At 42.2% G+C, this 71,941-nt stretch overlaps 3 protein-coding genes and 1 long non-coding RNA gene across 6 annotated transcripts in view; 3 read left to right on the top strand and 1 right to left on the bottom strand.

Annotated features, from left to right (window-relative positions):
- LOC119132933 overlaps window positions 1–3,280 on the top strand; it is a 16,754-nt gene extending 13,474 nt beyond the window's left edge. The window contains exon 3 of the long non-coding RNA XR_005100013.1: window positions 3,195–3,280. This is a non-coding gene — a long non-coding RNA (uncharacterized LOC119132933). The remainder of the gene's footprint in view (window positions 1–3,194) is intronic.
- A 5,821-nt stretch (window positions 3,281–9,101) lies between these two features.
- On the bottom strand, window positions 9,102–21,155 carry LOC119132695 (A disintegrin and metalloproteinase with thrombospondin motifs 15-like). Its single transcript, XM_037268163.1, has 8 exons — window positions 19,812–21,155; window positions 18,277–18,409; window positions 16,787–16,954; window positions 13,221–13,504; window positions 12,085–12,262; window positions 11,809–11,984; window positions 11,488–11,663; window positions 9,102–10,570 (listed from the first exon to the last, which is right to left on the bottom strand). Exons 1-8 carry the CDS (start codon window positions 20,748–20,750, stop codon window positions 9,793–9,795), a joined length of 2,832 nt encoding a protein of 943 aa, XP_037124058.1. The 5' UTR covers window positions 20,751–21,155; the 3' UTR covers window positions 9,102–9,792.
- A 1,300-nt stretch (window positions 21,156–22,455) lies between these two features.
- LOC119132610 (A disintegrin and metalloproteinase with thrombospondin motifs 8-like) lies at window positions 22,456–32,626 on the top strand. Its single transcript, XM_037268020.1, has 10 exons — window positions 22,456–22,728; window positions 22,940–23,674; window positions 25,173–25,412; window positions 26,396–26,528; window positions 26,630–26,797; window positions 27,532–27,824; window positions 29,390–29,573; window positions 29,950–30,122; window positions 30,413–30,588; window positions 30,667–32,626. The coding sequence occupies exons 1-10, from the start codon at window positions 22,486–22,488 to the stop codon at window positions 31,406–31,408; spliced, it is 3,087 nt and encodes a 1,028-aa protein (XP_037123915.1). The 5' UTR covers window positions 22,456–22,485; the 3' UTR covers window positions 31,409–32,626.
- Window positions 32,627–35,390: 2,764 nt separating this feature from the next.
- zbtb44 (zinc finger and BTB domain containing 44) lies at window positions 35,391–48,083 on the top strand. 3 transcript variants are annotated; one of them, XM_037267709.1, is made up of 7 exons: window positions 35,391–35,668; window positions 36,472–36,562; window positions 40,750–41,848; window positions 42,156–42,240; window positions 43,813–43,964; window positions 45,053–45,353; window positions 46,763–48,083. In XM_037267709.1, the coding sequence occupies exons 3-7, from the start codon at window positions 40,786–40,788 to the stop codon at window positions 47,169–47,171; spliced, it is 2,010 nt and encodes a 669-aa protein (XP_037123604.1). In that variant the 5' UTR covers window positions 35,391–35,668; window positions 36,472–36,562; window positions 40,750–40,785; the 3' UTR covers window positions 47,172–48,083. The 3 variants fall into 3 exon arrangements, with proteins under 3 accessions (XP_037123604.1, XP_037123606.1, XP_037123605.1); XM_037267711.1 differs by having other exon boundaries at window positions 45,053–45,136; window positions 46,763–46,937; XM_037267710.1 differs by lacking the exon at window positions 36,472–36,562.
- Window positions 48,084–71,941: the final 23,858 nt, after the last annotated feature.

Here is a 71,941-nt window from a genome sequence, read left to right as displayed (position 1 = left end):
TGGGGCCTTAACCTCCATCTGATTATTACAAACTGCCTTCATCAATAACCTCCTAGTATGCGATCTCGGCATGTCTGACCATAAGCCCATTGCGATGAAAATAGGAACTTTGTTCCCCCTCAGTAAACCAAAAAGAGGCATCAATTTCCAGAACCTCAAAAACATACACAGACCATTCGCCTCCAGCATCTCTCTGCCAATTCACTTTTCATGCACGTCCCCATTGTATACCACTGAACTGCGGAAAATGAAGAGACCAGGACATGTTTTTAAAAGCTGCTTATAAAGACATGACCCTTACTGTTCTCAAAGGTGCCTACAAAGATCATCAAAACACCTTAAATAAGCTCCTCAGTGATACACAATCTCTGTTATATCCCTGTTGTATCCCTGGAGACTTCAAGCAACTTTTCTCCACCATAAATCACCTCCAACCCCCACTTAACTTGGACACTTTCCAGGAGGAGGGGATGAAAGGTGAGAATATCCACTCCCACTTGTCCAGACACCTTCCCATCCTACTCTCTATACCAGGGGTCACCAACTCCGGTCCTCAAGGGCGCCAATCCAGCCTGTTTTAGATGTATCCCCCCTGCAACACACCTGATTCAAATAATCAGGATCGCTATCAGCCTTAATAGAGCTTGCTGATGAGCTGATCATTTGAATCAGGTGTGTGTTGCAGGGCTGCACCTAAAACAGGCTGGATTGGCGCCCTTGAGGACCGGAGTTGGTGACCCCTGCTCTATACCCTCCAGCACTTCTGCCACGCTGAACTATACATTTCCTTCAGCCCTCGGAAAATTATACTCCTATGAAATAATTCCAATGATCACGAACATCATAAACCTTTCTCTTTGTCATGACATATGTATATGCAAGTCCCAATTGTAGACTGGAGGCAGTTGGAAATGATAATATTGGGTTAATTGAGCCAAAGGTAGTGTGTCACGTTCCTGCGTCACCTGACTTCCAGCCAAGCCCTGATCGAGGAATTGCCAGCACCTGCTACAGCTCGTTAGGTCCCCTACTTAACCTCTCTGTATTCTGCCAGTGGTTGTCAGTTCGTCTACTTACCCTGCCCGTGACACCACTGCCTTTTTTGTCCCCGGAACGATCTCTGTTGCCAACTGCTTCCGTAAATTTCTCCTCAGATGACTCTCCTGTGAAGCTCCTGAAGTATGCAGACGACACCACTCTCATCGGACTGATCCAGGACGGTGATGAGACTGCGTACAGACAGGAGGTGGAGCGGCTGGTCCAGTGGTGCAACCAAAACCATCTGGAGCTGAACCCGCTCAAGACCGTGGAGATGACAGTGGATTTCAGGCGAGACCCTTCACCACTTTTACCCCTCACTATCCGCAGTAATACTATTCTCTCCACAGACACCTTCAAGTTCCTGGGAACCACAATCTCTCGGGACCTGAAATGGACCGGCCACATAGACTCTGTCCGGAAGAAGGCCCAGCAGAGGCTGTACTTCCTGAGACAGCTCAAGAAGTTCAACCTGCCACGAGAGCTTCTGAAGACCTTCTACACTGCCATCATCCAGTCTGTCCTCTGCACCTCCATCACTGTCTGGTTTGGATCAGCCTCCAAACAAGACAAGCACAGACTGCAACGGACAATCAGGACTGCAGAAAAGATCATTGGAATCAACCTCCCATCTATCCAAGACTTGTACCTGTCCAGGACCAGGAAACGTGCAAGGAACATCTCTACAGACCCTTCTCACCCAGGTTGCAGTCTGTTTGAACTACTCCCCTCCGGACGGCGTTATAGAGCTCGGTACGCCAAAACCAGCAGACACCGAGACAGCTTCTTCCCCCAGGCTGTTGCTCTGATGAACTCACACCACTCATAGAGTCTCAGAGGCATTACTGTGCAATAACATCCTGCTCTTCACACCTTTTGAATTTGTCTACACTATTTTTGCCATTATTCACATGTCCTGAGTGTTGTTAGTCACCTATATGTTGAACAGAGGGTGTGTTTTACCGAAGTCAAATTCCTTGTTTGGCACGCTCAAACATGGCGAATAAAAACTCTTGAATCTTGAATCTTGAAACTGACTGACCACGTTTTGATCGCCGCCTGCCCCTGACTACTTGCTCGTCCTTCGACCACGCTTCTGATCGCCGCCTGCCTCGACCACCTGCCTGCCTGCCTCCGACTACGACTACGCGCTGTGCTCTGCTGCTCAGCCACGCCAGCCAGACCGCAGGTCCAGCGTTCCACTTCCCCTTTCCCCCTTTTTCAATAAAGGATTGTGCTGCACTTGGTAGCCCTGTCTCTGTTCCGTGACATAGTGGACATTAAAGTGGGCAAGTCTTGCTTTTTATCAGGCAGGGTACAGAGTAAAGTGAAAAGTGTTGTTGCTGCTGAACTCCACAATCGCCTCACTTTGGAGTCTCTACGGTCAGGGTCATAAAAAAGCTGTTGATGACAGCAGATGCTGGCTCACCATTCACTAGTCTTTTTGACCTCTCATGCCAAAGTATTTGATACCGTTTAGCAAATCTGCCCCCCTCTGCAGCCCCGCCCTTATCCTATATTACCACCTACCTGGAGGAGACCAAGGCATGGACGACTCAATAGCTCAAATACGATAGCAAATCTCAAAGCTCCCAACACTAGAGCCGGTCGTCCTCCATCACCGGCATCATGTTTTCTGGCCATAACAGTCACCTCTCATTTTCCAGTCACTAACCTTGGTATCAAATGGACCTTCACTTGGCTTTTGAGCTTCATATCAAATACCTCTGCAAAACCTCCTTTCACTTCAGAAACATGGCAAAACTCTGGATCCCCAACAAATACATTCCGTAGCTGCAGTATATACAAAGCAGCACTGCCAGGTTCCTGATGGGAATGCGGAAGTACCATCACATCACACCCATTCATAAATCCCTCCACTGGCTTCCTGTTCAACAAAGGAAAGAATTTAAAGGCTCTGCTGTCCTATCAGTGCCTCAATGGCACTGCTCCCTGTACCTCAGGAAACTCTTAGCTGCTATTTTCTCACACCCCACCTCCACTCTGCACTGGCCAACCATCTCCAGCCTCTGAGGACTAAGTTTTGAACAATGAACAACCACGCCTTCTGCTCCACCGCTGTGCCTTCTGCTCCACCGCTGTGCCTTCTGCGCCACCGCTCTCAGTCTGCGGAATGTTCTCCTGGACCATCTAAGGCAGTGGTTCTTAACCGGGGGTGCTCACACCCCCTAGGGGTGCGAGAATGCTTCCTAGGGGATGCGAGGATACCTTGGGGGAAATTTACAAATTTTCAGGGATAATGGTCGGGTAACCGAAAAAAGTGAAAAATTCTGGAAATCAAGAAGTCATTGTGTTAATTGGCATTAGGGATAATGCTAATTAAGCCTTATAGCTGTAAAGTAAACCAATTGTTATTATAATAATTATTTAGGGTTAGGCGTGCGAGAACTGGTTGGTGAATTGAATGGGGTGCGAACAAGGAAAAAGGTTAAGAACTAAGGGCACCACAGAATGTGGGTGTTTTTTTGTTTTGTTTTGTTTTGGTTTTGAAGGCTCGACAACACACCTTTATAGAAAAATAGTTTAATTAGTTTCTAGTTTTATCTTTTCTGATGTATTGTAGCACATTGAGATCATGAGGATGATGTAAATGTTTTTATAATTTACATATTTATACACTTTGTTATTATTTTTATTTCTCAAGCTAAATCCACAATTCTCAGTTTACCTTACTGCAATATTAAAATTAAAACCAAATCACACATTTATTTTCTGCAATAATGGGTGTCTAGACTCATCTCTGAAAAAAGTGCTAGTATTTTGTGCCAGCTTTGAATGGTGTGTTTTCACAGTGCAGCTGGTATGAGGTTGCTTGACAAAACATAATTTTTAAATGGATGAATGAATCTGTTTTCATCAGCAGTCATGCCTCAATTGAGCGTGCGTTAGTGATGAGATGTCAAATATACTCTCATTCATGTTTTTTGGAAGACTGGGTGTTATAGCATATATAGTATATATATAGTATATATATATATATATATATATGTATATATATACTATGCAGCTTACAGCTTATGCAGACCAATATACATATATATATATATATATATATATATTGGTCTGCATAAGCTGTACTGCACATGTTATGTGTGTGATTGTGAATGTGTGCACTTGAATGATTGAAAGACAAAATGCATAGATATGCTGCGAATAAGTGCCTTGTGTCACGGATCGGAGTGGAAATGGAGCAGCGCGACCAAGTGCAGCTTGGACCAGGGTTTATTGATGAAAACAAACTAACAGACTCGGTAGACTGACGTAACTGACTAACAAAACCAACAACAGAAACTGAACAGACGTGAAACAAAAAGACAGAGTGACATTGACACAGGAAGGGAGGGGCGAGTACACAGACGCGGACAGAAACAATGACAACCTACATATAAAACAACCAGGGACGAGTCGTGACAGAACCCCCCCCCCCACAAGGGACGGCTCCCGACGTCCCAAAAGACCAACCCCCCACAGGGCACGCGGGGGGGGGGGCGGGGGGGGGGACGCGCACCAGTCCAGACGACCCCACTGGTCTGTGATAAAGTGTGAACCGCGCTCGGCGGCGACTGGGGAAACAACCGCTCTCGACGGCAACTCGGGGAAACAGAACCGCAATCGGCGGCAACTCGGGGACAGAACCGCAATTGTCGGACACTCGGGGACAGAACCGCAATCGGCGGCAACCCGGGGAAACAGAACTGCATTCGGCGGCGTTCAGGGGCCCAGGGCCACAATCGCGGCACACACTGGGGACCTGAACCGCAATCGGCAGCAACGTGGGGGACAGAACTGCACTCAGCGGCGTTCAGGGGCCCAGGGCCACAATCGCGGCACACACTGGGGACCTGAACCGCAATCGGCAACAACTTGGGGGACAGAACTGCACTCGGCGGCGTTCAGGGGCCCAGGGCCACAATCGCGGCACACACTGGGGACCTGAACCGCAATCGGCAGCAACTTGGGGGACAGAACCGCACTCGGGCAGCAACTTGGGGAACAGAACCGCACTCGGGCGGCAACTTGGGGCACAGAGCCGCACTCGGGCGGCATACAAAAGTCATCGCTGCAATCGGCGGCATTTGAAAGTCCGGACCGCGATCAGCGGCATTTGAAAGTCCGGACCGCGATCAGCGGCATTCGGAGCTGTGGCAGCAGCAAGAGCCACCACGCGCCGCAGCAGTGGGAGTGGAGCCAGGGACGATTGCGGGTCCGGCGCAGCTGGCTTGGAATCTGGCGACGCCCGCGGGTCCCGCAACGATGGGGTGGAGCCCGGTGGCGGCCGCGAGTCTGATGGCGCCGGGAGGCACTCCGATGGCGGCCGCAGGTCCGGCGACGCGGGAGCGAAGTCCGATGACGGTCGCGGCGCCGATGGCGCCGGGAGGAACTCCGATGGCGGCCGTGAGTCCAGCGTCGCTGGAGCAAGGTCTGATGGCGGCAGCGAAGCCCATGGCGCTGGAACATGCTCGGACGACGGACGTGGATCGGGCGTCGGAGCGGGAGCTGATGGAGGAAGGTCCAAGCGCTGGTCGCTGTGAGGGTCGGATCATTCTGTCACAGGAAGGGAGGGGCGAGTCCACAGACGCGGACAGAAACAATGACAACCTACATATAAAACAACCAGGGACGAGTCGTGACACCTTGAAAGAATGTGCATCACATGCCCCTCCATCACATATACAGAATATTTATTTATTTATAGTTTATACATCTAGATAAATGTATACATAGTATACAATATAAAACCAGAAATAATATCTTCAATACATAGGGGCGAAATAAATTGTACACTGCCATGTTTTAGATGCTGTGATGTCTTCCTGAAACTAAACAAGAGACAGGGTGATAGGCTCTTTTGACTGTCTATGGTTGAACATTTTTGTGCGATTCATATAAGTCATGGAGATACTGTAAGGAATTTAACAGATCATATGACAATAGTACCAAAATCCCCAGTGAAATGTAAAAGAAAAGATAACTGAAATGTAATATGCAATATGGAATGCAATGTAATAGTATATCTTACGAATGTGGATTTTGGTTTAAGCTCACTTCAAATTCATGCATCAACATGACTTTGCATTTTCTGCATTGTATATACAGCAGGCTTTTAAAACTAAGTAACGTCAACATGATTTTGCAATTTGAAGATTTTTTTAAGCACTCGAGGTGCTGAAGCAGCCATCCAGAAGATGCAGAAAAGATAGCAGCCAGTAAGCAATTAACCCACAGCAACGCACTAAATGTGATGGTTTTTGCCTATTATTTTCATGATCAATTGGAAATGTGTAAATTGAAATTTAAAATCAAATAATGTGTTTACGTAAACCAGATTTCCTTATAAACTGTGATGTGTTAAGAAATTATTCATCAATCAACTATCAACAAGGACCTACACCAAGTAGCTTTTCTACACAAACGTGTAGCTGCCAATGGGGTGTAATCATTGCAAGTATGTTCTAACGTATTTAAATACATTTTAACATACTCACAAATACATACTTGCAAATACGTTCAAACCTACTCGCAAATATGTTCAAAGCTACATGCTACAAACGTAGCATTTTCCCCTTGATACCACCTGGTATTGTCTTGTGCAAGCGTGAGTTAAAACGTTATTTTGTTGTAAGCATTTGCCCAACATTATACTAATACTGCATGTTAAAATAATAACCAAGTAAAAACCTTTATTCAAAATGTTATGGTTTTACTGTGGATCCAGTGCATGATTTTTGTTCGGCATGGTTCCCTATCATGCAACGGGCTATTTACTTCCACCGGTGCATTATAGGGTAATAATGCGTACCGTAATTTTCGGACTATAAGTCGCGTTTTTTTTCATAGTTTGGGTGGGGGGCAATTTATAATAAGGAGCGACTTATATGTGGGGTTTTTTCAAAGATTTTCAAAAAAACAAAGTGAAACCGCGATAAACGAACCACGATGTAGCAAGGGATTACTGTAATTTGAATTTCAAGTGACGTCAGCAGCGCGACGCGGCGTGGCGGTTGTTTACAAAAAGGACAAAGATTGATCACGGGATGACGAAGATGACGAAGGGCCCCACGTACTACCGGCATCATTAGCGGCTTTGTTTCTAAGTGACACGGAGGACGAAGAGTTTGAAGGATTTAAGGATTTGAAGTGACACAGAAGGTTTGAAAAACTATTATGGCTTTTACGCACGCCCGGTCCTACTCTACGGAGCTCTCTTTCACCTCCGTGGATTGAAGTCGGGGGCCGGCGCTCGGCCGGGTGGCTGTCCAGGGATGGTGGATGGGGCTCGGACATGGCTTTTACGCACGCCCGGTCCTACTCTACGGAGCTCTCTTTCACCTCTGTGGATAGAAGTCGGGGGCCGGCGCTCGGCCGGGGGGCTGTCCGAGGACGGTGGATGGGGCTCGGTCATGGCTTTTACACACGCCCGGTCCTATTCTATGGATCTCTCTTCCACCTCCGTGGCTGGACGTCCACGCCGCCACACGCCGCCACACGCCTGGAAGTTTGTTTTGTTAAATAAAGAGCCGTTTACCAAACCCATGTCTTTCCTTGTACTTTGTTAACGCTACAATATAGTTATATACTAGATCTGTGGAATAACGACGAGGCTGACGTCAGGGCGCACGCGCGGCGTTGTTGACAAAGGACGAGGAATTTGATCGATGGATTTAACGATTTAGAGTGCACAGATAGTTTGATAATATTATTGCTTATATAATAGTTCTTTGATATCTAATTTATATATCGTTATATGGGCCTGTGGAATATTTTGAAGTGCAAGCATACCTATCGTTTAGCCTGTTAGTTGCTCGTTCATGTCTGTTCTTGGTGTTGGATTTTGTCGAATACATTTCCCCCCAAAATGCGACTTATGCTCCGGAGCGATTTATATATGTTTTTTTTTTCACGTTATTGTGCATTTTATAGCTAATGCGACCTATATTCCGGAGCGACTTTTAGTTCGAAAATTACGGTATTTAAATACTTTTACTATTTACTCGCACAAGTACCCTGTGGCATTATGAGAAAAATGCTACATTTGGGGATTTTAACTCCAAGTACATTTGAACGTATTTGCAAGCACGTCTCAGCGTATTTGCTAGTACGTTTGAATGTATTTGTGATCAGTGTGACTGCAGTGTCAACCGACAGATCATACAAACAGTATCCTGCCAATGTGATGTTGGTGTTACTCAAATACACACTATATGCGGGCCTCTATGCAAAACAACAACAAAATGCCTGATGTAAATTTACACTTTAGGAAAATTTGACAGCATTAAAGACAATCTAAAAATTATACATTCCTGGTATGTGGATCTTTAAAAAAGGAAAATAATGCAGCTGCACTTATCTAACTCAGGGGTAGCGAAGTCCGATCTTAGAGAGCTGCTGTCCTGCCAGTTTTAGAAGTGTCCCTCCTAAACACACCTGATTCAAGTGATCAGGTCATCAGCAAGCTCTGTAGAAGCTTGATAATGACCCTGATCATTTGAATCGGCGGGTATGTGAAGGAAGGAAATTTCCACTTTGATCTACCGTTTTTTTCCATGTATAATGCACCCCCATGTATAATACGCACCCTAAAAATGGCATGTTGATGCTGGAAAAAAGCCTGTACCCATGTATAATACGCACCCAAATTTTGACTCCTACTTAAGTCCGTAAACGTAAAATTATTTCAGAAAAAAGATCATCTTTGGGAACAACCGGATGTTATTCTGCCGGTCAGTATCACTGCGCATGCGCTAGCAAACTCAATAGCGAAGAAATGTTTCGGATTTGTGTAGGGTACATTGTGGCAGCAAACGAGCAGGTGATCGAGCAAGCGTCTGATACGAGAGCATTGTGTTCGTATGGCGCGTGTTTGAAGTGAACAGCAGAGAAGAAAGCGCATCTGTAATGGCGGCCTCTGTATGATATCCGGATAAAAAAAAATAAAATAAAAAAAAATAAAAAATTTGTACTATGTATAATGCGCACCCCAGATTTTAGGACAATAAATTAGTTAAATTTTGCGCATTATACATGGAAAAAAACGGTAACTTAATGATGGGAAGAGTCAGTCCTGGCCAACTAAATTGCATGATTGTAAAATGTAAATGGTGGTATTTGATATGCGTATTTTGAAAATACATGTAATAGTCATTTAAAAAAATCTGATAGACGCTAAATCCGAATTGGACAATTAGACCGATAGTGCAACTCTAGCCTAAGGTAATTGTTCACTGGCCAACAGCACTGAAACAAAAACACAGGAACATAACATTTCAGTTAAATATTTCCAATACAGTACTGCGTTTCACATTTCCACCAGTTTCTTTGCTGAAATGGAAAAAAAGTAATTTCACAGGTAACACACATTACATTATTCATAACAACACAGGGTTCAAGCAGACTCTTGAAATCGTATGAGTTAGCCTGAACTTTTCTGCTCTTGAAACATCCTCTGATGAATGCCAGGTATTACTTGTGAATGCAGAAGCGCATTTCACATGTCCCGGAAGAGGTAGACTTAAATAAAGTCCAACCTGCCTCAGTTGGTTCGACAGGTGAGGAGAGCAAAACATGTTCCTCTCCTGTAAACAGAAGGTCTGAGGAAGACCCTCGCCGTCATCAGTGACTTTGTTATGTTGGTCCAACACCCTGTCAGCTGCAGTCATGTGGCATTTGATTGTATTTTCAACCAACAAAAACAATCGAGTAACAACCATGATAATGATGTGGTATTTGTCAGCGTTAACACAGTCTCAGATAACAGAGGTCCAGCTCCTGAGGCTTCCTTCTTCCGGAGCAGTGGTCTCTCGGCAGTTGAAGTCCATTCTCAGTCATACAGCGCACTGGTCGCCGTTTAAAGCCCCTGCCGCAGGATTTGGAACAGTGAGACCAGGCCCCGACATCCCAAATGGGACATGGATCTCCACACGCTCTCAGAGCAACAGGTCTGACAGCACTGTTACAGCCAAAGGCTGGATTCCCCTCTATATTCTGACACATCACCAGCCTCTTCTGCAGGCCGCTACCACAAGTTACTGTGCATGCATCCCAGCTTCCGGTCACCCAGTGCTTTATTGGTTGCTTCCCCATTAGCTTTTTCTGGGCTTCTACTTTGTTGCCATTCAGTAAGACGCTATTGTGTGACGCATGGTTCTTCTCCTCTTTCCGTAAGACCTTCTCCTCTTTACTCTCTTTGGCAAGGTAGTAGGAGTAGCGCACTCTGGGAGGGGTCATCTTCCCTACTGAGAGCACCTCCACTGTCAGTGCCTCTTGCAGCGGCCTCGTGGACTGAAGAATCTCCACAGATGTTGAAGTGCCACTGTAGCGCAACAGGCTGCCCTTCACTATCAGGTCGCGCTCCGCAGCTGACACCACATAGTTGCCATTCAGCAGGTACTTCCCATGCCTGTTCTTAACTGCAAGGTAGTTTTCATCACTGACAATTCCTCGGTAACCCCGCTGGCGGATGTCGATGTTTGATGCGCCAACAGGCAGCGTCACCACAAAGTTATAGCCATGACTGGAAAAGAGCATAGACGTAAACATTCCAGGTGAGTTGAAATAAAATGACATAAAAAGGAAATAAATATTGATATTTTCACTGTTTATAAATTCTTGGGTGTCTGGAGTTCCTTCCCACCCATCAAGTCTAAAAGGAAATAACAACCCACAGCAAGTTTCTCTACCCCACACTTGGCAGCTAAGCCTGCTGATTCACTGGATCATTTGCATGACCCCAAATTAAGTAATTGAGTTTTAGAAATAGGGTTTAAGTTGTCATTACTTATCCATTTGTGTATTTTGACCAAATAATGGTTGGGGTCATTTATTAAGTCACTTGGAAGAATTGTAAATTGTGAAAAATAGTCATTATTTTGAATTAAATTTCAGTAACAAAGTTCAATCATAGTATCACTGTATTTAAGTCCGGCGTTTGTTAGACGCTGCTTGTTTGTTGCATTCCTGTGTTGTTGGGATTAAATCCTTTACAGAATAAACAGAATGACAGAATAAAGCAAGTTTTTCTCTTTGTTTTTTGTTTGTTAACAACATAACTGTTAATCAATATCCAGAAAACTGTGGCATGGAGTAAAAAAGAAACCACAACATTCTTGTGTGGTTTCAGATAGACTCCGATTTTTTTTCCAATCCACTGAAGATGACAATCAAGACTTCTTGTAAATGAGTTATTTCCAAAGCTGTTAAAGCAGTACCTTTGTTTGTACTATCCTTGTATTAAGTTATTAGTATACCATTAAAGGTATTAAGGACTTTTATTTCTGGGATGTACAGCACCTTCAATCAATAATGTATGCACTGTAAAAATAATGTTTAGGCTGCTCGTTATCCTTAAAAGTAGCTTTATCGTTCTTTGGGTGTGTCCTGTTTGGACAGAGTTTCTCAAACATGCTGACAAATCTCATACAAACTACATACATGGGTTTTGTGAACATTCCGGAGACCTTCTTACAGCTCTGGTTGTCACCGCCACACACGCTACATTTGTCAAACTTTTTCTTGGAGTCAAGCTTCCCATCGCAGCCTGCTTTGATGCATCTTCCCTGAACACATACAGCAGTGGAGTCCGGCGAACAGGGTGTGCCATCAACAACCTGCAGGGTGCGGATATTGAATCACGACATGCTACACGACAGATGAATTTCTGAACAGTGTCCAACTTTTATATAACATGTAATTTAATAGTTTTTATTACTGACCGTCATTGTGTTTCACTACATGGGGAAAGGTTTTACGTACCTTGGGGGCAAGGACATAGAAATAACCAGTCCCATTGGCACGACAGATGAGCTTGCATTTGTCCTTGGGGGAAATGCCAGAATACTTAGGAACCCAGACCACAGACGAGCCCAGTCTGTTGGTGTTCAGGTTTATGCCATTGAACGCTTCACACTGCTCTTCACGGAAACTCTTATCTAAAGGTGCAAAACAAATGGCAACCAGTTGATAATTTCTGATGTAGAATCCAAGGTCCTGTGATAAAAATGTAATGTACGTATAGATAGGGCCATATACCTGTATCAAGACAAGGGTTGAGGTTACAGGAACGATACTTAATTCGAAGGCCATAGCAATATTTGCCTCCGTTCTCAGGTACTGGGTTGTTACACTCTCTCCTGGCCAGTTGGACACCTCCCCCACATGTTCTGGAACAATCTCCAAATGAGCCCCACTTCCCCCATCTACCATCCACCTGAGACAAATAGCAGAAATAACTCTACCACCACTCAAAATAGAATATGCCTGAGACATTTTAAATGTGATGGCCAACTTTTGCCAAGCTTCAGCGTGGCATTTGTGATACCCTTTTTAGCAAGACTCAAAACACTTTTGTGGTATGCCATAGCACAAGCCAATTGATTGCAATGATGACATGTGACCATGTGTAAAGGTTTTGTTGTACCGTAATTTCTGGACTATAAACCGCACCTGAATAAACCGCACCAGCTAAAATTAGGTGAAAATCCTGTTTTATCCATATATTAACCGCACTAGACTATAAACCGCAGGTGTGTTAATGTTTAATTTCCATACATAAGAAAATCATACAATATCATAAAAATAATTTAAAAATCTATAGATAAGCCTCATTGGACTATAAGACGCAGGGTTCAAAGCTTGTTAAAAAAAATAGCGGGTTATAATCCGGATAATAGAGTACATACGTAATTGGATTGGTCAATCCGATGTGATAAATTTGTTGCTGAAACATTTTCATCAATACTGCCCAAAATGTTTGTTAAATAGGTTGAGAAATAATTCTGTCAAGAAATTGCAGGAGTCCAACTAAAAAAAAATTGATGGTGTTCTTTACAAAGCGATCAAACCATTACTGAGATGCAAAAATCAAATGACAGTGCATGTACCCACCAAGACTACTTTATAATTTATACCAAATAGGTGATAGATGAAAGACTCTATTAATCAGACAGAAACACAACAGTTGTGTTTGGTAGACAGAACTTGAATCAATTTGGTTAGTGTCATGGCATCTAAAATTTTGGGTGGTTTATACAATACCACCAATATTAAACATGCAATTTATGAGGGAAAAGTGTTTGAAGAATAAAAATAGCAAGGTTCTACTGAAGCTGTGCTATTTCGTGATTATTCAGAATAAAATGTCCCATTATTCAAACAGCATACCACACCTTGATGTGGATGGTTGTGTTCTTCTCAGTGCAGGCCCCTTGGTAACACACCCTACCAGTGCCACAGCTGGTGCCATCTGCCCAGGGAAAGTGTCTGGTTTGACAGACCAGCTGTCCACGAGCTTTCCCCGTGCACCACAGTTTGGTGCAGGGTTGCATGTAGGGGCACGGCTTGGAGCCATCCCCAAAAGCCAGTTCACACTGACTATGAAGACTGTAACTGGAGCCGGGCAGGTTATCTGGGAGAGACAGCTGCCTCTGGGGCTGATCCAGCAGGCAGTCTCCTGCAATAACAACCAAAAAAAACATTTGGAAAAACAATCAATTCCAAGTTCTTCATTCCATTATACGGATACAAAAAGCCATCCATTTCTATAACTGTTTGCCCTTTTCAGGGTTCAGAACAAGAGCGTTTCCCAGCTGACTTTGGCTGAAAGGTATAATATACATCAGTCACATCACACATAGAGATAACTTTTCATGCTGACATTCACACCATTGCAGAGTAAAAACTAAACCCATGTTGCACCATCAATTACTTCAGTTGTTAACATGTCTTAAATTATAAGACAAATGAGTACTTGTGAGTAAGTGTTGGACATAAATTGTGCAGTAAATATACACTGGATGGGATATTGCAGTCACGCTAATCTTTAAGCTGTCTAAATGACTCAGTCATGCTCAACTTTGTCAGCCTGCTCGCTAGATAACTATTACAGAGGTCAAGAGGATGTCATAAATTGTTGGGTTTTATTTTTATAGGCACACAGAAGCCACTTAATCTGTTGCAAGCATTTAGATTTGGGCAAACATGTTATAATGAAGCTACATAAATAAAAATAGATGACTATCATATATATTCTCAGTGTGGTATTAACTATCAGCAATGCTTTTTCACTTTCTCAGATAATCGAATTTGATGTTTTCAGTTAGTAAACTTATGAGAGGATACTAAGAGAGTGGCTCTGTACCGCGTGAGAAAGCCTGGAGTAGCAGGGAAGTTATGTTCGAATACAACACAACATGTGTAACAGCTGTAGGACAGTGATGAGGTGTGCTGTGGGTGTAACCAAAGAGTTCAGGGTAGAGGTGAGAACTGCATCAGCGAGCCTCTTCGTCTTTGGATAACAATCGATGAGCTGACAAATGTGGTTGGACTCAAATAATGTTCACAGATGGCAGTTTATGATCTGCTATGATAGCATGGAGCAGGTGGATGGACATTTAGAAAAGTGGAGGCATGCCCTTGAAGGGAGAGGAATTAAGATGAGACAACAGGGTCAAATGCCAAGACAAATCCTAACCGTGGGAAAAAAAACAGAGTCAAGTGGGTTCGAAAGGGTGGAGGAAAGTGTCAAGTGTGATATATGATGCAAGGGCCTTCAGAGTCAGGAGAGCAGATGAAATGGCTTGGACACATTCAGAGGATAGAGAGTGAGGGTATTGGTAGAAAAACGTTGAGGTGTGGGCTTTCTCCAGGCACTCCGGTTTCCTCCCACATTCCAAAAACATGCCTGGTAGGCCGATTGAGCACTCCAAATTGCCCATAGGTGTGAGTGCGAGTGTGGATGGTTGGGTGCCTTGCGATTGGCTGGCAACCAGTTCAGGGTGTCCCCCTCCTACTGCCTGATGTATGCTGGGATAAGTTCCAGCACGCCCGCGACCCCCGTGGGGACAAGCGGTACAGACAATGGATAGATGGATGGGTGTTGACAATATAGCTGCAAGCAAGAGAGCTATAGTAAATGAAGGGAGACATGAGGCTGCAGAAGATAGGCCTAGGTGAAAAAGACTGACACGCTGTGACGACCCTCAATGGGAAAAGTCAAAAGGAAAAGTAGTTAGTTCTGTTTAATCTGCTCCAGAATTACATACCACGTATGCGAATTGTTAAAATGAGCCAAGTGTTTAACTTCAGCCTACAGCAGTCACAATGCAAGACTTCTACAACAAAAATATAAATATTGAACTGCAATTGACTCCTTTTTCAACCAGGTGGTGTAAACTGTGTAGTGAGGTCATTGGGTTTTAGGGAGCTTCCGAAAGTCCAAGCCAAATGCACTTGTGCGGATTGTGCAACTTTGTGTGAAGCCCTCAAAGTCAAGAAGAGTTGCAGACTCTGATATTTCTCTCGAGTAGGATCATGAGGGATGGCTTTCACATTAACCTCTGCTACCAACTACTAAAAACAAAAAAACACATGTAGATCAGATCTGTTTTGACAGGGACATAGTATGTCTCTGTCTTAACTTTTAGTTCTGGAATTTGCCTTCTAAGAGTGCACATAAATCGTATTGTCCTGACAAGAGAAATAAAAAAGTGTCCTTTATATTAGAAATATTTGAATAGGTGCACATTGAAGCACCATCGTCCTCTAATGTTCCATTAAAACTGGTGGGCATGACTGGTCTCTGAACGTTTTCAGTGTGAATTCTGTCTAACCCTGTGATGCAGCAAAGAAAACAATTCAAGCTACTCACGTGAACTCCACTATTATGTCAACGAGGAAATTAAAATGTAATTAAAAAAAAAAATTTTGCTATTTCAAAAAGTATTAAAGGGAAAATGAAGCTTCAAATTGGCTTCAGGAAACAGCTGTTGTATTTTTGGACTTCTCTGTTCAACATCTGCCTCTTAGCACACAGATATACCATTTCTTAAACCCTTTCATTTAAAGCACAGGTGTCAAACTCAAGGCCCGGGGGCCAGATACGGCCCGCCATATCATTTTATGTGGCCCGCAAAGACAAATTGTGCATTAAATTCGTGTGTCATTACTAGAATTGCAAATAGTCTTAATAATATCTTTTTTTTAAATATTTGACCAGTTTTTACTAGTCTGATTTGAAAACAAGTTATTTGTCCGTTTGTTTTGTAGCTTTTACTGTATATAATATGAGGTGTTCATACATTTATTTGGGTTGACAGTCATAATGGCCCTCCGAAAGAAGCTATGACTACAATGCGGCCCGTGAAAAAAATGAGTTTGACACCCCTAATTTAAAGCAACAGTGCCATGTAAAGGAGTCAGAAACACAACTGGCTCATGAAGCAAATTTGAAGTTTCATTTTCCCTTTAATACTTTCCATTCATCCACACATATTTTTCCCATACCGTGTATCCTATGCAGAGTTGCAGTGAGCTTGAGGTTATTCCAGATGACTTTGAGGGAAAGTCAGACTACACATTGAACTGGTCACCAGTCACATACATTATGCAGACAGATAACCATTCAAACTTAGGCTGTATTCACAACATCACTGAATGGGAATTGAATGGACGCTGCCACCACAGAAGTCAAATGAATGAACCATTCCACAGTTCGTTATTTTGAAGCTTTTAGACTGAATCATCGAGTTTTCATTTTTCTTCTGTGTTTTATAACACAGTTTTTGTTAGTTAAGGTTTGCCTCTATGTTGACAAGTTCAAGTTGATTCAATCTAGCCACAAAGTGTCTTTTGAAAGATATACAAATAGATCACAAGCAGCTAATAGTATATCGCCTGGACAGAATCTATAGTTCCCTTCTGAATCAAGAAGCGTACACAGGAAGGGTTCACTAACCATGACCTCGATCCAGAAATTCAGTAATAATCGCTGCACTGCACACAGACCAGGGACGATTCCTGTCGATCTGAATTAGAGTTGGGGACATCATGTGGTTATCTTTTAGTTTTCCAAAGACATCCTCACATGACTTCACGTTGTCATGGGGCATGTTGAAGACATGACCTAAGAGGATAGTGTGGGAAGGGAAGACCAAAAAAAAGATCACATTTTAGTTGACGTATTTCTATGTTCGGTTTATTGAAAACAAAATAATCTGTTATTTGGCACACTATGTGCAGCTACGTTTCTAAAATCAACACTGACACATATGAAAACATTTTTTTAAAGGTTTTGCCAGACATCCAGTCATTGTGTATGGAGAAGGCAGAACAGACTAAAATTGGACTGATTTGAAGCTGATGTCATTGCAGGCAGGAATGTAGCTATGCATGGGAATATAAAGCATGGCATACATCCATGTGCTCAACCAGGCCTGACAGGGGAATTCAGTTCCCAAGGAAACAATTTCTTTCTCTTAATATGAACATGAAGATCCTTCCAAAAGGAAAAGAGACTGTGGTTTCTGAGCGATCCATTATGAGACAAATTTGTTTAAGCACTTATTATATTACATACATAAGTGTAATGTAATACATTGTGTCTCCAGGGGAGTTATTAGCTTGTTTTGGACTCAGCTAAAGCAAACCTCATAACTTATCCACCGAAAACAAGGGTGGGCTATCTCCATTTCTGTCATTTGAAAGTTGAGTGCAGAAATTAACATAGGTGTGCAACTAAAAGTCTTGTTTCAACTAAGCATTACCAGTGTGTTTTCTTATGTATATTTCCGTTATAAAGGGTCGCAAAATAGAACATCTATACGTTCACACTCTGTAGCATCATTTCTTATAAATCACACCTTTGTTACCCTTATTAAAGATCCATCCTTTATCACCACTGCACTGTGTCGAAATTGTTCATTGTTTGGACTGTTGGTGATGGATACACTGCTATGATGTCCCACTATTTGCAATTGTTAACAAGGCTATGGCCAACTGTCTCACATTGTTGTGATGGAAACAAGTCAGATTGAGGTTTTATTCATCTAAACCAGGGATTGTCAACTGGTGATCCACGGCCTTCTAGTGGTCCATAGCGGTAAAACAGGTGGTCCGTGAAATTGGAAATGGAAAATAATTGTAACATTTTTAAAAATAAAATTGATTTATTATTTAGGCTTTTTATATTTTATATTTTTATATTTATATTCCAGCTAATTTTGTGAATCATTTACCCATTCAAATTATGTCAAATGTAGCTGAGATTCCCAAAATAGACCTACAGATGCAAATAGTAAATAGCTTGTATAGGTTTATCCTCCTTTGGTGCAAAATAAAATAATATTCCGCCAAAGCAGTGGTCCCAGAGTTTCTTCTTGGTCATAATGGTGGTCCCTTGGACAAAATCAGTTGATCTAAAGTGAAGTGACCAACATTGCATCTTACCAAGTTCATGGGCTGTTGTAAATGCTGAAGGTAGGCCATCATCTTCAATGACAGAGCAACTCCTCTTGGGGTCACACATGGTTCCAACATCAGCCATCCCCAGCGTATCACAGGTTGTGGCCCCACAAAGATCCTGGTTGGCAACAGTTTATTATGAAAAGACTTGCTAGAAAAGGGGAATCAGAATCTTACTAATGATATGTTTTGCATATTTGAGCCATGACCATGACAGAGAGTAATACAAGGCACATGCTCTGTCTTTGTTGTCAACTTACTGTGTGTTGATGTATGGGATCAAGCAAGATTGACTCTTGGATAAAGAGGCAATACAAGAGCATTAGGAAAGAACACATATGGCCACGTATGGCCATGTAATTATAGTCTATAGTCAACAATATAAGGTTAATTGAGCAGGAATGTATTCTGTTATTTCTGGTGAAGTACAGTTGGGCAGTTTTCCTTTTCCTGGCTGCATCACAATTTATGGGTGAGCTCAAATTTGTCATTTACTCATTTGTGGTAAACCACTAGGCTGGACCGATGTTGCATGGGATCGTTTAAGGAATCAAACTAACTGGCAGATGCATGAATGAACTTGTAGCTTACTTGATTTAGGTTGCTTAGGGAGAAGCATCTACGATTATTTTATTTGAGCTTATTTTTCAGTTTTTCACCTATTGCCAATTTGTTATTTAAAAAATGTGTTTATAAGTTAGTCTTTTGTCTTTATGCTTCGTTTGCTTCACGCATACATTTTTTGCCGCTTGTGTAAACGGTGCACCTTGGTGGACATCACGATCGTCTGAGTGGCATGTTGTAGCAAAATATGCTTCTCATGGCATTGCTCAAACAAGAAATGGCGGCAAGTGTTGCTCTTGTATGGTACATTCATGTTCACAGTGTTAAATATCACAAAGCAAGTTCAAATTACAAGTTACTGTGGTAGTTTTAGCACAGGTATGGTATAAATGACATAGTGATGGATGAGTCTGTGCTGCTGCTGCAGAGATTTGGGTAGGTTAGGGGTTCAGGTTTTTCTTTGTGATGTCATAATGACGACATTCTTAAAGGGTCTCGTTGCTTACGCTGTAGTCTGGCAGCAATGTTGGTTAACCCATCGTTGACGCAAATGGTGAAATTTTGTTCAATTAAATCACACTGTCAAAAATAAGTTGTAAGCAGTGTTGGTTTCTGTCAGGTGTTCAGTCAGAACTCATGTAAGCAAAAATATTGCATTATTAGTATTCTTCAAGAGAACTATTTGTACCACAGTCACAAGCAATTGCAAGTATCCTACAACAATAAAACAGTTAGCTTATTTACTTCAATTCTAAGAATGAACTAACATTTTCAAGTGAAGTCACCCATAATATTGACATATTATGGAATGTTGAGTTTTTATGTTGCTGAAAACTCACGTTGAACAAAATAGAACTATACATTTAAATAAATTGAATATTGTGGATGTTTTAGAAGGGATCACTAAATAATCACAGATTACATGATGCATCTGCACACATTCGGCTTTTTCTTACCTGTTTGGTGAAAAGAATTGCAGTGTCCCAGTACTCAGGATGCTTGTCGTTGTGCTTATTTAACTTCTTCTGCCAAGAGCAGAAATTGCGCAGAGTTAGAGCTGCATTACTGGAAACCTTTGGACCCCTGTCATCTTCCTTCAGAACCACAAAGCCCACAACCACTATGTTAATAGAGTTTAAGATACTGGGGTGCTTGTAAAGCTTGGCAGCCACCGACATGAGTGTCAGCAGGTAATGTTTCAATTCATCCCCGTGAAATGAATCCATGGATGGATCTGCCACAACCAGCACCTCCACAAATCTGGGGATGGAGGTAAATCTTTTGGACCTACTCAGTCTTTCCAGCACAGTTTCCGACGAGCCTCCAATCTCCATTTCTTTCATATACATGTATTTTTCCAGGGATATGTTGAAGTTAGAGTCAGGTGTCACTCCACACCTGCTGGTGAAGTTTCCGACCAAGGGCGCAGAGCTTCTCCGGCGGTGGATGACGTGCGTCTTGGATGAAGAGTCCCCAAGCTGGGCTGTTCCGTCCTCACCTCTTGCTAGACTGATGAAATATTCCATGCCGTTTTCATAGAACCCCCCGTTGAGACCTTTACACAAGCTTAGCGCAGCAAACGAGTCCGCCTGGGAATTCACGTTACCGGAGTAGAAGCATTTCCCGAGGTCCGCGGGTGTTGATGCGTTGGGTTCGAATGGGTTTAAATGATCCCCTCCGAGAAAATTAGAATCCGGCTGGAGATGAAGATAAAATTCCTGCTTGAAAGCATTGATCCTGAAAGTAACGTGTTTTTCATTCTGTAAATGCTTTCCATGCGCAAGGGGGTCCACTCGTAAAGGTTTGCAGAAGTCAGCTTCCATGCCGTGTGCAAATGTCACATAAAGAACCACTTTTACGCAAATTATCAAAGTGAAAGTAGTAAGTAAAGCCATAGCTGCTCTACTAATCACCCCTTTTAAGTCCGATAAATTACGTTTGCATGCAATTTATTGCACAGTGGCACCCTTATTAAAAAAAACACTGAATTACAAGTTCAATCCGCTTTGCTCTTCTGCCATTATATCGTCGATCTAAAGTCTGTGGCCATGCTCTAAATCTCGAAGCATGCACACTGATGACCTCTGTCAGCTGAAGGTGTGCGCATAATAGAGAGACAGTTCATCGTTCTTGCATCTCGGTTTGTGCTGCAGACCGCAGCCGCTTGTAACTCTCCAAATATTATTGTTGCTGTGCAGCATGTGTGACAGCAGCCAGAACATCACCAGCCCTCCCACTTGCCCCCACTCACGAGAGAGACCAACCGAGTCAGCTTCAAGCAGCATAACTTTGCATACAAATCCAGGAACATAATTGGATGCTTAGTATTGGGATTTTCTACAACAATGGTGACAAACACCTGTCAAATTGTATCAAAACAACTTTAAACGTGTAGGGGGGGAAATACAAAGGGTCTGGATTTTGAACGAAGATAAACATTGTATTTTTGCACATCATTGCCTGGTATTGCATTCTTAATACAGTTTGCCCCATGATCGTCTGAAGGCAAAGAGCGACATCTGCTGGTGTTGGGAACCACTTAGACTTCGGCACGATTGTGACACTGTGAAAATGCTTTGTTCTATAGCGCTATCTGGTGGTATGCATTAAATACCAGCAATGACAACTATCATAACGCGCAGTTTTGATTTCCAAAGAAGAGGTATTAACATCCCAAAGTAGTAGTAATTTGCAGTGATTCGGGACTACATCCTTCTTTGAGTTTATAATAATTAGTCACATGAGAGGGACACCAAATTAAGAACAAAGAAATAAACCAGTTCAGGGTGTCCACCGCCCTACTGCCCGAAGTCAGCTGGGATAGTTCAAACAACAGATATTACCATCCCAAAGTAGCTGTAATTTGCAGTGATTCAAGACTACACCCTTCACCCAGTTTATAATAATTAGTCACATGAGAGGGACACCAAATTAAGAATAAGGAAATAACCACTTCAGGGTGTCCACTGCTGGGATAGGCTCCAGCACCCCTGCAACTCTTATAAGCGGTTTGGATAACAGATGTAAATAAACAAAAAAAACAAACAAACAAATAAATAAATAAATAAATAAATAAATAAATAAATGTTGGAGTTCACCGAAAGAGATCCGTGGGATAGTAAACCCGGGATTGTCAACCGGTGGTCCGTGACCCTCTAGCGGTCTGTAGCGGTATTGCAGGTGGTCCGCGAAATTAAAAATGTTTAAAAATAAAATTGATTAATTATTTAGATCTGATTTATTTTCCAGCTAATTTTGTGAATCATTAACCCATCCAAATTATGTCAAATGTAGCTGAGATTCTCAAAATAGACATACAGATGTAAATAAAAAGCTTGAAAAGGTCTATCCTCCCTCGGTGCAAAATAAAATAAAATAAAATATTATTCCGCCAAAGCAGTGGTCCCTGAGTTCTTCTCGATTATAATGGTGGTCCCTTTGACAAAACCAGTTAAAAACCCCTGCTGTAAGCAAGGCAAGCATAGAAATAAAATTATTATTATTGTTTTCAATAATGACAACATTAATAATAATAATAATACACATAGGTGAGTGGACACACACACACACACACACACGCACGCACGCACGTACACACAAACACGCACACACGCATACAGACACGCCGCTATGCATAGCGTCCCCGTCCTGCCTATCCATTCAACATGCTGGGTTAATAATAGTTTGTCCACAAGGGTAAGTGTTGGCTTATTCTCATCGGGTCCATTTTATCCTCCTGTTTCTCGAGTTCGAGTGGGAGGAGGATTTCCAGCAAGCGAGATTATCAAAAATACCCCCCCCTCGCCTCCTGTCTGGAGAAGAACAGAACGTATAAATAGACCCGCTCTGTCCAGACTGCAGCGAGTGACGCTGGTGAGTGACACAAGGACCGAGCTCGGTTCGGAAACACTCACACATACTAGCAATTACAAGCAGGCACACTTTGACCAAGACTGGCGATACAGGACTAAAAACCGAACGTGAGAAGCTTTCTAGAAAGAGTTTGAGTCCTAAAGACAGACGCATTGTCGAAGATTAAGGAGCAATTGTGATAAATTCGCCTAAAACTCAATTTTACTTGCAGAAGATGTGCCCCGTTGTTTGCTTGCTGCTTTTGTGCGTCTTCCATCCAGCGCTCTCCACTTGGTTTGAATCCGAGGATGTTGTACCTGTTCGGATAAACGGAAGAGTCAGCGGTCGCTTTTGGAAAAGAAGTGAGGACCAGGCGAGAATCATCCTCAGCGCATTCGGGAAAGAGTTGACCCTAAATCTTATCCCCGACACCAGTTTCATTTCACCTTATTTTACCATACAGCGCCTGAGAGCCAAAGACCTCGGGCTTTTACGCAGCGCCTCAGGTGCGCAACCGTCTCTGGGTGAGGAGCTCCACAATTTAATCAACCAGACGAATGAGAGTGGAGGACAGCTGAGAAGTTGCTTTTATTCAGGGAACGTTGATCAAGATCAACACTCGCTTGTGGCGCTCAGTTTATGCTCCGGCGTCTATGGCTCCTTCATAACAGAGGGAACAGAGTACCTAATTGAACCCAAATTTCGAGGAGGCTTTGGGTCACTCCCTGAACAGCTGCATCTGATCAAGAGGAGGACATTGTCCAAAAGCCACGGTGTCCCTTTCCTATTCGATCGCGCGGTCGAAGCGAGTGGACCGGAGAAACGCAAGTTGGAAAGTTTTACGCGTGATGGCAGTGACGCACCGAGGGAACCTCGACGGAGACGCTTCGTTTCCGCGCCACGGTTCATAGAGACCCTGGCAGTGGCAGATTCAAGCATGGCCCACTTTTATGGGGATGAAATAAAGGTCAGACACTCTCCCTTTTGCGCAGTATACACCTTTGGTAGTTTATTGTCATGTTTATTCAGCCCATATTGTTCTTCTGAAGTTGAAATTATCTGATATTTTCCCCAATTACGTTCAACTATGCTAGTAGCATAATGTGTATTTTATATTGAGAGTTTGGAGAAAAATCATTTTGGTACTGAGATTGCTTTAATTCTGTTTTGTATAAAAGAAACAGATCACACAGCAACAATGCAAAACAAAAAAATGCTGAAACACATTCCTCAGGACTTGATCATGATTTGGCAGGGGTGCAGCAGCATCATGGAAGATACTTCCCGTGATTCATAACTTAACTATGTAAAGTGCATTCCATGGGAAGCAATAGCTAAGTCAATGGCGCATTTGCTGATGGCTTGAAATCGTGACATTTTAACTGTTGTTAGCTGACAGTGTTGTCACGATGTGGTCAAAATTGTTATTGATCAAGATACACATGTCAAATTCTACAGGGTTTAACAGACCCCAAGGTCACGTGGACAAGCGGCATGTAAACTTGGCATGTTTTGTCATGACAAACAAGATCCCACAAACTAAATGCTGTGCTAGGCAGAATGGTAGGATCATTTGTTGCGTAAGAAATTGTGCAACAACAAAAAGAATATATCCTCAGAGGTAATTACAGATCATGCATGGCACAGTATTGGTATTGACTGTGTTTTACTGTTTCTGAAAAAAGAAAAGAAAAAAAAACACTGGAATTGGGAAAGCGTGCTTCACATAAAAGTCATGGCTAGTGAACATAAGATTATTTGAATACAAGTCTTTCCAGTGTCAAGGCCAGAAAGACGATCAATCTTAATTATTCACTTAGCTCAAGACATGGAGAAGAGTCTAAATATTCCACATTACTTGGAGGCTTCAAGACATCTGTTCCCCTCATTCCCTCCAAATGGCAATGCAGTTTATTGGACAGAAGGATTTCTCCATTTTTTTGTGAAAACAAAAATGTGACAACACACAAATGTAGCAAGGATAGAATGAAAATACAATAGTACTATATCTATTCTAATACAGCATTCATACTCAAACTATGCAAACTCATTTTTGTTGCCATGGAGACCGTGATAGTTCTTATTTCTCTTTCACATGCCAAATATTTGTTTACAGCAAGCCACTAAAGTGACCTAATTTCAATCACTGTACATTTGTTGAGTCTTGAATATCTTTGTATCAATTTAGACTGTGATTACGTTCCAAACTATCACTTCCTTCAGATTTTATTGAGTCCACATTCTGATTGTCAATTAGTAGATTTAATATAAAGAAATGAAAGCATCCATTTGTCTTGTTACCCTCAGCATATCCTGTTTGGGGTCATGCAATAATGTTCATAAGAATAACATTCATAACAGCAGCTCCTCGAATATCTACTCAGGCCTCCAAATAAAAATGCCAACCAACCATTTGATGCAAAACAATTTTTATCAAAAAGATTTTTCCTCCTTCCTTTCCACAGCACTATATTTTGACCTTGATGTCAATGGCTGCCCAGCTGTACAAGCACCCCAGCATAAAGAATTCCGTGAACTTAGTGGTAGTGAAGTTGCTGGTGGTAGAGGATGAAGAGGTCGGTCCAGAGGTCTCCAGCAATGGAGGGGTGGCTCTCAGAAACTTTTGCTCCTGGCAGCAACTCTTCAACACACCAAGTCAGCGTCATCCAGAGCACTACGACACTGCCATGCTTTTCACCAGAGAGGTAAGCTGCATTCCACTTGTCTTGACTGCTCGGAGCCAGCTGACTTGCTGAATCACGTGCTTACACAAATCTCATAACATGACGATTACAACAAAGAGGTTGTTAAGAAGAGTTCAATTCAATCAGAAAAGGCATCATTGATGCAAATGTTGTTTGTGTTTCTCCTCTCCATTCAAACTGAGATATGTTATGTAAAGGATGCAAGGCTCCTCATGGATGAGCTAACTTTAGGACCTCCACAAATCAACCCTGACATTATGAAGCCCATGGTCCAGCTTGAATGCTTAGCCAGGTTCAATTTCATATGTGTCTGTCATTTTTTCCAAAGTCACAAGAGCCTGTACTGCGCGAGACACATTTTGTGTTTTCCACATTGTTGCAGGCAGTAAAAACATGCGACTTGTGCTGTACATGATTATTGACCTTTCACAGCCTTTGTTTTACGATGCTAAAAATCTGTGTGTTTGCTGAACCATACTTGCTGGCATAGATGAAGAGCTGAATACATGAGTGGCAGATGCTTTTGTGGAACAAGATGTATAAATATGCTGAGCAGTGCTCAACTGCAGATCCAAAACCAGATGTGTTGTCAATTATAGTAGATTGTGAATATTTGGGAATGTGTCTAATGCAGCTCTCATTTTTGACTGCAAACACACACTGTTGTTATTTTTTATTCTGGTATGTCAGTTATGTATGTATGTATGTATGTATATACTATGTATGTATATACATAATATATGTATTGCTTTGTTTAGATTTTCATTCAGTGATTTTCATTCAGTGATTCAGTATATTTTCTCTTCTTTTGTGTATTAATGTAGTTGTAGTTTACTTTCAGATGAAGGAAGAGATAGAGTAGAATACTGCACAAAAATCCATCATTTTATTTTTGTCTCAAATTATTTCAATGTCTATGGACGTCATTCTTTTCCTGTCATAATATTGCTGTTGCAGTGATCTGTGTTTTCTCTGTGTGGCAGGACATTTGTGGACAAAAGAGCTGTGATACTTTGGGTGTTGCCGATGTCGGGACAATGTGTGATCCCAAGAGAAGCTGCTCTGTTATAGAGGACAACGGTCTGCAAGCTGCTTTCACTGCTGCACATGAACTTGGTTAGTTTTTTGGATTGGTAAAATATGTTTCTTTCCATATTCTATTCAGTTATTATTATTTTTTATCATGTTATTTATTTTGACTTTCTGGCTTACTTTAGGTCACGTTCTTAGCATGCCCCACGATGACTCCAAAACCTGTGAGAGACTGTTTGGGGATCTTGGAGGACATTACTTGATGGCCCCATTGTTTGTTAGCCTCAACAAAACCATGCCTTGGTCTCCCTGTAGTGCTCTCTATATCACAGAGTTCTTTGACAATGGTCATGGTAAGAGAAGTGAACGTGTAAATCAGTCTTGTTAATATGAGCAGACACTTTGTCATTGTGGACATCAGTCATGTATACAGACTCTATAATTAAGTGTGATTCAGAGATGAATAACATATACCGATATTTCTTCTTAACTATGTTTTTCCTGCCTTAACATGCCACCCCTATAAATTTTAACCCGCAGGCAGTGTTTATCTCACCCTCGATTTCCTCATGCTGTCTTCTACTTCTGAACCCGCTTAAATTTGTGTTCACAGTGCACTCATTGTTATGTTTCTTTCCTTGCTTGTATACTTTCTAGAACTAACGATGAACCTTTTTGATCTTTGAGTCTTACTATGCATGGACTTCTTGTTTGCCCCCGAGAGCCAAAAGAAACAACTGCTGTCAGCAAAATATGTTCTTTATCAGTTGACTCCAAAGAAAGCTCTCGTGGTAAAACATGTTCATTCCCAACTGAGAATGTTACTCCAGACAAAAAGCTTATTGAGTGCAATAAAAGCAAATTAGACGGCAACGAATAGTTAGATTCAGACTACAATTACAGACTCGCCTATAAAAACAATTTAATTTTATTAGTTCAGCATTTAGGACACAACCTTGAAAGTTTTTCTTCTGTTGTAGAACACAAAATGACATTCACAAATACTGCATTGTCACAAAGAACAAGGTCTCCTTCTACCTCTGTGTCATCGGTCTGCTTCAGTTTTTGCTCTGTATTGTCACCACAGGAGACTGCCTGCTGGATTTTCCAGAAAGCAGTTTACCATTGCCGAAGGAGCTGCCAGGCATCAAATACAACCTAGATCATCAGTGCCAACAGATTTTTGGAGAGGAATTCTACCATTGTCCCAACACAACAGACAGTGATATTTGCAGCCAGCTCTGGTGCCAAGAGGATGGAACATCGCAGTGCTCCACAAAGAATGGCAGCCTGCCCTGGGCTGACGGAACCCCTTGTAGTCTCAACAGGACATGCCTCCATGGAGTGTGCATGCCGACAAAGGAGGTGCTGGAGCCACTGGTAAGAATAGCTGCATATACAAGGCGGACAAGTGTATATATTTGTATACAGGTGGAAAGATGTTATTTGATAATATTAGGTTCATTTCAAAATGCAACAGAACCATCAGACATTATATAAAGCGGGGGCGTCAAACTCTGACCGGCTGGCCAAATTTGGCAATGTAATTATATTTGGCCCGTGAAGACAAATTGTGCATTGACTTTGTGTCAATACTACAATCGCGAATTGTCTTCGCTTTTAAAAAATAGTGATGTTGCTAGTTTTATTACCATTCATCTTTTAAAACACTTGAACAGTATGTTTTATATATATACATATAGTGTCCGGAGAAAACCCACACATGCCGGAGGTATACCGTATTTATTTTAGATTATTTTAGAGAAGGTTTATGTCCAACAGGGGGGGTGGGCGATTAATAGAGAACACTTTTTGTCAAGTGCCAAGGGGCACTAAAATGGGCGATAATATGTATATTTTCTAGTAAATATATTTTGTATATTTACTAGAACAGTGGCTGTTTTGATCTACCTCTAACAGCGGGGTGCGTCAATTGTCCGGTGCGCTGCAGTTGCGCGATCGGACAAAATTAAGCTCCCTTCGCACTGATGTCCACTTAAATTTTGGAAAGTACAGCAGGACTTTAAAAATATTTTCTAAATTTCAGCGACGGCTCTGTCACAATAATGTGACCAGCGCGGTACAGTTGCGCGGTCGGCGACGCCCTACGGTTGCGCGTTCGGCGGTGCGCTGCAGTTGCGCGATTGGACAAAAATGCGCAAATGAAAAAATGCATAAAAAAAGCGTTTTTGTGGTTTTTTTTGGCTTGGAACGGATTAAATTTTTTCCCATTATTTGTAATGGGAAAATATGATGCGGAATTCGAACGATTCACTTCTCGAACAGCCTTCTGGAACGGATTGTGTTCGAAAACCGAGGCTCCACTGTATATATATATATATATATATATATATATATATATATAAAAGGATCCTCACATAAATCATGAATTATTAAAAAAGACATCCATTCCATCCATTGTACGAACCGCGTATTATCACTGAACCGCTCTGTAGATATGATGCCTTTTGCTCTTGCAACACCTGGACTGTACAACAAACGCAAATGCAAGAGAAATAGAAAGAAGAAATAGTAGCTTGCTCTGTTTAAATTTAGTCAGTGCTTGATGGCTTAGCCATGTGTTATAATCACACATCTGTTCATGTACCCAGACACAGTGGCAGCTGGGATTTGAGCTGTCCCAAAGTCTTTAAACCTCTGGAAAAGGTGCGCACACACAGCCTTTAAATTGTGCTTCAGCAAGGAACCGTTTGGTAGGCTCCACAAGTAGTGAGTGACACATGAAGCAAGAATGTGGGTACAGGCAGACAGGAGACGCGTGCCATACTTCAACACAGAATTAGCCTGCAGTCACGGCATGCCAACCCACTGCAGCCTCAGAGCCAGAAGCCCAGACTGTGGTTTCGCCTGCACAGTTGAGACTTCCTGTGGCAACCAACCTCCCTGACTACTGCCTGTTTTTGTCCCTTTTTTCTTGACCACAGGTGGTTGTAGATGGTGGCTGGAGCACATGGGGACCATGGCAACAATGTTCCAGGACATGTGGAGGTGGAGTAGAGTTCTCTTATAGGGAGTGTACGAACCCCGAGCCTCAGAATGGGGGAAACTATTGTGAAGGACAGAGGGTTCAGTACCAGTCCTGCAACACACAGCCTTGTGACAACAATGGTGAGACACAAGTCCAATGCCTTTCATTGGTTTTAAGCCTTTTAATCATTAAATTCACTACATGGTGGATATAAATAATCTACACACCCCTTTTCAAATGCTAGGCTTTTCTGGTATATAAAATGAAACCAAGATAATTCCTTTCTTTGTTCTGTATTTCTTCAGCTGGAACTGTTGGGCTTAGACAAGATGGAGGGAATAATAAACAGTTCAAAATATCAGTCAGTGTTATCACAAAACCATCAGACCTCTGATTCAAAGCAAAATATTATTTATTCAATCATTCATTCATCTTCCGAATACACGCAGGCACGGGGAGAACATGCAAACTCCACACAAGGTACTGACACAGCTTTGTTCTGCTTTTTTCTAACAGGCAAAAGTTATCGAGAGGAGCAGTGTGAGAAGTACAATAGCCCAAACTACCTGGATTACAACGGCAACATAAAACATTGGATACCAAAGTATGCTGGTGTGTCTCCTCGGGACAGATGCAAACTGTTCTGCCGGGCCAGGGGAAGCAGTGAATTTAAGGTGTTTGAGTCCAAGGTACATGCATCTAACATAACTTGTTCAAAAAACATTTCTGAGTAAGAATAAGCATTACTTACAATTTCAAATAATCAGAATCAATCCTGAATTGGCATTTTTCTTTCGATCTATGATTGTAACATGTTCAACTGGAAATACTATATGCAAATAGTACTTGGTTTTACCACGGCATCACTGTATTTAGATTTAGTACATTCCATTTCATACTACAACTCCATTGCCATAAAAGACTTTTGGTTGAAAATGCAAAACCCTTTTCGTGAACTCTAATAATGCAACTTGTGTAGGTAATTGATGGAACACCCTGTGGTCCTGACACCACATCTGTGTGCGTCCAAGGCCAGTGTGTGAAGGCAGGCTGCGATCAAGTGATTGGATCCAATAAGAGAGTGGATAAGTGTGGCGTGTGTGGAGGAAATGGGCTTACCTGCAGGAAGATCACTGGGTCCTACAACAAGGCAATGTAAGTCACTGAACTTTTTTTATTTTATTCATTAAATACCAAATCATCAATAAATCATGTCTTACTATTCACTTCCAGCTATGGATACAGCGACATTGTCACAATCCCTGTCGGTGCAACCAATATTGATATCAAACAGCGGAGCCACAGAGGAATCAAACACGACGGGAATTACCTGGCTATAATGAGAGAGAGCGGAAGTTACATCCTCAATGGAAACTTCTCAGTATCGACGATGGAACAAGACATTCCTGTACTTGGTGCTGTGTTGAAATACAGCGGTTCCTCCACCACGTTGGAGAGGATCCAGAGTTTCATGCGGCTCAAAGAGGCCATCATTATTCAGCTTCTGGCTACAGCGGGCGATAGCAGTCCTCCAAAAGTGAAATATTCCTTTTTCATCCCCAGAGATGTTGCTCTTAAGTCAAAAGAGAAGAAGGGCTCTTCGGCATCTTTGCATGTGATACATCCTTTCAGTGCACCAGACTGGGTTCTAGGAGAGTGGTCTGAGTGCTCAAAGAGCTGCGGTTCAGGGTGGTCCAGGAGGAATGTGGAGTGCAGAGACAGTGCAGGCTTTCTCTCAAGCCTTTGCGATAAAGACCTGAAGCCAATGGACATCAGGGCCTGCGGGGACCAGCCCTGTCCCATCTGGCAGATGGGACCTTGGTCGGCCTGCTCACGAACTTGCGGTCAGGGTGAGCGGCGCCGCAGCATCTTCTGTATAGACTACACTGGGAAGACTGTTGAACCAGAAAAGTGTGACCCGAATAAAAAACCCGCGCCTGTCTCTGGAGAATGTTTTAACCTTGAGTGCTTATGAAAGAACATAAGCAAACTGAACAATTCCCTTTTTGATCTGACGGCACTTATCAACAGATTGCATCACATCACAGTAAGTGCATTTGCCTGAGTATGGTTTTGCCGTCTTATTTTGGGACTGTTGACAACCACTGATGGAGATTTCAACCACTGTTGAAAGTAACCAATGGAAAACTACCTCGGAAATGTAATGAGAAGCCATTTAGAGATGCTAGATCAAGGTGCTGTGTTGTATTTTCTCCACTTTAAGTGACAACTAATTTATTGGAGTAACATTCAGTCTATCTTACAGAATATATTTGTAAATTAGCTCTCATTTATTGTGGGGCTAAGAAAGTGGCATGAAGCCTACTATTGTTCAGCATGGTGTAAATATACTGTACTTTCATCTGACATACTGTCCTCTGCAGAACTCAGTGCCCTTAGCTGCTTCAATTTAATGTTTTTTCCCCAGTTGCTGAGGTAGATGAGGTTAGTGAGTTGTGGTTTTAAGCTTTCTCTGTGTGTGATCCTGTTTCACTGCTCCTTATTTCTACACACAGCAAATTGATTTATGTTAAGGATCGTAAATGTGATTTTGTGTTTGTGTGAGAGAGAGACTTTTATCGACTCTAAAATAGGGCAATAAATATTTTTTTTACTGCTTTTGTCAAAACAAATTCCTTACAATACCAAACTCCATTTGTAGTAAGAATTTAAGTTTACACATTGTGTAAAATATTTCACATAAATAAATAACCCAGGACAGAGAATTACCAAGTCCTACATTTTGTTTTCTGCTTTATGTTGCAGTTGAAGGTATCAGGCTTACCATCTGTCTTCAGTACAACATGTTCATATTTGGGTACTTACCCCTAATCTAAGGTGCATTTCATGTTAAGTACTTGTGATGGTCAATTTTCATGTTTGCGTTCCTTAACAATATCACCTATCATATTTAAACACTTTTTTAAAAGCTTTTGTATGTATTTTATTCTTCATTCCTGTTAATTTACAGCATGTAATGAGAGAAATCAGAGGGAGCATTAGGCCTATATCCCTTCAATGAAGGACCATACCATTTTACAATTAAAGCTTCCTTTTAAGCTATTTATTTTTTACCTGGTATATGTAATGAACCTGGCAGATGCTACTGTCTCAGAAATGGTTTTGTTTGTAAAAATTGACAAATAAACACATCTACGTCAATAATGCAGCATTTAAGGTTTCTGAAATGAGACTCTGTGTTGTGCTTTTGGTTTGCATCAAAATGAATGTAAGAATTCTTAATTCAAATCCCCAATGAATTCCAAGTGATGAAAATTATTGTTTTCCCCAAATACTACATCTGAGTTCAAGGGGGTGCACTCAAAACACCACATTGATAAAATTCCAAATCCTGATCCTTTTGGAATAATATTTTGTTGCTGTACTGTACTGTGTAAAATATCACCTTAACTACTGTGAAACATGAAGGGGTTTTTTTGGTTTGGTTTTGGGACTGCATTTTCTTTTTTGTATTCAGAACATAGTGTCTTGAATCTGTGTCGGTACAATGAAATTCCAAGACTGTAAAGGAAATCCTCGATCAAAATGTGCTCCCAGGTTTCAGAAAGCTTGGGGTCAGCTGACACAGCTGAGTTCATTTTCACTGACCACTCCCAAGCCTGGTTGCCTCCAGACCTGTTGCATCAAATATATACACTACCGTTCAAAAGTTTGGGGTCACAAAATTGTTTGGGTGACCCCAAACTTTTGAACGGTAGTGTAAATATTATTATAATAAAATATTATGAATTAAATATTATAAATTATATCTTATATTTGTATGAGATTATATATAATCTATGAATATAAGTATACATATATATTATAAGATTTTTTACACAGAAGATTATATATATAATCTATAAATAATTATCTAAATAAATATATACACTACCGTTCAAAGGTTTGGGGTCACCCAAACAATTTTGTGACCCCAAACCTTTGAACGGTAGTGTATATATATATATATATATATTGCGTTTGTGGAATATATATAAAAAACATCCATGCATTTTTATCCATCATCAGGTGGCCACTTCGCTTCTTGCTGCTGACTGAAAAAGACATCACAGTGCCTCTGGCTCAGCTTACGAATGTCACATTTTAGATTTTAGTGTAATTCTATAATTGTTTTTTTCACATATTAAATATAGATTCATGACCAAATGCTTTTCAACTGAACTCTACATCATGTTAAATTTGATATTACTGTATACCTTGCCTGCCAAGCAGAAGTGGGTCTGGAGACCAAGGCCTCGGTTCATAATGAACCCTGCAATCAAATTTATTTATCTGCTGTAATTATAGTCTTTCATTTCGGTTTATTTGCCATTTTCAGTGCAAAACCACATTGGGAAAACGGTGCAAGTGCACACAAAGTGTACTGTCAACATTCATTCATAAAACACATTAAAAAAATTCAAAATTTAGAAACAAACAAGTTAAATAAGTTTAAAAAGCAAGGTTACAATAAAATTGAAATTAAGGCCTGCATAGCGTCTCCCAAAGGGAAGAAGTCTTCAAGGACAGAAATCTGAACACTGATGGTACTACTGGCGAAGTGATTTCTAAAAAAAGTAATTTTTTTTTCCCAACGTCATGTCCGCTCTTCACTGATTGATCCAGGCAATACTGTGTACCTACTACCTTTGCACACCATTCATCAATATGTCACTAATTTCATAGAGGTGAAAACTAAGTAAGGACTTGAAAAGAGAGCAAGTGCGTTTTCACGTTGCATTAGATTTACACTTCAATATGTTCCTAACATTTTTAGTCCCTTATCTTAGCCTTGCACTACTTAGAAAAACATGTACATTGATTCAGTGTCTGACTTCATAAGACCAAGTCGGGTTGTTATGATGCGTCTAGTGTGTTGGTGGAGTGCCCAGTGCATGTCACTTCTCACTGTCAACCCTCACCGCTGGCTAGCAGTATGCGAACGGGAGAGCCGAGTGCGTAAGTCTCTCCCTGCCAGTACAAAGCCTCTCTAACAGCAAGCCCTATGTAGTGCCTCCACGCGGCGACACATGGTAACTGGGTACAACACGGACCCAGGCTAAACTACAAGGGACTCGGAGGAGGTTTGGCCCCTAGACGTGCGGCACGCAGGCCCACCGGTGTGTGGACACGCCCTGGTGCCCACGAACCAGCCCCCAACTATGGGTTAAATAGTACCACTGCCCAGTGGGCTCCTCGGGAGAGGAATGGGCTAAGGGAGTTAACCCCTACAGAAAATCAATTTCCCCTTGGGTTGGTGTCAGGAAGGGCATCCGGCTGTAAAAAGTTTTGCTCCAAAAATTTTCTCGGTATAGGACTCTCACCCACGAGATGGCCATGGACTGTCCCCGGTGGAAGAAAGCCATACTGAGAATCCAGTCCAACCCAGCGGCGCCTGGAACATGGACTTTAAACCGATGATGATGATGATGTACATTGATTCAGTGAATTTGAGGCTCATTTGCCGTGTAGCCTACTGTACTCCTAGGGATGGCTTTAGGAATTCTTCTTACCCAGGGATAAAGTGGGGATTGACTGATATAGAGCGGGGCAGAGAAAATAATTTAAACCTACATTTAGGATATCAAATCAAATGCAGTAGGGCTGCACAGATTTCGCTATATCTCTTCTAGTCCCAGTGTAGCGCCACCCCTGTGTCTTTTAAATTTTGAGTAGTGCATTAGAGTGTCAAATATTAAAAACTACTATTACATGCTGATGATCACCACAACCATAATAATAAGCATAAGTGAGCATGGATAACATATTGTTAAGGAATACTTTAAAACAAAATGATTGTATTTGATGGTATTTGTGTTCCTATATTGTGGCAAGTATGTGTAATGTTTGTCCAAGTAATTGAAAAGCAATCTGTAAGGTCAATGTTGGGAAGCTATGTGGCAGAGTCGTTATTGTGATGTTGGACAATGAGACTTCCTGCTTCTTACAGTACGGTACAGTACTGATGCGCATTGCATTGTGGGGATACAAATAAGAGGGCTGAAAGGCTAGCCGGTATCTCAAAGGGTAGAAAATAGCAAACGGGCTCTTATAATGACAACTTGGTATGTAGTGAGGTCGGGTGAGCGTTGTCAGAGCTGGAAATTAGCCGGAATAACGCTGGGGATGTAAGTTTTCCAGGAGAAGCGACAAGAGACGTCGCGAGCAGCTTTTTGTCAGCTCAACTGTTCGGATGCTCAGGCCCGGAAGCCAGAAGTGGCCTCTGTACTAAAAGGTAAACATTGTAATTACAGTTCATGTTTTGGTGTCACATGGTGCGCGTTTTTTGTTCAACTATTATGTCGGGTAGGCCTTTTTGTTTACTGCCGGATGCAAGCTTCTATGCTATGGTAAGCTTCGTAGCTAACGTGCTAGTTGTCGTGCATCGCTTGGTGTGTTGAGGTACTTACGGTTATCCGCGGTAAAACCGGAAGTTCAACATCCTAAGCTTCGAAAGAAAAGCTTATATTGAATTCGAAGGTAAACCAAGGCGTGCGTACTTGGTGTCGATACTCCACGTCGTATTTATTGGAAGAAGCTGGGTGATGAATTAATTATACATACAAGTCTAGTCTGAAAAACAACATTTTATTACTGTAACCGTTAGGACATAGGAGGAACATAAAGAAAACTTGAATTAAGTAATCTAAAAGCATTGATCGAAAATTGTTCAGTATGTTTATTTTATTTGACACGCTGCCATCGTCATACATGTTGAATGAACCTTGCTACAACTTTATTTCCTCCAATCATTTATGGGGGAGAACAACGTGTAAATCAATCGAAATAGCAAACTCAGTGAAATAGTTTTATTTGATAGGTGAAACAGGATGTATTTCTCATCTAAACCGTGATTACAAATGGGAACTTGACACTTAGCTGGTGTTCGCTAAACTGCATTGTTAGTTTTTTTATGTAGTAAGTTCATTTTTGGAATTCGTAGCGCCCTCGTCACACGTTAATAGAGTCCTGTGTTTGTCTTTTATGTTCACCTTGGCCCAACGGCTTCCATTAATCGACGTTTTCCACTTGTTTCAGCTGTCTGACCACTCGCTACTAGTATGTGATGATAGTTACAGTGAAAGGACCAGGTTGTAAACTGGACGCCGCCATCACGAGTAATTGAGAGGTACGGTGGACATGAACTTTGTGTGTAATGTTTTACGGGTTCTCAGACATTAAATATGAGATGTTACATTTAAGAGATTGCATAAAATTGTATTCTGATCTACAATGACCGATAGCAAGCCTGTGTCACCACCTGTGGCCCATTAATTCCAGTTAAAACAGAAATAATCCTATTAGTTTATGATTGACTCCGCATTGGATCGCATACCAATATTGCAGAAAAACCTTCAGAATGTGTTATGAATACTACATAGTTATCCAAACCATAATAAATTTAAGTCCCTTTTAAATTACCAGAGAAGCTCTTGAATCCTTAAAAAATGACATTAGATTATTTTCTATTATTTTTACTTGAAGTCTGTAATTTACTTTTCTTTTATTAGGCCAGCGCAGCCCAGGAGTACTTTTTATTTGGTGTGTTAGTGTGACAGGGAGTGTGCTTTCCCTACAGGAGCCCCTTTCTCAAGCTTTTGTTTGATGGAAAATTTCATGGCAGAGAGTCCACATGTCTCACAGTCAGCTGCTAAGCATCCTGTAGTTCACTGGCCTCCACATGAGCCTGGCTTGCATTGATTGTAGTTACATAACCTGGCATTCTGTCCTCGATGCTCCATTCACCACCCCCCTTGTTCCCCCTAAAAGTGTATGAATGTTGCTGTTTAACTGTCCACGGTGCACTTTCAGCTTGTCTCTAAAGCTTTATAAAGTTCTCTTACTAATTAATGTTGAAGTAAAGCAATATAAATTTAAAGTTTGTATAAAGCATTGCTTTACAATTGTTTTCTGTGACGCACCCCCAAGAATGAAGAAAATATTAACCCCCCAATTTTCTGCCACGACTTTAAATAGTGTAATTTAGCCATAAAATGTTTATGTACACTGCATATAATTAATTACATTACATTTTTATTACATTCTTATGAACATTAAAGAAATAATATATATATATATTTTTTTTTTCAAAGTCAAAGTCAGCTTTATTGTCAATCCCTTCATATGTCAAGACACACAAAGAAACCGAAATTCCGTTTCCTCCATCCCACGGTGACGAGACATACAAGTAGGCGACACAAAACAAAAACAAGAAGGCACAAACCATAAATAATAAATAAAATAAAATGAGCGATGAATAAAAACAGACCAATAACCCATTGAATATGAGGGGCAAAACCGAGCCAGTGAGCATACAGCAAGAACAGGACGCTACGCTGAAAGGGGGAGCGAGTTCAGGATCCTAACAGCCTGGAGTACGAAGCTGTTGGAAAGTCTGGTGGTGCGGGAGCGCAGGCTCCTGTACCGCCTCCCAGAGGGCAGAAGTTCAAACAAAGAGTGAGCGGGGTGACTCACATCACTCACAATCTTGGTCGCCTTGCGAGTGAGATGGGAGGTGTAAATGTCCTTCAAGGAGGGGAGAGAAGCACCAATAGTCTTACTAGCCGTTTTCACAATGCGCTGCAGGGCCTTCAAGTCTTGGTCAGTGCAGCTGCCACCCCAGACAGCAATACAGCTGGAGAGGACGCTCTCAATGGTGCCGCGGTAAAAAGTAGTCATGACGGCCGGAGGAGTCCCCGCTCGCCTGAGTTTCCGAAGGAAGTACAGGCGGCGCTGGGCCTTCTTCGCCAGCGACGCGGTGTTGGTGGACCAGGAGAGATCCTCACTGATGTGCACCCCCAGGAACCTGGCGCTGCTCACTCTCTCCACCACAGCAGTAAATATGATCAATTTACAACAAAGAATGAGTTTGACATTGTTTGTCTTCCTTTGTGTTTCTTTTCATCCCCCTTGAAATATTTTTCCATGTAGTCTCGTAAGGGTTTGCTTTGTTTTTTGTGCACGCGCTCTGTGCAAGAAAAACCCTGTCACCTTTGACTTAATACTCTGCCAATGAGAGCGTCATTGCCACCTACTGTAGTGGAAATGCAATTACACTTTAATCTAGTACACTATTAAAACCAATGTTCCTTGGGGTGACATGTGCCCCCCTGGCATCACTTCACCCCCTCATGAAGGGCCCACTCCACTATTTGAGAAAGACTGCTATGAAGTGAAAATTAAAACGTCTTTGAACGGAGCAATGTTTTAGCACAGAAGTCTCTACAGCTTCTTCTACTACTACTATATATTTCGTCAGTCTGCGCATGACAGAATGATTTGTTCCGCCTAAAAGTGAGACACCTGAACATGCGATTCCTCCACCCATCCATTTTCTGTACCACTTGTCCGCACGGGGGTCGCGGGTGTGCTGGAGCCTATCCCAGTCATCGGGCAGTAGGCAGGGGACACCCTGAACCAGTTGCCAGCCAATCACAGGGCACACAGAGACGAACAACCATCCGCACTCACACCTATGGGCAATTTGGAGTGCTCAATTGGCCTACCAAGCATGTTTTGGGGATGTGGGAGGAAATCGGAGTGCCCGGAGAAAACCCACGCTAACCAGTGCGCCACATGCAATTCCTATTCGGAACAATTTTATTAGTGTCCATGAAAACAGTGAATTCTACCATTATTTTAACCCGAACTCTAATCGGATTGGAGAACTTTAGTCTATGTAAACATAGCCAGTGAGTTGTTGTGGGGCTTTTCCACGCGGTGACAACAAGCTGTGCACCACACCAATGTGAGGTCCCTGTCCACATGCTAGCTGCACATCTCACGTTTAAGTTTTATTTTTTACGTTGTTCTTCTGTCTTTTCTCTGTTATATGTGCATATTCATGGCGAGAACAGCGTAATTTAAGGCCCAGGTCTACACATTGGCAGTTTTGTGGGGATTTAAAGCGGCCATGCCAACGGACTATCTGAAGGAAGATGCATTTTCAGGCTGTGGGCGTAACTAGCTTGCTAACTGCATATTGCAGTTGCGCCAGTTAATTGCTGATGTGAACAAAGGCGCTTAAGTTTTTACATACTGGGGAAAGGGTGACTCATATAGAGGACCAAAACTGCCAAAATAAAAAAATAAACAAAAGTGAAAATGAAAACAAATAATACTTTTTAAATGTATTTTTTGCATTTAATCTTTTGCTATTTATTTTTAAATAGTTTGTATTTATTTTTTACTTTTTTGTGGTATCTATATTTGTTGTTTTTATTTCCAGTTGTAATTAAATTTTTCAATTATAGTTTTATATATATATATAATTTTTTTTTTCATTTTTATTCTTTTTTTCCCATTTTGCCAGTTTCTGTCCAGCAATGCAAAAGGAAATGAGTGAGGCGGTTCTAAGCCTGTCTCGAGTTGAATTATGTGCATATTGGTTGATTAAAATCCTTGTATTCCTGCCTGCCGCCTCAGCCAAGAGGATGTTGTGATGGGGACGACAGTTCTTTTACCTGAATCATCAGTGAATTAAAAAAACCCATACAAAAGATTTGTCCACAAAATTGTTCATCCCCACCATGGGAGTATTAAAAAAAACACTCCCGATGAACACATGAAATCATTCAGCCTTTGCCACAGCATCGCTGACACAGTTCACATGCACAGTTTAGTGTTCTTACGCTTGACAAATTGAAAATCACTCAAACACAGTACGTTCATCTACTTAACTGGTAATGTTGTCGTTCTCGTTTGCAAGCGGGCAAGGTAGACATTATTGCTATTATAAATGTTTGCCTTCCTCGCTTGGGTCTGCAATAGCGGGGAGTTGACGGCACCTGCTTCACTGACATATCCATCAGTCTGAAATGCTTCCATACTGATCATTTTCTCTTTTTTAGGACACATTTTCCTTTCTTCCCTGTCAACTACATGTGCCAAATAAACTACTCAGTTTCTTGGTATGAAGCGAATATGAAAATGCAAAATGCCAAGACAGCTCAGGTTTTATTTTTTAATGCATTGTGTACATTTACTTTATGCTGTGAGGGTGAGAGAATTACGCTATTGCACACATGCACAGCTCAGAAGGATTATTGCCAGTTACTTAAAAAGGTGGCTATTGTTGAGTAAAACGTTACCAACAGCACTTTGTGTAATATATATGTAGCTAACCGTACGGACATTCGATTCTCGAGGTTGTTACTGGAATGGTCTCAGAAAAAAAGCAAATGACAGAGAAACTCTTGGTTGATTCAGTGCAAATCCTGTTCTGTAAATAAACATGGATCATTATGGAGAGTAGTGAGTGATTACATGATCTTACTCTTTAAAATGATGCACTAAATACTTTGTTTGTCTTCGTAGGATACAGTTTCTCTGCATGTTCAGAAGCTGACTAACATGGGAGTCAAAACCTTTACCCATTGCTCGGCATCCCACAGCCAAGAGATGCTCGAGAAGCTCAACACTTTGCGTAACCAAGGTCACTTGTGTGATGTTACCATCAGGGTGCAAGACAAACATTTCCTGGCCCACAAAGTTGTCCTGGCCTGCTGCAGCGAATTTTTCCGTTCTAAACTTGTGGGTCGGCCCGAGGAAGAGGACAAGTTTGTTTTGGACCTTCACCATGTGACAGTTAGTGGCTTTGCTCCTCTGCTGGAATACGCTTACACATCAACGCTCTCCATCAGTACAGAAAATATCATTGATGTCCTTGCAGCTGCAAGTTACATGCAGATGTTTGCTGTAGCAAGTACATGTTCAGAGTTCATGAAGTCCAGTATTCTATGGAGTCCAAGTAACAACAGTAACAGCACACTTGCAGCAAGCAAGCCCCTTGAATCAGCACCTGAGAGTGCCTCATCAAACTGTGCCCTCATGCCACTTGATGGTAGCGTGTCACCTGTGTCATCTGACTGTAGTGTAATGGAGAGAAATGTTCCCGTCTGCCGCGAATCGCGCCGGAAACGGAAGAGTTTTGTAACCATGGCGTCGCCTGAGAGTCCCCTCAAATGCACTGCACAGATGGTCACTACCTCCCCACAGGTCCCCAACCCATCCCCTTCATTTTCAGATAGCACAGCCCAGCCTGTGGAGTCCTCCCTGGCCTTCCCGTGGACGTTCCCATTCGGCATCGATAGGAGATTCCACTCGGACAAGTCAAAGCTCCCAGAGAGCCCTCGGTGCCAAGAGCAGGCAGCAACAGTTACATCTGAGGTGGCGGTTGGTCGGCGACTCAGTGACTTTTTGACGTGTGAAAGTTCCAAGGCAGTGTCACCACCTGTGCCGGCCGAGGAAGAAGATGTGAGGGTGAAAGTTGAGCGCCTCAGTGACGAGGAGGTCCAGGAAGCATCTTCCCACGCTGTCAGTGCCTCCCAAAGTTCACTCAGTGATCAGCAGACGGTGCCAGGAAGTGAGCAGGTTCAGGAAGATCTCCTCATCAGTCCACAGTCATCATCCATAGGTGGGAGAGTTGCGCTGCAAAATCATAATTGTTGACTCATGGGCTTTAAAAGTTAAACTACAGCTGCAAATGTGTGAGGCAGCTTTTCCTTAGTGATTATTTACATATTACTTTGAACTGTTCTAGAATTCATTTAGGTAGTTTAAAAAATATCTTTTCACGCATTCCTTATTCCCCAAAATGCGCAGACTTTCAAGCCCATCTTCAGTGTCATTCTTTTTTCATTATGAGCTTAAATATATAATGATTGCATAATATAAATGCGGAAACGGCCATAACATGTTTGCAATTTTCTTTTCTTTTTCAGGATCAATGGATGAGGGAGTGTCAGAGGGCTTGCCGTCAATTCAGAGTGCCTCTAGTGCTGGAGGACATGCCGAAGATGATGAAAGGTATAAGAAAAGCAAATGTTTTAATTTGATTGAACACCAAGATACAGGGCGGCATGGTAGCGCACTGGTTAGCACGTCCGCCTCACAGTTCAGAGGGTGTGTGGAGTTTGCATGTTCTCCCCGTGCTGACGTGGGTTTTCTCCGGGCACTCCGGTTTCCTCCCATATCCCAAAACATGCATGGTAGGCTGATTGAGCACTCCAAATTGCCCGTAGGTGTGAGTGTGAATGTGGATGGTTATTCGTCACTGTGTATCCTGCAATTGGCTGGCAACCGGTTCAGGGTGTTTGCCGCCTACTGCCTGATGACTGCTGGGATTGGCTCCTGCACGCCCGCACCCCCCGTGGGTACAAGCAGTACAGAACATGGATGGATGGATGGATGGATGGATGGATGGATGGATGGATGGATGGATGGATGGATGGATGGATGGATGGATGGATGGATGGATGGATGGATGAATACCAAGACTACATAAATACTTACTGTAAAAAAAGTAGAAATTCCCAGCATTTTCACATTTTTTGATTAAAAAGGATCCAAATGATCCATCAAATCCTAAATAATTTTTTTGTATTATTTTATTATTCAATTACTGTAATTTCTGGACTATAAGCCGCACCTGATTATATATTAGGGGAAAATCTTGTTTTTTTTTCATATGTAAGCCGCACCGGACTATAAGCCGCAGGTGTTTTAATGTATACTAATTACCATTTGTAAAACAATATACAGAGGATTAAAGGATAAAGAGGATTGTCAGGAAAGAGATGGTTCTTTGGGGATGCATACCTTTTATCAACATAAGCTAGTTTGACAAAGATGAAGGAGCTCTGCAAACATACAAACATGTATAAATCTCAGCGACAACCATAATGAACTAAATGTGCAGGGAACACTAGCAACCCACAACTAATAATAAATAAAATGGGACCACTTATAGGGGTAAAGTTGGCAATGTGATATGAGATACACGTATAGCTCCAGAGTGGACGTGACCGGGAAATAAAGAAAAGTGTGACGCGACAAGATGTCATCAACAAAAGCCCAGTGCCTTCTAGTGACCAGAGGAAACCTCTACAGTGCATGACCAGCTCTAGTTCCTTCGTTAAGAGCCAAATCGACCGCCTTTAACTTAAAAGCGCCATTATATGCATTTCTTTTGCCCCCCATAATGAGGGTTTGTGTATAAAAGCTTCCTTTCTTCAGTAATGTCTCTCTTGATCTTGTTGTGTTTCTTCTTTGTGTCAATTATACGGCACACACCACTCTTCTCTCCAGTGACCGTGTGTCTGGTCACAACAGCGGTCCACAGCCTTTTCACGAGTGTATAAATGTATTAGTCATCACAAAAATCATGAAAAATCCATAGATACGCCGCACCGGACGACAAGCCGCAGGGTTCAAAGCTTGTGCAAAAAGTAGCGGCTTATAGTCCGGAAAATACGGTAGTTGATTAATTAATAATCATTGCACCTCTAGTAATGTTTGGTATGAGTTACACTTGTCAGGCACACAGTTTAACCATATGTTATTCATTTATTTGAAGCTTTTTCTTGTTTTGTATTTCAGACTAGAAGGTATTCAATATCCTTACCACCTCTACATTGGCCCATCAGCCCGCCCCGGGACCAATGGCCCGGACAGACCCTTTCAGTGTCCAACCTGTGGAGTTCGATTCACACGCATTCAAAACCTCAAGCAGCACATGCTCATACACTCCGGTAGGTAAAGATGCAAAAATGACGTCGTGATAGTTTCAGTGAAAAATTAAAACCAAATAAAATTTGTGTAACATCAGGTTGATGTTACCTTCAAAATGTTGTGTTCATGTGGCTGCTCACGTTAGAGCTTGCACATGATTGTCAATTACACATTGACAGAGCCTATTTGTCAATTTGTCACCGACTGACTGCTCGAGCGAATTCAAGGCAGTAAGTGTAGAGGCAGCGCGTGAAGAAAATGAGGGAGAGTTATCGCAACACATGGATCAGCAGAGATGCTTTTAATTTAATTAAAAAAAACTCTTTGATCCCATGCGACTTTCTATCTAATGCAGTTTGGTCATGAATCCCAATTTTGTTGTCATAAATACATTTTCAATTAGTATTTTAAATGGATGATATAAGGACAGTGACGCTAAATGACTAGCGCGTAAACCTTAGTGCTAGTGATTTGATGAATTTCCGTGACCAATATAAAGGCATTAGATAATAATAAGTTGGGCTGTTTGATCTTTATTCGTGTTACGGATAGCTAGGATCGTTTTGGATTCGTAAAGGGAGAAGTTTGCGGAAGCACCTCATCCACACAGTCACTCACAAGTCAAAGAGCATGGCCAGACACAGTAGTAGAATAAGTGGCTGCTTTATTCTTGCTTCCATCCAATTCACATAGCATCAAAATGACTTATTCAATCCGCCTTATATTGTCAACTGCGTATTGCTTCTCTTTTAATAAAATGTCAACAGACTTTGATGTGACGGACGGCAAACTGACCCCTTGGCTGCCCAACATGCCTGACCTAAATTAAAGTAACCAAGGACCCCTTCGGCTGCCTACAAACACACCTTTCTAAAATAAGACTTTCTATACGACGCACTTTTGGGTTAACGTGATTCCCAAATTCTGGAGCCCAAAGTCCACGTAAAATCGAGATTTATGGTGTATTACTTCTAACATCCACAGTTGTCAACATTTGGTTTGCTTAGTCGACATCCCCTTCTCTTGTTATTGTCAAATTATGAAGTGTGACCTTGTCGTGACGTGAATTGAATCTGAATGTAAGTGTTGATTTTCTTGATTCCACTAGGCATTAAGCCTTTCCAGTGTGACCGCTGTGGGAAAAAGTTCACACGGGCCTACTCCTTAAAGATGCATCGGCTGAAGCACGAAGGTAAACGCTGTTTCCGGTGCCAGATTTGTAGTGCCACATTCACGTCCTTCGGTGAATATAAGCACCACATGAGGGTCTCCCGACACATAATCCGCAAGCCGCGGATTTATGAGTGCAAAACGTGCGGCGCCATGTTCACCAACTCTGGCAATTTAATTGTACACCTGAGGAGTCTGAACCATGAGGCATCCGAACTAGCAAACTACTTCCAGAGCAGGTGAGGAGACCCCATCATTCACTCCGATCACATTGGGGGTCAGAAAACATTTTTATATTGATTTATGTATGTCACATTAATGTTTTCTTATCCGATACATAAAGTATAAAATACGTTGATTGATTTCAGTACGTGACAATTCAATGTTTTTAATTCAATTTACACTATACTCATTGTACATGAGTACACAGCTGAATTTAGCAAAAAATACTTGGTAGATTATTATGAACTATTTGACAGCGTGCCAACACAGTCCAAAGTTAGCCAAAAGGTAACGACCACCCCAATTGCTGCTAGTTTTTTTCTTTTTCATTTTCGTTGTTGTTAATTTTATTTTTTATATTTAATTTTATTTAGATGTTACTTGATGCACTGTTGCATTTCATTTTAATTCTTTGCACTTCACCAAATTTCTTGAAAAGTTGTACTACCGCATATTTTAAAAGGACTTTTTCTGCGCTTCATCTGATTTGTTTTTAAATTCATTCCATTGTGTGTTCTATATAAAATATATATTTTATGAACAACTAGAAAAAAAAGATAATAGTAAAGGGGAAAAAAGCTATACTGGAATATATTCTTTATGTTCTATGTATTGATGATTGTTTTTGTTTTAATTGATTAATGATGTAGATGACCGAAAAACTAATAATTGTTGAATAAGAATAACATTCAGACACATTACATCAGTTAAATAATGTATTGTTACAGCTCTATTAGTCTTTAATCTTGCTCTTACAATATATATTATATACAGTTTAAGTGCTATAAATACTATGTAACATTTTTATATTGTGCATTTACCTGGGGGGCAGGGGGTCAATGTGGATATTTCCTGGAATGTAACCTCTGGAGATGGGTATTTACTTTTTATAAAGTATACATATTGTGTTGTACAACAATACTTAACCATGGTCATAATTTTATGCATGGAATTGACAATGCACCCACTTTTACGGCAAGCGTAGATTACATTGTCACCAAATTATCAGGCGTGTCGGAGGCGAGGCTGCTTCGTGCGCCGGCACGCAAAGATGAGCGCAGCACAGCCACTTAACACGCTAGACTAGGCTTGCGCTGGCACAAAAACAAAGTTACGCTCATTTTTACTCCAAAACAGGGCCTAAATATTTGTAGTTTATTTGCTTTCAGTTTTGCATCTCGATGCTTTAAAAGCATGTTGTAGATTCATTGGCGAGAGGAACTAGCAATAGTAGCAGCACGCACCTCTGGTTGCACTCCAACACAAGCAAGCTTTTTGGCAATGACTTGCCCCTTTTTTGGAATGTATTACAAATGATCACTGTTCTCCAGAAGTCCGGAGACATAAAACAGTTGTTTATCATGTTAAAGGTATGAGGGTGGAAGTGAAAGGGCTGTGATGTGTTTTTTCTTCTTCTTCCTACTAGTGATTTCCTCATGCCCGACTACCTAAGCCATGTGCAGGAGGAGGAGGAGGTGCTAGGAGTTCAATATGAATTGGAAGAATCCCAACATCAGCCTGTCTATGCGGGCAGTACCTCCACATCCACTAGCATTCCCGCCTCATCCTCCTCAGTCCAGATGCCTGTCATCTCCCAGGTTTCCTCCTCTACCCAGAATTGCGAGAGCTCACCTGGCTTCCTTTCACCCGATTCCATGGATCCACTGGAAGCTCCGACCTCCTTCAAGATGGATGCTGGTGGCAGCGCCACCCTGGCAGAGGAGACCAAGATGGACAACATAGAAGGAGGCAGTTCACCCAAAGTGTTTGGCCATGAGCGCCATCGGAGGCAGAATCCCCAGGGCAAGGAGTTGCCTTCTATCACCATTGAGTGATTCAAGTCTTCTTCCTGCCTCTTTTCTGCTACTTTGTTGTCATGTCACATGGGAAGATCTGTGGAATACTGATGCCAAAAGAGGTCAAGTGGACTTGTTCACACTTCAACATCGCAGACACAATCATGGCAAGTTCTTTCAAGACATTTGTTACTGGGTGATGGTTTTCCACCATTTTTTTTAATAACAAATTGATAAGGGTTTGAAACTAAGGGTATTCATCCCATTTGACAGGAATGCACTGCCACTTGAGGTATGTGAAATTCTAGCCTTGTCCTTTTGGAAAGTGCCTAAGAATAGATGAGACGCACTTAAGTTTGCCCACAATAATAAATCAAGGCTTTTAGAAACTGTTTTTTAAAATATATATATTTATTTATTTATTTTAATTTCCTTTACCATGATCATGTCACTTTGTATGGGTACACACCAGTCATTTTCACTCTTGTTGCATCAGGCAGTTACATGTCAATATTGTTTATTGCAATATCTTCACACAATATGGCAACTGTTGTGGGGAAAATGATGTTAGGTGTGTGTACATTTATTTTCAATAGAATACATGCAGCATGTTTCATTAATATGTTCAAAACTTCAAGTGACACAATTACCCATGATTTTTCTACAGTTTTTTTTTTCCTGATAATCTGTTTTTGTAAGCCAACGCTAGTCCAATATCAAGTCATCTTAAATCTTATTAGCACTGGCAAGTACAGATCAACATTTTCACTGTTTCACAATTACACAGTTGTGGTCTGAAATTGGGCATTGCCTCACATATCCATCTGTTGTAGCAAGAAAACCTCAGCTTTGAAAGCTACTAATGACTTTATCCTCTATCACATCTATCATTATACATTATTATATTATACAATTGGGAGAAGAATGGCAAAAGAGAACTCTTCTGTGTAAGAAAAAAAAGCGGCTAGTTTATTATGTACTAAAAAACAATTTCCATTCTCCATGTTTTTAATGAATTAGCACAAAAAATACCAAAGTTGGAAAAAAAATCAAAATGCTGACTACGACAAGAGAGCAGTGTGAGTCACAAATGTGAAAAGCGAAGCGGCAAAGTAGGTGAAACACAAAATTTCAATGACTGCCAAAAATCTTTGGCCATGACTAGACGGTGATACCTTCATATTTCAATTTGCAACGTTTTAGAACAGCTCCACTGTTCACAAATCCTAACGTAGCATTTAATTCCGGTTGCAATCCGGCTTGCTCGTGTTATTTAATCGTTTTTTTTTTTTTTTTACGCTATAATATTTCTGCCCATGTGCACATGTCCTCTTTTCACTTGCTTTTCATACATGAGCTTTGTATTTATACTTTATCCAAACGCAATAGCAACATTTTTGGGATTCATAGTTTCCCCTTTTTAAATACCCGGAAAAGAGAAATGAACAGCTGGATCACAAATGTTTGTGATCTTTATTTGTAAAGTAACTACCGTAATTTTCGGACTATAAGTCGCGTTTCTTTTTCATAGTTTGGGTGGGGGGCGACTTATACTGAGGAGCGACTTGTATGTAAATTGTTTCAAAAATAAAAAAATAATAAAAAGTGAAACCGCGATGTAGCAAGGGATTACTGTAATTTGAATTTCAAGTGACGTCAGCAGCACGGCGTGGCGCGGCGGTTGTTTACAAAAAGGACAAATATTCGATCACGGGATGACGAAGATGACGAAGGGCCCCACGTACTACCGGCATCATTAACGGCTTTGTTTGTAAGTGACACGGAGGACGAAGAGTTTGAAGAGTTTGAAGGATTTAATGATTTGGAGTGACACAGAAGGTTTGAAAAATTATTATGGCTTTTACGCACGCCCGGTGCTACTCTACGGAGCTCTCTTTCACCTCCGTGGATGGAAGTCGGGGGCCGGCGCTCGGCCGGGTGGCTGTCCGATGACAGTGGATGGGGCTCGGACATGGCTTTTACGCACGCCCGGTCCTACTCTACGGAGCTCTCTTTCACCTCCGTGGATGGAAGTCGGGGGCCGGTGCTCAGCCGGGTGGCTGTCCGGGGATGGTGGATGGGGCTTGGACATGGCTTTTACGCACGCCCGATCCTATTCTATGGAGCTCTCTTCCACCTCCGTGGCTGGAAGTGCCACCTCCGGGGTGGAAGTCCACGCCGCCACACGCCTGGAAGTCCACGTACTTGGGTCCTTGTACTTTGTTAACGCTACAATATTGTTATATACTAGATCTGTGGAATAACGACGAGGCTGACGTCAGGGCGCACGCGCGGCGTTGTTGACAAAGGACGAGGAATTTGATCGATGGATTTAATGATTTGGAGTGACACAGATGGTTTGATAATATTGCTTATATAATAGTTATTTGATATATAATTTATATATCGTTATATGGGCCTGTGGAATATTTTGAAGTGCAAGTGCCGTCAGCGGCGCGCACCCATTGTTGACATAAAGGACGATCGATGGATTTAATGAATTGGAGTGACAGATGGTTTTTATAAACGTGTTATTTATGTAATAGTTATTGAATAACTCTGAATGTTACGTCAGGCCCGTTCTCAGCTCTTCGTTTGTGTTTATGTCACGTTAGCATACCTATCGTTTAGCCTGTTGTTGCTCGTTCATGTCTGTTCTTAGTGTTGGATTTTGTCGAATAAATTTCCCCCAAAATGCGACTTATACTCCGGAGCGACTTATGTTTTTTTTCACGTTATTGTGCATTTTATGGCTAATGCGACCTATATTCCGGAGCGACTTTTAGTCCGAAAAATACGGTAGTTGCGTAACAGTTATGCAAAGGATATTGCATGACGGTTGGAAGTTTGTTTCAACACGATTGTCTTTTCTAGAAATGTTATCCCTGCGTGATGATGATCCCAAAGCACGTTGTGCTTGCTGTTTCCCTTGGCCACTTTTTCAAAGCAGAGCTGCTTGGTATCATGTGAAGAGATTACTTGTTGGATGTTATGTCGTAGTCGTTGTTTTGTTCTTTTTTTGGAGGAGGGGGGGGCAAACCTTTGTGTGTTTGCAACTGTTTAGAAACACTGATACTGATCAAGATAATGACACATATTCTTATTATCCATAAGTTGAATGCTACTGACTGACTGGATTTAATATCTGTGTTTTTTGCAGCTGCCACTTTAGGTTCAGATAGGAAGATATAAACTTTTTTTGTCTTATTCTCCATTTTATAAATGAGTTGATTGTACAAATGAGCGTTGTACGGTTTTGTAACTGTCACAATTTTTTAAATTCACTGAGTGATGTCTTAAGATTGTGTGTCACACGGTGCCATTGTGTGAGACACCTTTTCAAACTTGTGCCATTTGACTTTTTGTTCGACTAAAAATGGAGCTCTCGCCCATAGGACCAAATGTTCTCTTATCTCATTTAAGGTTTTGCCCTGGCAATCAGTATTTGCACATAAAAGGAGGAGGATAATCATGCAAGTGGTCCATGCAGTTTATTGAAGAGGTTCTGCTGCCCTTGAAAACGAAACAAAACAAAAACAAATGTACAATGTTGTGCATCTGAGAGGCTAGCCTTAGTAAATGGACCTATTATCTCTAATTGCACATTATCAAACATTTATACATTTTTTTTCTCCAATTGTCCATCATATCCTCTTTATTTGTGTCAATGGGGAGTGTGTTTTTCAACTTTTTTCTTTTTGATAGATATAGTATATACATGAAAATGCTGCTGTATGCTGAAAAGTGCCCGAACCATTTTTGTGAACTAATAAGTGTTGTTTAAATTTAAAATTCTGTTCCTGGAATGCTAAATTATGTTTGTATTTTAAAAAAAGAATGTATGATTTTATTTTTATTTATTTTTTTTAGAAAAAGAGCCCATTTGATCTGTGAAACAAGATGTTGCTTCCGTTCTGCTCCTTTATGTTCTTCTCTGAAGTTGCATGTTTATGCTCCAGTATGTAAAGTTGAGAGCACTTTGTGTTTAGTTGCCGATGTGGTCTGGTAAGCGTAATGTGTTGATTTTACAGCCTAGTTTTGGATCTTTTGCTGGAGCATGACCTTTGTTTCCCATATATTCAGTCCTTTTATGTGCAATGTTTTAACTATATCTTGATTAAATACAAGATATGCCTTTAGAGTGTACACGTGGTGTTGTATACCAGTTTTCTACCAGTCTATGCTTTATTTAAAAGTTGTCTTCATAATAGGATATATATATATATATATATAAATATATGTATACAGTATATACATTGGTGAATTTTATATCATGGTCACTGTTTGATGGCATCTTGTTAAATGTGAATAGAACCAATTGAGTTGGGAGTATGTTTGAGTAGTCTTCGATCTGTGCATGTACAATAAATAATAATATGCAGTAAATACTTGGCACGGCGGAGCAGTGGTGAGCACATCCGTCTCACAGTTCGAAGGTGTAGGATACGACTCCGGCCTTCCTGTGTGGAGTTTTGCATGTTCTCCCCGCCCCTGCGTGGGTTTCCGCCAGGTACTCTGGTTTACTCCCACATTCCAAAAACATGCGTGGAAAGCCAATTGAACGCTCCAAATTGCCTGTAGGTGTGGTTGCAAGTGTGAATGGTTGTTTGTCTATGTGTGCCCTGGGATTGGCTGGCAACCAGTTCAGGGTTTACCCCGCCTACCGCCCAAAGTCTGCTGAGATAGACTCCAGCATGCCCGCGACCCTTGTGAGGTTGAGCACTCTGGAAGAAGAAGAAATGAATGCAGTATATACAAAGTATGTTGCATATTCTTTATACTGTAGGTTACTTGATTACAACCTGCTTTCTGAAAAAAAGTATTTTGTGTCTTTGATACTGTGCTGTTTTGAGAAACTGTCTAAAACATCCCGGCTAGTGTTATAAACTGCACATTAGGGAGAACTGATGTTGTGGTGTGTCTGAGATTGTTTTACAGCTGGCTCTTAAAAACTGACAACTGACCACTCTGTAGTTTAAGGTTTGTGTTTGTACTGATTCTGAATTTGCTAGTGTTCTGGATCTGCAGTCCTGTTAGTAAAAGGGTGTTTTTTGTAAATGCATAACATGCAAATAAAAAGACAACTAATTCCATGTGTGGAGTTGTTTCTGCCCTTCACAATAGGGGACTCAGTTTTGAGTTCCTGTAGTGCATTTGATAAATTCATGCAGATGAGGCAAGGGATTTAGTCTCAATACGGTCCCTTGGCTATAGATGGCAGAATGACAAGGCCTGCAAAAAGATGACCAGCAGTTCAGAGATTGAGGGCAATATTGTTTTTACTAAATTCAATGGTTGGATGAACCTTTTAAGAAATTTACGACAGACGTTTCTCAGTCTGCCTCTTTGAGATCACCTAAACAAAGCTCACTATAAATCCTACTTCATACACCGGATTAAACTTGTCATGACGTGGACCCTGCTTCTAATAGATCTTTGAAAAAACCCATGAAAATTGAACTAGCCTGCGTAGAAACATGAAATATTGCTGGTTTAAGCCAACATTTGCGTCATCAAAAACTACAGTACAACAATGTTAAGTTTCTCTGAGCATCAACAATTTTACTCATTGGGGCCTTTGCCTGTTGAGCCTTTTGACAAGATAAATTTCCTAAATGTTTCTGCGGAAAAAACCTGGCTGCACACTAATGGCAATCATACAAAGTTTCTGTTGACAAAAGACAGGTGGATAAATATGACACAATGATTAAGCACTTATTCTAGCCAGCGTCCATTTGATCCCTGTTGTGTAACACTTGGCTCATCCATTGCTCCTTGCATGTTTTTTTTCTAGGTGTTCGCAGAAGTGTTTACGACTGGTTTACATTTTGAGCTATCTGTGGACGTGCATGGGCAGGAGGAGGAAGTGGGAGCAGTTTAGATGAAATGGATAGAGCAATTAACGAGCAGACTGATAATGCAATTGTGAGTCGGTGAGCCAGGAAAAATAAAACACTCTGCATGACTAATGCACATGTCATACATTCCCAATCAATGGAAAAGTTGGAGTCAATGGAATCTTCCACAAATCAAACATTTGCCAGATTCATTAGCTTCTTGCATCCCCAGAAAGTAACAGTGGAGACTTCCAGATTCTCCATTCCAAGAGGTGAACCCACTACCTTGCTAATGTTACACCGTTATTATTGCAGCACTACAAAAAGCAATTCAGTTGTTCCAGCAATTCAGAGACAGCAATGACGGTCATCTGAAAGGTATTAGGCATTCTGATTTCTCTCTCTCTAGCAGTAGCTTGAATGTTCCAACTACCTGCTGACAGGAGCAAGAAGAAAAACATTTCAACTCTCTATCGAGATGTGTCAATTTCTTCTTTTTCCTCCCTCTACCTCTACAGATCACAATATTATCCTGCCAATCTACTACTGGAAAACGCAAACCTTAGCCAGACAGAACAATAAGCCTTCATTCCAACGTAAATTCCTCTGAATCATGTGATGTAGCGCAGTGCCTTGGGTGGAGAAAAAAGGAGGAAGAAAACATGAGACCAAGTAGCACCTCTTTTATTGTACCCAGTTGTACCCATTTATGCCTTTCAACCTACTACATTGAGTGAAAGCCGTTAAGTGTGAAGTGACCCTATAAACCACTGGTGTCAAACTCAAAGCCCGGGGGCCAGATACGGCCCGCCACATCATTTTATGTGGCCCGCGAAGACAAATTGTGCATCCAATTCGTGTGTCATTACTAGAATTGCAAATTGTCTTCACTTTTAATAATATCTTTTTTTTAAATATTTGACCAGTTTTTACTCGTCTGATTTGAAAACGAGTTATTTGTCAGTTTATTTTGTAGCTTTTACTGTATATGATATGAGGCGCTCATACATTTATTTGGGTTGACAGTAGGGGTGTAAATCGCGGGTTTTGTCACGATACGATATCATATCGATACAAAGAAACACGATACAATATTTGCCGATATCTTAAAGCCTGCTGTGATTAATTCACGATACATCACGATATAGTGCTCCACGATCGATTTTTTTTTTAAATAAAAAATATAGAACAATATCCTGATTTATAACAATTCATACGCAAAATCAACAAGGTACTGCAAACTCTTTATTTAGGAAATTACAAGAGTATTGTAGTATACAAAGTGCTTATTTTAACACTGAACTTTATCAAATTCCCATATTTTTTCTGATATAAGTAAAGAGTAGGGGTGTAAATCGCGGGTTTTGTCACGATACGATATATCGATACAAAGAATCTCGATACGATATTTGCCGATATCTTAAAGCCTGCTGTGATTCATTCACGATACATCACGATATAGTGCTCCACGATCGATATTTTTATTTTTATATTTTTTTTTAAAATAAAAAATATAGAACAATATCCTGCTTTATAACAATTCATACGCAAAATCAACAAGGTACTGCAAACTCTTTATTTAGGAAATTACAAGAGTATTGTAGGACAAAGTGCTTATTTTAACACTGAACTTTATCAAATTCCGATATTTTTTCTCATATAAGTAAAGGAAAATTAATATTCTTTCTTTTTTTGTAATACCATTAACTTTAAAGTGCATTGCTGAACTATTTATTTACAATAATTTTAATTGTCCGTTGAGCCATCTTTTCTTTGGAATCCAAAGTGCTTCCAAACGAATGACTTGAAGCCCAAAGGGGAGCGAATTTCCTCGTCTTCTTGGACACTAGCCATAGCACCAGCCCAGGAGCCGCGTAGTTGTCGGCTCCCCTTTCACGTGCCTGCTCTGCTCACAACACAACACGCCGCGTACTGCTCCCGGAAAGAGGAAGCAAGCAACAATGAACTGGGTTTCAAAATAAAGTCGCGTCTAATGTCCGAGGTCAAACACGGCGATATAAATCGATGTTTACGTTTAGCATCGATGCCAATAAATCGTAGAGCATTATATCGATTAATCGATGTGTATCGATGAATCGTTACACCCCTAGTTGACAGTCATAATGGCCCTCCGAAAGAAGCTAGGACTACAATGTGGCCTGCGAAAAAAATTTGTTTGACACCCCTGCTATAAACTATCAACAGAATTCCTCGTGCCATCTGTGAAGAAAACACGTCTATCGTCATTTTGAGTTTTGAGGAATATTTGCTGCTTCACTGCACCAAATTGCTCATGCTGCTAGAAATATCTTGTGGATGAACTTCGGCAGGTTACCATGACCCCTTGGGTCAGGTCTTTCTAGACTTGAGATGTCTTTTGTTCAGTTGGTTGTTTTATTGGTGGATAATCACGCAGCTTTCGAGCAGACACGCACTGTACAGTTTATTGCATGTTACTGATCGCAGTCCTTTTTATATTTTAGTTAGTCGTTAAAATAATGTTACACAGTCCTCCCACTGCTACTTCCCGAAGAATCTCTTTGCATGCATTATGTGCTACTTAAACGTTCACTGATGCTAAGTCGTACAGCTATGTGTAATGACGTCCATCAACTGCGTATATCATACGTATGTGATACCATGTAAGCTTGTTGGCAATTCTCATGAGACTTCAGTTCAGTGAGCATCTAAAGAACAAACAACACAGCTTTTCTGTGATATGGGAACCACTGATGTTACTGAGAAAGACGTGTCATAAATACAGAAATGCTCCATGAACATGTTCCGATGTGGAATGCAAAGATGTGGCTGCTAAATTAAACAAAGTAAAACAAGCCGTGCTTAGTCTAAAGTACCAAACCAGGACAGTGAGCTCACTCTGATGTTGGAAAAACTATTAGATTGTCTCCCAGCCCACACTAACAATAACGCAGGCCAAAACAATGCATGTGTTATGTGATTTTTATTGGGTAGGACATGGCAATGTCTGACAAATTTCTCTCACCTAAAATGTCAGCATTACAGTGACGGAAATACCAAACAATATGCAAATTTGAGGAACACTTTATTGACAGAAGAGAAATTATTTTCTTTGCCTGTGCTGTATGTTTTATTCTGAAGGTCCAGATGCTTCCCTGTGCCATTTAAAACATTTTCACAATTTGAATCAATGTGTTTGCAATTACATCATTACTGTTATTTTGGCGCCGCACCTCCCATTATTTATGTGTCACATCATTTCTTCAAACCATCTTCTAGCCAGGAATAGAGCTTTTCATCATTTATATTGCCAAAAAGAGCTTTATGTAACACATCCAAAATTCCATTCAACCCATTGTTGTTCACATTGTGTCTTAGACTTGCGTCATTTGTGTTTTTTAAGCCAAACAATTGATGTATGAAATTTGGAATAGATGTGCTGGTCAGTTCACCAGTTTTGCCAAGACTATTATAATGATAAACAACCATCCATCCATCCATCCATCCATCCATCCATCCATCCATCCATCCATCCATCCATCCATCCATCCATCCATCCATCCATCCATCCATCCATCCATCTTCTTCCGCTTATCCGGGGTCGGGTCGCGGGGGCAGCAGCTTCAGGAGGGACTCCCAGACTTCCCTCTCCCCAGCCACTTCATCTAGCTCATCCCGGGGGATCCCAAGGCGTTCCCAGGCCAGCTGAGAGACATAGTCTCTCCAGCGCGTCCTGGGTCGTCCCCGGGGTCTCCTACCGGTGGGACATGCCCGGAACACCTCCCCAGGGAGGCGTCCAGGAGGCATCCTGATGAGATGCCCGAGCCACCTCATCTGGCTCCTCTCAACGTGGAGGAGCAGCGACTCTACTCCGAGTCTCTCCCGGATGACCGAACTTCTCACCCTATCTCTAAGGGAGAGCCCGGACATCCTGCGGAGAAAACTCATTTCGGCCGCTTGTATCCGGGATCTCGTTCTTTCGGTCACGACCCATAGCTCGTGACCATAGGTGAGGGTAGGACCGTAAATCGACCGGTAAATTGAGAGCTTTGCCTTTTGGCTCAGCTCTCTCTTTACCACGACGGACCGGTACAGAGTCCGCATTACTGCCGACGCTGCACCAATCCGCCTGTCGATCTCGCGCTCCATCCTCCCCTCACTCGTGAACAAGACCCCAAGATACTTAAACTCCTCCACTTGAGGCAGGATCTCATCCCCGATCCGGAGAGGCATTCCACCCTTTTCCGATCGAGGACCATGCACTCGGATTTGGAGGTGCTGACCCTCATGCCGACCGCTTCACACTCTGCTGCGAACCGCTCCAGTGAGAGCTGGAGATCACGGCCTGAAGAAGCCAACAGCACCACGTCGTCTGCAAAAAGCAGAGACGCGATGCTGAGGTCCCCAAACCGGACACCCTCAAAGCCTCGGCTGCGCCTAGAAATTCTGTCCATAAAAATTATGAACAGAATCGGTGACAAAGGGCAGCCTTGGCGGAGTCCAACCCTCACTGGGAACGAATCCGACTTACTGCCGGAAATGCGGACCAAACTCTGGCATCGGTGATACAGGGACCGAACCGCCCTTATCAGTTGGCTCGGTACCCCGTACTCCCGAAGCACCCCCCACAGAACCTCCCGAGGGACACGGTCGAACGCCTTCTCCAAGTCCACAAAACACATGTGGACTGGTTGGGCGAACTCCCATGCACCCTCGAGGATCCTGCTGAGGGTAAAGAGCTGGTCCACTGTTCCACGGCCAGGACGAAAGCCACACTGTTCCTCCTGAATCCGAGGTTCGACCTCCCGACGGACCCTCCTCTCCAGCACCCCTGAATAGACCTTACCAGGGAGGCTGAGGAGTGTAATTCCCCTGTAATTGGAACACACCCTCCGGTCCCCCTTCTTAAAGAGGGGAACCACCACCCCAGTCTGCCAATCCAGAGGCACTGTCCCCGATGTCCACGCGATGTTGTAGAGACGTGTCACCCATGACAGCCCCACAACATCCAGAGCCCTTAAGAAATCCGGGCGGATCTCATCCACCCCCGGGGCCTTGCCACCGAGGAGTTTTTTAACTACCGTTTTTTTCCGTGTATAATGCGCCCCCATGTATAATACGCACCCTAAAAATGGCATGTTGATGCTGGAAAAAAGCCTGTACCCATGTATAATACGCACCCAATTTTATTTTATTTTTTTTATTTTTAATTTTTATTTTTTTTAAGTCCCAATGATCGTCACACACGCAGGGAGGCAATGGGTCCCATTTTTATAGTCTTTGGTATGGTCTTAACTAGGCTGGATGTATTTTTTTTTTGGCGTTGATTTCTCCGACTGCCCGTAAAGGCACCACCGCGATCAGATGAAAAGAGAGGAAAGTGACGTGCGGACATGTGAAAAAGGCGGCTCTGTATGGGAGAGACGTTGAAGAGGAATAAAAACACCCTTGGAAACCAAAACTTGCCCCTCGTCGTGACTCGGAGCCGCAACAAATGTTTCGGATTTGTGTAGGGTACATTGTGACAGCAAACGAGCAGGTGATTGAGCAAGCGTCTGATACGAGAGCATTGCGTTCGTATGGAGCGTGTTTGAAGTGAACAGCAGAGACGAAAGGAACAAGGCAAAGTGTTGTGAAATAAAATATTACCTGTAATACGCATTTTGTTATTTGCTGATTGTATTAAACTATCACATTCATTGTCAGTCAAGAAGAGAAGAGGACTATTATCCCTTCTTTGACGAAACAGTACAAACACACTATTGTTCTTTCGGTATTTATTCAACCCACATTCTTTCACAACATGACAAGAAGAGAACAATACATAAATCAATACTCGTACCAGTACCATGATTTTCTTAAAAAAAAAAAAAAAAGAAATTAAAAAAAAAAAAAAAATTTAAAAAAATGTGTACCCTTGTATAATGCGCACCCCAGATTTTAGGACAATAAATTAGTTAAATTTTGCGTATTATACACGGACAAAAACGGTACCTCAGTGACTTCGACCCCAGAGATTGGAGAGTCCGCCTCAGAGTCCCCAGGCCCTGCTTCCACAATGGAAGACGTGTCGGTGGAATTGAGGAGGTCTTCGAAGTATTCTCCCCACCGACACACGACGTCCCAAGTCAAGGTCAGCAGCACGCCATCTCCACTGTAAACAGTGTTGACGTTGCACTGCTTCCCCCTCCTGAGATGCCGGATGGTGGACCAGAATTTCCTCGAAGCCGTCCGGAAGTCATTCTCCATGGCCTCGCCAAACTCCTCCCACGTCCGGGTTTTTGCCTCAGCAACCGCCGAAGCCGCGTTCCGCTTGGCCATCCGGTACCTGTCAGCTGCCTCCGTAGTCCCGCAGGCCAAAACGGCCCGATAGGACTCCTTCTTCAGCTTGACGGCATCCCTTACCGCCGGTGTCCACCAGCGGGTTCGGGGATTGCCGCCACAACAGGCACCAATGACCTTACGGCCACAGCTCCGGTCGGCCGCCTCAACAATGGAGGCGCGGAACAAGGTCCACTCGGACTCAATGTCCCCCGCCTCCCCCAGGACGTGGGAAAAGCTCTGCCGGAGGTGGGAGTTGAAGCTCTTCCTGACAGGGGATTCCGCCAGACGTTCCCAGCAGACCCTCACAGAACGTTTGGGTCTGCCAGGTCGGACCGGCATCTTCCCCCACCATCGGAGCCAACCCACCACCAGGTGGTGATCAGTTGACAGCTCCGCCCCTCTCTTCGCCCGAGTGTCCAAAACATGCGGCCGCAAATCCGATGACACGACTACAAAGTCGATCATCGAACTGCGGCCTAGGGTGTCCTGGTGCCAAGTGCACACATGGACACCCTTATGTTTGAACATGGTGTTCATTATAGAAAATCCATGTCGAGCACAGAAGTCCAATAATAGAACACCACTCGGGTTCAGATCGCGGGGGCCGTTCCTCCCAATCAGGCCCTTCCAGGTCTCACTGTCATTGCCCACGTGAGCATTGAAGTCACCCAGTAGAACGATGGAGTCCCCAGAAGGAGCGCTCTCCAGCACTTCCTCCAGGGACTCCAAGAAGGGTGGGTACTCTGAGCTGCCGTTTGGTGCATAGACACAAACAACAGTCAGGACCCGTCCCCCCACCCGAAGGCGGAGGGAGGCTACCCTCTCGTTCACCGGGGTGAACCCCAATGTGCAGGCGCCCAGCCGGGGGGCAATAAGTATACCCACACCTGCTCGACGCCTCTCACCGTGGGCAACTCCAGAGTGGAAGAGAGTCCAGCCCCTCTCGAGAGAGCTTGAACCGGAACCCAAACTGTGCGTGGAGGCAAGTCCGACTATATCTAGTCGGAACTTTTCTGCCTCGTACACCAGCTCGGGCTCCTTTCCAGCCAGAGAGGTGACATTCCATGTCCCAAGAGCCAGCTTCTGCAGCCGGGGATCAGACCGCCAAGGTCCCTGCCTTTGGCCGCCGCCCAGCTTGCACTGCACCCGACCCTTTTTGGCCCCTCCCACAGGTGGTGATAAACAACCATCAAACTTAATTAAATCAACAATCACAGTAAAGGCACACTTGTTATGAGTGCTACACTGACATCTTTCTCTGCATTCATGCATGTGTGCAATTTGGTGCTTGGTGTGCAACACAATATATAGCACAGTAGAAATTAAACTTGTTCGAAAGGCAACTGCTGAAACACAACTGTAAAAAAAGACAAAAAACAAGCAAAGAAAAAAAAAGCAAGCATAAAAAGCCATCGCAAACAAAAAAGCAAGCAAACAGCGAAAAGAAACGCAAACAAAAAACCAAGCAAAAAAGAAAAAGGAATCGGCAAAAACAAAAAGCAAGCAACAAACGTAAACAAAAAAACAAAACGAAAACTCTTGTTTGTTAGCTTTTTGGTTCATGATTTATTTTTCTTGTTTGCATATTTTTTTGTTTGCAATTGCTTTTTCTTATATACTTGTTTTTGTATGTGATTTGCAGTTGTGTTTTATCTTTTGTAATATTTTTGTTCTTTGGTTTCAATTTTTTTTCTTTGCTTGTTTTTTGTATTTGTGATTTGCATTTCGGGTCACCGTAATGGATGGATGGAGGGAGGGAGAGAGGGAGGGATGGCTAGATGGATGGAGGGAGGGATGGATGGGTTGGTGGGTGGATGGATGGACGGTATACAGACAGACAGACACACAGACACACAGACAGACAGACAGAGAGAGAGAGAGAGAGAGAGAGAGAGAGAGAGAGAGAGAGAGAGAGAGAGAGAGAGAGAGAGAGAGAGATAAGCCCATGGTAAAAAGAAAAAGCAGAGATTAAATGCTGCGAGAGAGACTTTTTAATGTTCTAAAATAAGGTTACATAAGCAACAGTGGAAAACCTGTAGGCAATGGCAGGGAGCTCAGTGCTTGCAAACAATCTTCTCATTGTATATATATCCCACGCTTATTCAGTGTGCTGGCCACCCAACCTTTTCCATAGATAATGGATCCAAATAAACAACATTGTAACATTTTTGTGTTATTAATATTACTACTAAGGCTTTCTCGGTACTCAATGAATATCTGACATTTTATAATAAATTTAGCTTTTGAACATACTCTGCGTTCTCCATGAACACGACTTCGGCGCATTATCTCTTCTTCGTCTGTCTCGCTCTTGCTTCCTGCTAGAGCGCCCCCTGGAGGCCGTAAAAATCCATAAATACGCCGCGCCGCCATTTAAGCCTCGGGGTTCAAAGTAACCTTCTGAATAAAATGCATTAAAAGTTCACGTTCATTACAACTTGTTTTTGGTGAGCAAAATGTCAGAAGAATTGAATTTAAATGCTGATTGATTGGGTTTTAATACAATGCAGATGGTCCAAACAGCGCCACTGCTTTGTGTAATCTCTGAGTCACATGGCAGAGTAAGAGAAAGGGTTTAGAGCCCTTTGACGCAGGTCACCTAGCGTGCATTCCTACTAAAGCTCTTAATAGTCACAAGCAACACAGCCAGAATAAGCAGCAGCCATAGTAGTGTTTCAAAATAGTATTTATGTTGTTGTTTTTTTCTTCAAGATACCGCAGTGTATAAAAGTGATCAAGTCATCACAAAAATCACGAAAAAAATCCTTATATAAGCTGCACCTGATTATAAGCCGCAAGGTTCAAAATTTTGGAAAAAAGTCGCGGCTTATAGTCCGGAATTTACGGTAGTCAAAGGACAAAATGTTTAATAATTCTGTAATGACTTTCACCATTTAAATTATTGGGCCTTGGATTGTTTTTCTTGGTGTCTAAGATCATATTTTCAGACAACATTACTTTTTAAAAGTTGAATAATTGTTACTACCATTGTTTAGCGTCAAACAACAAAATACAGATTTGCTTGTCGCAATACTTTTTTTATTATGCTCAACATTTCTTTCTGAAAAGAAAAACTGTTTCCGTCATTAACCTTTTGGCGAATATTTGGCAAACGCCTGCAACCTTTGGCGACATTGAACGATCCCTGACGAAAAATCAACATTCGGTCCGTTCTCTAACATTCGCCACCTTTTGGAAACTGACAGTTACTTCTTCTGTACTGTTGTGTTAGGTTTTTACAGATAAAGACTGCTGTTTTGAGTCCATGCAGCCTCTTTATTAACAGGCTTCAACAACGTGGTTCTGATGTTCCTCTGCAGTACTCAACCTGTATACATAGACATAGTTTGCCCTCGAGTGGTAAAACATATGAACTGCAATGCTATGGATTACACCACAGGTACTTTTTTATTAAAAAAGTTATCAGTTAGATAATCCATCCATTTTCTATACCGCTTGTCCCATAGTTAGATAATAACGTATGAAATTATGTATTTGCTCAAAATATCTTTAATGATATTATTACAAGGCGGCTCGGTGGCGCACTGGGTAGCACGTCCCCCACGCAGTTGGGAGGGTGCGGGTTCGATTCCACCTCCGGCTCTCCCTGTGTGGAGTTTGCATGTTCTCCCCGGGCCCGCGTGGGTTTTCTCCGGGCATTCCGGTTTCCCCCCACATCCCAAAACCATGCTTGGTAGGCCGATTGAGCACTCCAAATTGTCCCTAGGTGTGAGTGCGAGTGTGAATGGTTGTTTGTCTCCGTGTGCCCTGCGATTGGCTGGCAACCGGTTCAGGGTGTCCCCCGCCTACTGCCCGATGACAGCTGGGATAGGCTTCAGCACGCCCGCGACCCCCGTGGGGACTAAGCGGTACAGAAAATGGATGGATGGATATTGTTACATGCCAATTACCGTATTGGCCCGAATATAAGACTGTGTTTTTTGCATTGAAATAAGATAAAGTGGGGGTCGTCTTACATTCGGGGTCTAGACATTATACCCATTTACAACGCTAGATGGCGCCAGATATCTTTAAAGCTAATGCTGAACTCCCCAGGCCAAAGCAAACCCCTGTCACAAAGAATAAAAATAAAAATAGCTGTTAGAAAGGTTCCTATGTTGATGTTAAAATGTTGGAAAGTTATGTCACCGTGCCTTAAGTCTCGCGTGAGTTACCTCAGCTTATCGCGATTGTTGGAGCTTGTGCGCAGCGGTAAGTTAAAGGTTGCTGGTATCGACTGAGTATGTTGCTGTGATCGTGTGCGTCTGTGACACAAAGTGAGTATATACATTTCATTGTTACTACTGTCTACTGCTGTGCCGTTTGTCTGATGGCGGTTTGTTTCGTGTGTGCGCCGTTTGATTGATAGCTTCGGCGCGCTCCTTTAAGTTTTCCTCGCATCGTACGAGTAGCCGTTACACAGCGGCACGGCAACTAACAGTCTCCAGCAAATGTATTTTGTTGTCTCGATGACTTATGTTTGGTGTGTTGCCGAGAGTATTTCATTTATGGTTATTTAGTATAGCGCAGTGGTTCCCAAAGTGGGCGGTACCGCCCCCCTGGGGGCGGTGGAAAGATCTGGGGGGGCGGTGAGGAAGAAAGGGGCGGTAGGGGGGCGGTAGGGGGGCGGCAGTCGATTTGTACACAACACGCCGCTCTGGCCCAGTCAGATCCGACAGCATAGACTACAAAAGCAAAAGCTCAGGTTTGTAATTTCAAGCTTGTAATGTTCAGAATTTTATCTTATAATAAAAACCGCATTCTGGCGGTCAACATCATCTTGAGTTCAAGTCAACATGAAATTGGGGACTCGCCAGAACGCGCCGTGTTGTGTTGAGCTGGTTAGGGCAGTGGTCCCCAACCACCGGGCCGCGGACCGGTACCGGTCCGTGGGTCACTTGGTACCGGGCCGCCAAGCCGCACAGAATTTTTTTTTTATCGACGGTCAATTAATTCAGGTCAAGACACTCGTCCCGGTCACGTGACATGTTTCCCCAGTCGAGCCCGCAAAGCTAATATGTGGCGACAGGCTAACTAACCAGGCAGTGAAGCATTCAAAACTGCTTCAACACATGGAGACCAAGCATCCTGCAATAAAAGACAAACCTTAAATCACATCGGGTGTCATTGTCTCCGATTACGTCTAGATGGGACCGGCTCGTTTCTGAGAAACAAACTCAGTGCTCCCACTAATTCAACGTAATGGTAATGATATTGTAAATTTATTATTTATTTATTTATATAAATGTATTATTTATTTATATAAATGCCTTGGGGGGGGGGGGGGGGCGCTAGGAATTCACTGGGGAGCCAAAGGGGGCGCCAGCCTGCAAAGGTTTGGGAACCACTGGTATAGCGGAACCGTTACGCGCAGTTAGTTATGTAATGTGCGCCGTCTACTAGTGTTATGTGACGTCAGAAGTTGAGCGTTGACTTAAGTGCTGTATTTCTGTCTGTTGCAGAACCACACACCACACACACACACCCCACACACCCTTCACACGCTTCATACAATAATCACACACACAAGAATCACATTCACACACCCAAAGACTCACCCATGTACACTACACACACCTGATCTCACATCCTTACGACCAAACATGTGCCTATATCCTTTTGCCAGTTTGCCTGTATGCCCCTATGAGCCACAGTGCCTGTTACGTTTTTGCCAATAATTCAGTAAAGCAATCAAAACTCAACCACGTCTTCCCTCCTGTGTTCTGACCGACACCCGGGGGCGAAAAGAGCATAACCATCCGAGCCAACCCCCTATAGCAGGGGTGACCAACCCGCGGCTCGCGAGCCGCATGTGGCTCTTTGCCGGGTTTCATGCGGCTCCTTTACGTTCGGCTCGCGAGCCGCATGCGGCTCCTTGCCGGGTTTCATGCGGCTCCTTTACGTTCATATCAACATTTGTGGGTTTATTTGTTTGTTTGTTTGTTTTTGTGCGTGTTCGCTTCGCTTGAGTTCAATATGGTATTTTCGTCAAACGCTGCGTGTTCGCTTCGCTTGAGTTCAATATGGTATTTTCGTCAAACGCGCATGCGCATGAGGTGAAATCCCGCAAAGGAGGAGGGGCAAACCCATTCGGGGCGGGGGGGGGGGTATGTGGCTCTTTGCGGTATACAGTAAAAAAATGCGGCTCTTAGTCTCTGACTGGTTGGCCACCCCTGCCCTATAGTATAGTATAGTATAGTATAGTATAGTATAGTATAGTATAGTATAGTATAGTACAGGGATCCCCAACCTCCGTGGGTCACTTGGTACCGGGCCGCCAAGCCGCACAGGAAAAAAAAAAATATATATCGACAATCAATTAATTCAGGTCAAGACGCTCGTCCTGGTCACATGACATGTTTCCCCAGTCGAGCCCGCAAAGCTAGCAAAAATGAGTACGAATTTATTTTGGAAAATATAAAAAAAAATTGTGATTGTCTCCCAATTACAGCCGTCGGTTCAGGTCAAGACGGTCGTATCGATCACGTGACATGTCACCTCAGTCGAGCCCGCGAAGCAAGCAAACATGAGCAAGGAACAGAGATGTTTGGAAAACTTCTTCGGAAAAAAGCCCAATGAGGAGACGGAAGAAGAAGAGGCTACAACTTCTAAGAAAAGGAAAGCTGCATTTAAAAGAACATTTCTGGAGTCCTACTTAAAATATGGATTTATCGCCACAGGTGACTCTGACGCGCCAAGCCCACTCTGCATAATATGTGGCGACAGGCTAGCTAACGAGGCAATGAAGCAGTGGCGAGCCGGGGCGGCGCCCCGGTTAGGACTCCCTGCGCCCCGGTTGAAAAAAATCTAGCTTTTTCGATTCTTCATTTTCATGCCGTTTTTTTCTTTCGGTCTTGCGCGAATGTGCTTGCGCTATTCTATGTGCGCGATGTTATCCATTCACCGTTTGCCTCCCGGACCCGGATGTTGTTTTAGTGATCAGCGAACGGCGTGGGTGATGTTCGATTTTTCTTCCTGTGGGCGCGCGCCCCTACTGGAAAAATTCCTGGCTACGCCACTGCAATGAAGCCTTCAAAACTGCTTCAGCACATGGAGACCAAGCATCCTGCATTTAAAGACAAACCTTAACCACTTCGGGTGTCATTGTCTCCGATTACGCCTAGATGGGACCGGCTCGTTTCTGAGAAACGAGCTCAGTGCTCCCACTAATTCAACGTAATGGTGAGTTTTATTTTTATGTCGTTTATACTCGTTTTTATGCCAGGCGTATCATTTTATTTTATCGTATTTATATAATTATTATAAATGTATTATGTATTTATATAAATGTATTATTTATTTATATAAAGGCTGGTCCGCGAAAATATTTCTTACACGTAACCGGTGCGTGGCGCAAAAAAGGTTGGGGACCACTGGTCTAGTCTAGTCTAGTCTAGTCTAGTCTAGTCTTTATTTTATTATTATTGTCATTATTTTATTGCAATGTTTTTCCTTCTTCAGATTTGTTTCAAGACTACAGTTACAGTTATACTTCACTTTGATGGTTAATGCAGTTATTGCAATTTTGTTGTTTTATCACAGTAGATTGGTTTATTTACATTTCAAAAACCAGAAGCCATTCATTTACAGATGTGATTGCACTTTAGTTTACATATTTAAATGTTCAGATATTAAGATGTGATACAGTTTTTGCATGATTTGAATGAGGCAAAATAACATGCTTTTTGTCTCGAATATAATGTTATAATCATTTGTTTCAGATGTACTGTAATTATTTTCTGTATAAAAATTAAATTTGGTGTTCAAAAAGTCTTTTTTTCAAACTTGAGTCTTGAAAAAGAGGGGGTCGTCTTATAATGAGGGTCGTCCTATATTCGGGCCAATACGGTAATAACAACATTGGTCAACACGTTTTCACTAAATTTCTCAATCAGAGATGCAAGTGAAGTTTCAAAAATGATTTTTTTGGGTCGTTGATCCCGAATCTGCCCTCAGTATTTCCAATCTCACAATATTTTATCACCGGGGAGCTATGTTTAGAAAAGGCCCGCGAGCTACTCATGGGCGACCTGATGCCCGCGGATACGTTGGTCACCTCCGAATGATTAGGCTTCTGAGTACCGTAATTTTCGGACTAAAAGTCGCTCCGGAATATAGGTCGCATTAGCCATGAAATGCACAATAACATGAAAAAAAACATATATAAGTCGCTCCGGAGTATAAGTCGCATTTTGGGGGGAAATTTATTCGACAAAATCCAAAAACCATCTGTGTCACTCCAATTCATTAAATCCATCGATCGTCCTTTGTCAACAATGGGTGCTCGCCGCTGACGGCGCTTGCACTTCAAAATATTCCACAGGCCCATATAACGATATATAAATTAGATATCAAATAACTATTATATAAGCAATAATATTGTCAAACCATCTGTGCACTCTCAATCATTAAATCCATCGATCAAATTCCTCGTCCTTTGTCAACAACGCCGCGCGTGCGCCCTGACGTCAGCCTCGTCGTCATTCCACAGATCTATTATTGTAGCGTTAACAAAGTTCAAGGAAAGACGTGGGTTTGGTAAACGGCTCTTTATTTAACAAAACAAACTTCCAGGCGTGTGGCGGCGTGGACTTCCAGCCACGGAGGTGGAAGAGAGATCCATAGAATAGGACCGGGCGTGCGTAAAAGCCATGACCGAGCCCCATCCACCGTCCCCGGACAGCCACCCGGCCGAGCGCCGGCCCCCGACTTCTATCCACGGAGGTGAAAGAGAGCTCCGTAGAGTAGGACCGGGCGTGCCTAAAAGCCATAATAGTTTTTCAAACCTTCTGTGTCATTCCAAATCCTTAAATCCTTCAAACTCTTCGTCCTCCGTGTCACTTAGAAACAAAGCCGCTAATGATGCCGGTAGTACGTGGGGCCCTTTGTCATCGTCGTCATCCCGTGATCAATCTTTGTCCTTTTTGTAAACAACCGCCGCCCCACGGCGCGTCGCGCTGCTAACGTCACTTGAAATTAAAATTACAGTAATCCCTTGCTACATCGCGGTTCGTTTATCGCGGTTTCACTTTTTTTTTTTTTTTTGAAAAACCACATATTCCTTATTATAAGTCGCCCCCCCACCCAAACTATGAAAAACGAGATTTATAGTCCGAAAATTACGGTAAGTAGTGTATGGAATGGCTGGAGGGACATTTGTTTGCCACTTGCATTAGTCATTAGGGGTGTGAGGATTTTATCATGTTACCTACCACTCTTTGAATAAGCCAAACTATTGTCTACTACCAGCGCTACTGCCACATACTGTAGTTTTTACAATCTCAATCTGATAATCAGATACCAGTTAATTACTCTGGTGATGTATATACCTTAGTCATTTTTCTCTGTACTGCTTTTGTCCAGTAATGCTTTTTTTCTATTGTATTTCCATTGTTTCTGTGGACATTATCGCTACTGACGTCAAACAATGGTCTCAATTTCTCAAATAATATCCCCAGAGCTCCAAGCAATACTGTCTGGAAGTCAAACCCGCACAGGTTTAAAGCAGGGTCTGTTTTTTCACTCCATAGTGCCATCATTTCATTAATAAGATGTGAGTGATTCAACATATTCCCATGTGTGCTGAAAGGAGGCTTTTAGGAGGACAGATTTGTGACATTAGGCGCGTGCTGCTCACATTAAAGGCATGGACTCACTTTTTCCCCTCATTAGCCATGCAAGTCTTGTCTGCAACGGCTGCACTTTATTTCAAGACAAAGTCTCGGTTTATGGACAAACAGCAATAATATTTGGCTCACTTGAGGAATTTCTTTAAGCGATTCAGTGAATTCCAACCCACCAATTAACCATCAAAAGAGGGTCTGGACTTCTTTTTTTCCATTCTATCATGGCGGTCTTTTCCATTGCATTTCGGGGAAGTCACGGAAAAGTCGACCTGACAGCGGTGACAGTAAAATGCATACGACACCTGTGACATTTTCCAGTAGTCCTGGTGTCAGCCAGCAAATTGTGGTCAATTTGTGCGCACAAATGAAGGCCAGAACCTACGTATGAGTTTCAGAGAACATAATGGGACATTAAATCCTATTGAGACTACAAATGTTTTTTTCACATTTTGGACAACCTGAAGGAAATGTAAGGATTACCTCATTTTTTTTTCTTCATTTACTATTTCCAATTTGCCTGTCAACTGCTTATACATGCTGACTTGACTTGTCGATAATTATTATTATTATTGTTATTATCATTATTATTTTTATTCAATCAAGTGACTTCTGCTTAAGGATAATTTTGCCACTTGCTCTGTGTTGAGCTTAATGATTCACTCTATCATTGCGCTTATCAGGGTGGCGCTGTGCAGACATCACTGCAACGATTAAGTACAATATTAAAGATAAATCCTCTCTTACATAATCTATAATAACTGAAATATCATATAATAGACTTGTTCTAGCGAGCAACATGTTCTGTTCTCTTCAACGCAGGTTCTCTCTGTGTGTATAGGTTTCCCTTATGCTTGTATGACTTCTTTTCATATGCGTTTGTCCCAGTCTCAAATATGTACTATGTCAAGTGAAAGCTGCGTGTGGATGTGAGTCTCGATTGTCTGAATATACTGGATGTCAGTCATGTGATTGGGAGCTGATCAGTCAAGGGTGTATCATGTCTATCATCGTAAGTCATGTGTGTCCCTAAAAAGGTATGTGGTATGGAGAATGAATTGAATTCTTATAGGTTATTGAAAAGTCAAAAATTAAAGAAAGGAAAAAAAGAAACAGCTGATTAACTGACTGAAGGTGTTGACCTGGCTGACAGGAGCTTGGGGAGAGGGGGTGGGGTGCAGGGGAATGAGCCTATGTCTGGAGCCCTCTTCATCTCAGGAATGTTCGCAGGTTCCTCGCCAATATTGCTGACGTCAGGACTGGCCTTGGTTTGAAAACAGCCAACTCAAATGAAATGCAGATGGCTGTTTTGACTACATTTGTTAATGTAAATAGAATGCTTATATTTTCTACCTTTTTAATTTTGCCAACAATTATGAGTAGTTAATTTGAAATCCAATATTTATTAACATTCGTTTTAATTCAGGATTTCGGAATTTTAATTGTCCGCAGAACCTTACTTATGATTTGGATTCTATTGACATTTCATGGATTTTGTATCATGAAGGCAGGAAAGAGAGAATTTTGGGAGTTAATAAGAAAACTGCTGAATAATGTGGACAGAAACAGGGGTCTCCATTTGTTGTTTTGTTCTTTCCAAAGCATCCTGTTGACCAACACTAAAGTGCAGCCAGCCCTATCCAACCATTCATTTTCTTTGTCAAATGTTGCAGCCACAAATCTATCCTATTAGTCATTCAACTCATTTGGGTGCTATTCTCATGTAATATTATTTGTTTAAAATTACTGATCAATTTAAAGTGTTAAAAATGACTAGCTTGATGATGCTTTATCAATGGTTGACCAAAAGTACACTTTGAGGGGGGTCTCCTCAAAAGTGCAGATTTTGGAGCAATGATTCTGCCTGACACCAGTGATTTATTCTATTGTTAACCTAGCATATTGAATAAGCAAAGGGTTCATTTACTAACGTAGGTAGTGTCCTGAGTCTCATTTGAACATTTTTAATCAACAGAGCAGACAACGGACCCACTGCCCCCACCTCCACTTACCTTACATAAGTTTGTGGCGAATGACACATCTGGAAATCAACTGTTTCAGGTTTGAGGGCGCCCTCGGCAAAGGCTTCCCAAGTGGACCACACATTGTACATCACTTAAACAGCTGGCTATATCTCTTTATAATCTGTTCAAAGTTATGTCTTTCTGTATTTTATCAGTGAAGAACTGCAGCCTTTTTGTGTCTAAATCACGATGTCTTTAAATTGTAACTACAGACGTTGCTTGAGGATGTTTTCCTCCAAATCAGGTGCATTGAGTACAAATTGAAACCGTTTGTGTATCCTGTATAACTTTGTTGCTTTAGGTCATTGTACAACTGCATTGTGAAGAACCATCCAATGAGTTCTGAAACATGACTGAATATATTGCCCCACCCATCAGAATTGATCTTCCTGCTTTTGTCAGCAGTTTCCTCATCAGTAAATATAAGGCAACCAGTCATTTATACCAGGGTTTTTCAACTGGTTTTGTCCAAGGGACCACCATTACAAGCAAGAAGCAACTTGGGGACCACTGCTTTGGTGGAATATTATTTTATTTTGCACCGACGAAGGATAGACCTTTACAAGCTATGTATTTGCATCTGTATGTCTATTTTGGGAATCTTGGCTACATTTGACATGATTTGGATGGATAAATGACTCACAAAATTAGCTAGAAAATAAGTCTAACTAATAAATGTATTTTCTTTTTAAAAATGTCACAATTAGGTGGCACAGTGGCGCACTGGTTAGCACGTCTGCCGAACAGTTAGGAGGGTGCGGGTTCGATTCCTCATCCGGCCCTCCCTGTGTGGAGTTTGCATGTTCTCCCTGTGCCCGCGTGGGTTATCTCCGGGCACTCCGGTTTCCTCCCACATCCCAAAAACATGCTTTGTAGGCCGATTGAGCACTCTAAATTGCCCTTAGGCGTGAGTGCGAGCGCGAATGGTTGTTCGTCTCTGCGTGCCCTGTGACTGGCTGGCAAGTAGTTCAGGGTGTCCCCCGCCTACTGCCCGATGACTGCTGGGATAGGCTCCAGCAGGC

This window comes from Syngnathus acus, chromosome 13, assembly GCF_901709675.1.
Source record: "Syngnathus acus chromosome 13, fSynAcu1.2, whole genome shotgun sequence".
NCBI lineage: Eukaryota > Metazoa > Chordata > Actinopteri > Syngnathiformes > Syngnathidae > Syngnathus > Syngnathus acus.
Note: the sequence above shows the minus strand (reverse complement) of the source record. Positions and strands in the feature narration are given on the sequence as shown.

Bases quoted from the DNA above. Each gene is read 5' to 3' on its own strand.
- LOC119132695 (XM_037268163.1), bottom strand. From the start codon at position 20,750: ATGGCTTTACTTACTACTTTCACTTTGATAATTTGCGTAAAAGTGGTT. The intron at 11,664-11,808 runs GTACGTAAAACC...CGCACCCTGCAG, and splicing joins TCTATGTCCTTGCCCCCAAG to GTTGTTGATGGCACACCCTG. The intron at 10,571-11,487 runs GTATGTAGTTTG...GCTCTTTTCCAG, and splicing joins GGAATGTTCACAAAACCCAT to TCATGGCTATAACTTTGTGG.
- LOC119132610 (XM_037268020.1), top strand. From the start codon at position 22,486: ATGCATAGCGTCCCCGTCCTGCCTATCCATTCAACATGCTGGGTTAAT. The intron at 22,729-22,939 runs GTGAGTGACACA...TTTTACTTGCAG, and splicing joins GACTGCAGCGAGTGACGCTG to AAGATGTGCCCCGTTGTTTG. The intron at 23,675-25,172 runs GTCAGACACTCT...TCCTTTCCACAG, and splicing joins TTTATGGGGATGAAATAAAG to CACTATATTTTGACCTTGAT.
- zbtb44 (XM_037267710.1), top strand. From the start codon at position 40,786: ATGGGAGTCAAAACCTTTACCCATTGCTCGGCATCCCACAGCCAAGAG. The intron at 43,965-45,052 runs GTAGGTAAAGAT...TGATTCCACTAG, and splicing joins GCACATGCTCATACACTCCG to GCATTAAGCCTTTCCAGTGT. The intron at 45,354-46,762 runs GTGAGGAGACCC...TCTTCCTACTAG, and splicing joins GCAAACTACTTCCAGAGCAG to TGATTTCCTCATGCCCGACT.